This window comes from Squalius cephalus, assembly GCF_949319135.1.
Source record: "Squalius cephalus genome assembly, chromosome: 13".
Lineage (NCBI taxonomy): Eukaryota > Metazoa > Chordata > Actinopteri > Cypriniformes > Leuciscidae > Squalius > Squalius cephalus.
Window position 1 is genome coordinate 8422194 of NC_137134.1, and position 62844 is coordinate 8485037.

Sequence of the window (62844 nt, forward strand, 5' to 3'; positions counted from 1 at the left end):
AGATTTATAGGCTGCTATAGGTTATTGTTATTATTATTTTATGCAGCACTGCGCATAGCTTATGCCTACAAGGCACAACAAACCTGGTGTTCATTATATTATATATTGTTGGAAACATTTGTGTGTGTGTGTGTGTGTGTGTGTATTCTTTGAATTTTAAAAAGCAATTTTAACCAGAAAAATCTAAAATTTATTCCCAAAATCGTGCAGGCCTGTTTCTCTTGATATCAGTATGTTCACTTTTTTTTTTTTTCAGGGCCCAGATGCCACTGAGTCCTGCTGACTTCAACATTCACATGAGTCTCTGTATATGAACATGGTAAAGTGAAAATCAAACACCTTGGAAATGAAAGGTATGTACAATGTTTTTAGGAATGGCACAAAGGTCTCTGTCTTTGGATCATTGTTTTCAATAGTGTGCTTTTTGTCATTTGTTGTGTATCTTTGGATATGTTGTGTTGTAAATAAATCCAAACAATCAAAAAGCCATTCTTTTTTAAATCTCCTCATTCTTTGTGCAAAGTTGCTCAGAATGACAGGGCCTGATAGCTCCTAATACAGCCATTAGGGGAGGATCTTTGTCTTTCTCAGGTGTGAAAACCATACATATTAATGATGTGATCACGCCTCTTCGCATAAAGCTTTCTCACACAAAACACATCTTAAAAATTTTAAATCAATATATTGTCTTATCTAAATGAGCAGTCAGGGTGATTTTCACGTAGTTTTGGAGCAAATATTCTAGGCTACGTGATACAATTTTCAAAAGTCTTGTTAAGAAATAATCAGTATGGGTTTCATGGCCTTATTTCAGTGACAATTTTTGGTAACACTTTATTTTACGGTGCCCTTGATACAGAGTAATTACTTAATTAATTACTTAGTAATAGACTTTGTAATAACATGTAACAAAATGTACTTAACATGTAACTAAGTTATGGAACAGCCTGAACTTACAGATTGTAATTACGCACATGTAATAAGCAGCTACTGTTACACATGTGTAACAAGCCGAGTCTGTTACATACGTGTTACGGACTTGGTACACTGTAATTATGTAAGAAAGTACTTAGTATAAAACAATGTAACAACAAGTACTTAAATATGTTAGGCTATAAGGTCTGCAGTTACACATGGTAAATGTGTATGTTCTGTAGCATTACTTGTATGTATCATAAAATAAAGTGTATCAAGATTGTACTTAAGTGCACTTCCTGTGTATCTACATATGTTATCCATCTGAATTAACCCACTAGTTCACAGCTTAAATACATGCATTAGCTTCCTAATTACATTGCAATTACAAAATATTACACAGGTATAAGCTACGTAAAATAAAGTGTATCAAGAATGTACTTAAGTGTACTTTGTGTATACATACCTTATCCATCTCTGCCTTACTTTGATTTAACTCATTAGTTCACAGCTTAAATGCATGCAGTAGCTTCTTAATTACATTGCAATTACATTGCAATTACACAGGTATAAGCTACGTAAAATAAAGTGCATCAAGAATGTACTTAAGTGTACTTTGTTTATACATACCTTATCCATCTCTGCCTTAGTTTGATTTTACTCACTAGTTCACAGCTTAAATGCATGCAGTAGTTTTCTAATTACATTGTAATTACATAATATTACACAGGGATGAGCTACGTAAAATAAAGTGTATCAAGAATGTACTTAAGTGTACTTTGTGTATACATACCTTATCCATCTCTGCCTTAGTTTGATTTAACTTACTAGTTCACAGCTTAAATGCATGCAGTAGTTTCCTAATTACATAATATTACACAGGTATAAGCTACGTAAAATAAAGTGTATCAAGAATGTACTTAAGTGTACTTTGTGTATACATACCTTATCCATCTCTGCCTTAGTTTGATTTAACTCACTAGTTCACAGCTTAAATGCATGCAGTAGTTTCCTAATTACATTGTAATTACATAATATTACACAGGTATAAGCTATGTAAAATAAAGTGTATCAAGAATGTACTTAAGTGTACTTCATGTGTATCTATAAACATCCAACTCGGCTTGTTACACATGTGTAACAGTAGCTGCCTATTACATGTGTGTAATTACAATCTGTAAGTACAGACTGTTCCATAACTTAGTTACATGTTAAGTACATTTTGTTACATGTTATTACAATGTCTATTACTAAGCACCTAATTAAGTAATTACTCTGTATCAAGGGCACCGTAAAATAAAGTGTTACACAATTTTTTTTTTTTGTATTTTCACAAACCACGCATAAACGTCATTATCTCAAAACTACAAACTTTTACATACATGCTGCTGATATGTTATTGTAGCAGAGTTTGTGCTAAATACAGTGTAATCAGACTTTAGCCATGAAAATGTCACAAGTAACAGAAATAAGCACAAATGTCAGAGCATGTCAGAACACCTCCAGGGCCAGAAAACACCTCAGACCCCAGAGGGTTAATGTAAGCATATTGTTTATGACATTTGTTTCATAATTCATTACATTCATGACAAGCAGGAAGTTTTTAGAATTACATGAAACAATAATGATATTATATATTTAATATTATAGGCCTACCTGTTGCCATGCTTGCCCGTTTAAAGGCTGCAATCTCAACCCTCGACAGTATCTCAACAATCTCAACCCCTGATTGTAGCGCATGCCACCGCCTCTCGCAGTCGTCCGGGGTCCGCGACACAAGCGAGAATGCTGCATTGATCTGCAAACAAACTCTCTCCCATGTCTCATGCTTAGATTTGCTTGATATCCCAGTGCCGAATTTCCCTTTTATTATGTTTTTTTTTTTTCAGCACCAACTGGGCCAGCAGCAGTAACTGATCCTGCGTCCAGTTAGGCTTTCTTTTCCGTTTTGGCGAGTTCATAATCCACCGTCATTCAACTATTACATTACTTCAATAGGAGCAACATTTCCTTGCTTTAAGTAGTCTATTTAGGCTAATAGGATGTCAATTAACCAAGCAAGTGTTAATGCAAGTGTCGTTTTTCATTATTAGGCAAGTGGTGGTTTTCATTAGGGTATTAGGCTACCTTGATTTAATTTAATTTAATTCACGACTTTTCTCTCTCTCTCTCTCTGCCTTTTTAGAATTACACTTCACTGGGGCCTGCACAAACATGTCATTATATATGCATTTCCATAACATTACTATGATTTGATTTGATTTGGTGCGTCTGTGTTGTGTTATGTTCTGTGGTACGTTGACGTCATCCATAGCAACGAAGACTCACTCTTAGTTTAGGAGTTGTCATTTTTCCTTACTTTTTTTTATTTTTTTTTTATTTATTTTTTTTATTGGAATATGCAAGATGTACATAAATTGGGATCACAAACAGGGAAAACAAATAAACAAACAAACAAACAAGCAAAACAAAGCCAATACAGTCAGGAACTGTAGGTGCGTGCGTTTGTGTGTGTGCGTGCGTGCATGTGTGCATGTAAAGGTAACTGGGTGGACGTGTCACAGTACATACTTTGAAAAACAAGAGATAGAGAGAGAAAAAAAAACAAAAAAAACGATATATATATATTAAAATAAACATACATAAACATGTATAAGTCAGTATATGAAAACAAATAACAGATATTAATAAAACAAATATAAAGAAATCAATCAGTGGTAATGAGTGACTACTAAAAATACTATAACGTCTACTACTACAACTACTACTTCAACTACCACAACTACTACAGTCTCTACTTCTACAATAACTGCTACAACTACAACTACAACTACTACTACAATCTCTACTACTACATTAACTGCAACTACTACTTCAACAACCACAACTACTACTAGTCTCTACTTCTACAGTAACTGCTACAACTACAACCACAATTATTACTACAATCTCTACTACTACATTAACTGCTACTACTACTACATCAGCAACTTGAATAATGACAATGGTATAAATACTTGATAGTAATGATAATAAGATAACAGAAGGACAAATCAGAACAGTAATAACAGTAATGAAAACAAAAGTATAAGTAATATTGATGATAGTAATGATATTAATGATATTAATGATAGTAATGAAGAGGTGAGGTGAGGTTAGGAAGTCAGGGAGGGGACTAATAATAATAATAATAATAATAATAATAATAATAATAATGATAATAGGAAAAGGAAAGAGCAAAAAAAAAAAAAAAAAAAAAAAGTAAATAAATAAATAAATAAGGAGTATATATATATATATATATATATATATACATACATACATACACATACACACATACATACATATACATACATACATACATATACACATACACATATATATACACATACATACACATACATACACACACACACACACATATACATACATACACACACACACATATATATACACATATATACATATATATATACATACATACATATATACATATACATACATACATACATACATATATATATATATATATACACATATACACATACACACATATTACAATAATAATAATAATAATAATAGTAGTAGTAATAATAAGATTGAAAGAGGAAAATAGTAATAATTAGAATATACTCATATTGATAATAATAATAAAATAACAACATTAATAATTATATGAGGAGGTGGAAGTTATATGATCAACCTTGAAGTGCATAGTGTGTGTCAGTTGCTTTGTGATGCATTAAAAAGGTGTGACGTTCAGCATGGATCAGTCCGGTACAATGCCCAGCTTGCCATGCCCCCGTCACCCTTACCCTCTGAATGAAGCTTTTTTTTTTTTTTTTTTTTCTCTTTTTCTTTTCTTCCCCTCTCTCCCTCCTTTTTTTTCCCTTTTTTTTTTTTTTTTTTTTTTTTTTCTTTTTCTCTTCCCCCCTCTCTTCCACCCTCCTCCTCCTTCCCCTCCTTCTTCTTTCCCTTCCCTTCTTTTCCTTCTTTCTTCTCCGTCTTCCTTCTCACCCCCCCCCCTCCTATTTTTTTCCTTCTTTTTTTCTTTTCCTCTTTCAATCTGTCAAGAAAAAAAAAAAAAAAAAAAAAAAAAAGGGTTGGGAAATAAAGCAGTACGTAAGCTCTTTCTTTCTTTTTTTTTTTCTTTTTTCTTTTTCCTCCTTCCCTTCCCTCCCTCCTCCTTCCCCCCTTCCCTCCCTCCTCCTTCCCCCCTTCCCTCCCTCCTCCTTCCCCTTCCCCCTCCCCTTCCCTTCCCCTTCCCCTTCCCCCTCCCCTTCCCTTCCCCTTTTCCCCTTTTCCCCTTTTCCCCTTCCCCTTTTCCCTTCCCTTAGATATTTCATTTAAGTATTAGACACAGTTTCTATCTCTTCCTAACCCCCTCTCCCCCACCCCACCTCACCTCTTGTTTAAGTACTGATGAAGATGTTGTTGGGGAATGACTCCAGACAAAGAGGATCTTCAATAGAGATGTATTCTGTTAATAAGTTTTTCCACAATGAAATGTAAACGGTATTTCTTGATTTCCAGTTTATGAGGATAGTTTTCTTGGCGATAGTTAGGAACACCAATAGTAATTGACCATTTGAATTATTTATATCTATTGTGGATATGTCACCTAGTATGCAGATGGAGGGAGACAGTGGGATGTGACATCCCATGAAGTTGGAGAGTGAGTCGGTAACCTTTTCCCAAAATGTTTTAATTGGAGTGCAATGCCATAATGCGTGAAGATAAGTGTCAGGAGTGTTTTGTGTGCAATGTGAACATGTCTCTGAGGTGAAGCCCATTTTAAATAATTTCTGCCCAGTTAGATGAGTTCTGTGAAGTACTTTATACTGTATGAGTTGTAAGTTAGCATTTTTAGTCATGGAGTATATGTTTTTGCAAATTTGAGTCCAAAAATCAGCATTGGGAGTAATGGATAAGTCTGATTCCCATTTGGTGGTTGGTAGAGCTAATGCGTTGTCTGATTTTGATATCATTTTGTATATTTTGGAGAGTAATTTTTTGGAGGAAGATATATTAATAAACTCAGAGATTTGAGGGGAAAGGTCTAGATTGATTGGCTGGTTAAGTAATTTTGATTTAATTGATGATTTGATTTGTAAATATTCCAGGAAGCAATTACTCCCAATGCTGTATGTCTGGGCTATATGGGAAAATGGTGCCAGGTTGTTATTATTAATAATATGCTGTAGTTGTGTGATTCCCTTATCTGCCCATGTGCGAAAGTTTAGTGGCTTCTTGTTAGCTAAAAAATCTGGGTTATTCCAAATTGGGGTGTATTTACATGGTATGAGTGGGGAATTTGTGATCTGATGGAACTTCCACCAGGCTGTCAGAGTTGTTCCTATTGTTGGCATTTTAAAACAGTGATGTTTTTTGATTGTTTGACTGTGAAAAGGTAATTCTGAGATGCTAATGTCTTTGCAGATTGATTGTTCAATATCTTGCCATGTGTATTCTGAAGAGTTAGGTTGAATCCATTTGTATATGTTTTGAAGTTGATTTGCCAGAAAATAATTATAAAAATGTGGTGCCTCTAATCCACCTTGTGATTTTGGTTTCTGTAGGGTTGTTAATTTAATTCTTGGGGTCTTGTTTTTCCAGTAGAATTTTGTAATAATTGAATCTAATGATTTGAACCAGATACGAGTGGGCTGTGTTGGAATCATTGAAAATAAGTAGTTTATTTTTGGGAGTATAGACATTTTTGTTACTGATATTCTGCCCATGATTGATAATGGTAGGTTCATCCAACGTTGAAGATCGTCATCTATTTTTTTAAGTAATGGGGTATAGTTGAGTGTAAACAACTCTGGCAGCTTGGCGGAAACATTGATTCCCAAATAAGTGATGTAATTGGTGCACAAAGGGATTTGTGATGTTTGGGATGTCATATCCACACTGGTGGAATTTAATGGAAGTATAGCCGATTTATTCCAGTTAATTGAGTAATCAGAAATGTTTCAAAAGGTATCAATGAGTTTTATTGTTTCTTGTAATGATTTTTGGGGGTTTTGTAAGTATAATAATATATCATCAGCGTAAAGACTTATTTTATGGTGTATGTTTAATGTTTGAATTCCTTTGATGTAGTTGTTCTGACGGACAGCTGCTGCAAGCGGTTCGATGAATATGGTGAATAGAGACGGAGAGAGTGGGCATCCTTGTCTAGTTCCCCGGTGTAGAGTGAAGCTGCGTGATGTTAGTCCGTTAGTAATGACAGTGGCTGAGGGTGATGTGTAGAGAATTTTAACCCAGTTGATGAATGACTCCCCAAAACCAAACCTCTCTAATGTGGAAAACAGGAATTTCCAGTTTACTTTATCAAATGCTTTTTCTGCATCAAGAGTGACAATGACAGATTTGTTTTTGTTTATTGATGAGTGGTGAATTAGGTTTATGAGTCTGCGAGTATTGTTTGATGCTTGTCTACCTTTAATGAAACCGGTTTGGTCGGGATGGATTATAGTTGGCATGATTTTTTCTATTCTATGGGAAAGAGCTTTAGCAATTATTTTAGTGTCTACGTTAATTAGTGAGATTGGGCGATAACTTGATGGTAATGTTGGATCTTTATTGGGTTTGAGGAGAAGTGCGATTGTGGCTGTGTTCATGGTGTCTGGAAGTTTTGATTTTTGTTTTGATTCGCATATCAACCGGATGAAAAGTGGTGATAAGATAGACCAAAATTGTTTGTAGAACTCAGCAGGGAAGCCATCAGGACCTGGTGATTTATTGTTGGGCATGTGTTTAAGAGCATTAGAAAGTTCTTGTTCTGATAAAGGTAATTCTAGAGTATCTATTTGCTGTTTGTTAAGTTGAGGTACGTTGATATTGCTAAGAAACAGATTTATGTCATCCTGGGATGGATTTTTTTCAGGGGAATATAGTTTACTGTAAAATTTTTGAAAGATTTGATTTATTTCTTCTGGTGAGTTGGTGGGTGTCCCTGCTGAGTCCTTAATGACTGATATAGTTGTTTTTTCTTTATTGTGTTTGATTTGATTAGCCAGGTATTTACCAGATTTATTACTATGATGGAAGTGTTCTTGTCGTAGTCTGTGAATAAGGAATTGAGTATGCATATTGATTAGTTTATTTAATTGCGATTTATATTTTCTTAGCATATACTGTGTTTCTTCTGTTGGGTTATTTATGTTGATGTCTTCTAGTTCTTTAATTTTCTGTTCTAGTGCATCTTGTTGTTCTTTCTCTTTCTTTTTTTTTGTAAGTGGAATATGAAATTATTTTGCCTCTTAATACTGCCTTTCCTGTTTCCCACAGAAGAGATGGGGATGTTTCCGGGGAGTCATTCATCTCTAGAAAGCAAGCCCACTCTCTTTCAAAGTAGCTGTTGAAATCATGGTCTTGTAGAAGTGAGGTATTAAATCGCCATCTAGAAATGGGTTTATGTGCAGTGGTTATATTCAATTTTAATGTTAATGGAGCATGATCACTAATGATTATTGGGTGGATCTTTGATTCGGAAATATTGGATATAATAGAATTACTGGTGAGAAAAAAGTCAATGCGAGAATATGAATGATGAACTGGTGAAAAAAATGAGAATGCTTTAATGTCCGGATGCTGGAGGCGCCAACTATCGCCAAGACCAAGATCCCACATGAACTGTTTTATGGTTTCTGCAGATTTCCAAATGCGTTTATTGTCAATGTTGTTACATCTATCTGTAGTTGGATCTAAAACTGTGTTGAAATCACCTGCTATTATGATTGGACAATCAGAAATATTTGAAATGGAAGAAAAAAAATTCTGAAAAAAAGATGGGTCATCTATGTTTGGGCCATATAAATTTCCTATTGTGACTGAGTTGTTTTTAATTGAAATGTTAATTATGATAAAACGTCCCTCTGGGTCTGTAATTGTGGTGTTATGAACAAATGGTATTTTTTTATTTATTAGAATACATACCCCTCTCTGTTTCGTGTTGTAGTGGGCAGAGTATAAATGATACTGTGATGAATTGATTTTGTTTTGATCAGATTCAGATAAATGTGTTTCTTGGAGAAGACATATGTCTGCTTGTAATTTGTTTATATGATTAAAAATTTTGATCCTCTTTGTCTGGGAGCCAAGTCCACGGACATTCCAGGATAAAAAAGTGATTGGCGACATTTCTCAAAAAAATACAAAATTACTAAATAAATGATATGTATGTATATTAATATATGGGCTTGTTAGTACTGCATATGTATATATGTGAGTGTATGCATTTGAAAAGGTATGGTAGTGTACCTGAGTGTGTGTGTATGACAACGCAATGTTATTGTTATACTGACAGATGTACAATTTAGACATGGAGTTAACAAAACATACATAATAGAACAATGAACAAACAAACAAAAAATTAAAGACCAGCATAATGTTTAAAGGGGGGGGGGGGGGGGGGGGGAGGATGAGACCTAGGTGCAATTGCAAAAACATAACTCAGTTATATGAAGGAGCTGAGTAAAGAGATAATGTAGAGTGATGTGTTCAAAAAAGCCAGGGGGTAATGTCCTTGTCACGATATAATTGTCCATCTATGTATAATTTGTCCACTGTTATGATTGCACGTTTTCCTTCATTCATTTTCTGTTTTCGGATTGGGAAGAGTTGTTTTCGACGTTCGAGTATGACCTTTGGATATTGTTCGTTGAGACCGTAAGCTGTACCTTTAAGTTGTCTGCCTTGTTTTTGAACCAGTTCTTTGTGTTTGTAGTGTTCAAATTTTGCGATGATAGGTCGCGGTCGGTTGTTGTTTTGTTGAGAATGGATGCGATGGACACGGTGAAAGGTGATGCTTTGTACAGTTTCAGCTGGTAGTTTGAGTTGTTTTGTCATGAAGTCCTTGATTAATTTTTCGGGGTCGTCTGGCGTTTGATCCGGGATGCCTGTGAACACTAGATTGTCTCTCATACTGCGTGCTTGTAAGTCCAGAATGTTTTCTTTCATCGATTTGTTTTCTGTGACAACGGAGGTGAGCTGAGCGGAAAGTGTGTGAACTGAGTCCTTTAAAAAGTTATTTTCTTTAGTGAGAGTGTCTATCTGTTCTTGGCTGAACTCTAAACTTTGACGTAGTTCTTGGAATTCCTTGTGAATGACTTCTATTAATGCGATTCTTGTGTTGAGTCCGGAAAGTTTGTTTTCAATTGAGCGTAATATATCGCTTACCTCGGCACAGCAAGATGGTGAAGATGGTGTTGAATTTAAACTTGAAGGTGAATCAGTACGGGGTCTCTTGGAGATTGAAGTGGGATTACCTTTGTTATTTGGCGTGTTCATGTTGCAGCCGAGTGTGTTGTAGTGAGCGTCGATCTATTCTTCGAGTTGATCCAGGGTGAACAGTGGAGGGAAAATAGTCCAGTTGTGTTGATTTAGTCCAATTTTCAATGTGTGGAAGAAAAGAAAACGGTAGAAAAAGAAAACACTGAGGTTGTTTGTTTCTAGCAGACGGACGCCGCCATTGTACGTCTTGCACTCGGTCTCGCGGGTTCTCGCGTTACTCGGCCATGAACTTCCCGTTACTCCTGAACTTCCCGTTACTCCTGAACTCATCATTTTTCCTTACTAAGAGTAGGTCTGAAAGGCGTTGTGAATAACTTTTAAGAGAAAACTCCTAGCTAAAATCTTTTAGTGCGATTTAGGAGTACTCCTAGTGGTAAGATAAAATTCTTTGTGAATACGGCCCCAGGTTCTTTAAGAATGAATCAACCTTTAGACCTCTGGATGCTAGGTCTGCTGAATTGTTGGAAGAATTCACATGCCTGCATTGTCTAATTTCAGAAACACTTCGAATTTCAGCAACTCAGTTGGCTACAAAGCATTTGAATATAGAAGTCTCATTTTGGATGTACTTGAGGACAGAGGTGCTGTCGATCCAAAATACCGAATCCTGAAGTTTCATCTTCAGCTCTCTCTTCCACAACTTATCCATGTGACCAGCAAGTGTGGCAGCTGTGAGCTCCAGACGAGGGATAGTGATAGGTCTTAAAGGTGTCACTCTTGCTTTACTCATTAAAAGACAAGAATGAGCACATTGTTGTTCATTATGAAGTAGTAAATACGACACCATGCCATAACCCTTCTCACTGGCATCCGAAAAGTGATGCAATTGGGCAGATATAGCTTCTCCAAAGTTTACCGGCTTTAAACACCTGCGGACCTCGAATTTCTCCAATTCATGAAGTTTCTCCAACCAACTCGTCCATTACTGAATGTACACTGTTGGAATAGTGCTGTCCCATCCAATTTTTTCTCTATACAGATCTTGAAGTATCATTTTGTCACGTAGAACCACAGGAGACAGAAAGCCAAGAGGGTCATAGATGGAACTAATGATAGAAAGAATTCCTCTTCGAGTAAGAGGTCTGTCCTTGATGATCACCTTGAACTTGAAGACATCAGACTCAGCACACCACTGCACACCTAATGCTCTTTCCAAAGGTAGTTCCATTCAATTTCATGAATGGGCGCATCACCACAACGCGATTACGAGTGTGTAGTAAACTTGCACTTCATTCCACAACCGCTATCCATCCAATAAGTGGCATCCAAACAGTGCACGGCCTGCGTCTTCTCATTCAATAAACAGCAATGTTGCAGCCAAACATAGCAAAACCGCTCACATACCTCTTCTGCCGTCAGGATACAGAAGCGCAATCTCACTTCAGTGTGTGCGTCAGCATTTTGCGTGCGGTGTGCAAAGAAATCCTTTCCAATCCACGATAATCAAAATCCAACAGTAGCCGTTTTCTGTTGACTAAATATAGCGGCAGCCAGTAACCGCTAAGATGCTGAGTAGAGGGATTAATTATTGACGCGATTCCATTGTTGATCCATGTGATTTATTATAACATTAAAAAGAACAGCAACATGATGATGATGATGATGATGATGACAGTAAAGGAAATGAAATGAAATAATTCTAAATGAAATGAAAACGGTCAACAGAAAGTGAGCATCCCAGCTACTCACCCCCTTCATCCAACCCAACCACACACAAACTAACAGGTAATATGCACCTAAAACAAGTGACGTAACAAACCGAAAATAAAAATTTCAAAATAAAAGACATCAACCCAAACCTGCCACCTACAGTCGGTACATTATGACATTGATTGACTATCATAGTAAGTGTCCAGAAGTAGCATTCACTTCTTCAATCACAAGTAAAAATGTGATCAACTTCTTGACATCAGTTTTCAGCAGATTTGGAAATCCTCATTACATTGTATCTGACAATGGATGTCAGTTCAAGTCAGTGGAGTTTGCTGCATTTCTGAAAGATCAAGACATTCAACACATACATACGTCAGTGTATCATCCAGCTGCAAATGGAGCTATTGAGTGATTCCATCGAGTACCGAAGAGTTCTATTCAATCTGCTATTCTGTCTGGAAAGCCATGGAAATAAACAGTAACAGAGTTTCTGTCTGAAAATGAACAATAACTCAGCGAATACTCAGTCAAACAGACATACAGACACACAGGCATAAGCTTGAATTCTGAATGAAGTGAAGTAATTTATATAAAAAACAAATATTCACAGTTCATGTAATCTGTAAGAAAAGAGCGAGATGTCAGTCGTTCTCATCTCATCTAATTATTTTTAATGTGACTCCGCCCACGGAGAGCGCGCGCTATTCAAACGCAAATGGCTGAGGCAATCCACGCAAACCTGTGAACGCCCCCATATCAGCTCGAGAAAACACAAGTTTAATCAGATCATGGTACTTGTTTGCACCGTCTCGCAGCGCTGTGAGGATTAATAATAATGGAAAATTTACCTCAGAAGTGCTGGTATTTCGAGGAGCAACGCATCCAGAGAATACTGTAGTAAGTTTTTTTTTCATTCATTCATTCATTCATTTCTCTTTTATTCTTTTCATGAAAATGCATTATTTGTACAAGGCACATACAATTCATTTGAATTTTCCTTTACATTTCCATGATCAGAAAGGAGCAGATGGAAGAATAATATTCTTCATTCTCAAGTGAATCGCATTTCTGTGTGTGAATGAATGGACGGCAGAGATGTGCGCTGTTTACCACAGCTCGCAAAAAGACAGTTTAAATTTGAATCGCGTTTCTGTGTGTGAATGAATGATGATGTTTTAGCAAACTGTATTGCTATACTGAGATGAGTAAAAATCGACTGAAATATGTTGAAATAAAATGTAGGCTATTTGTATAAGCAACGTATTAAACTGCAAATTAACATTTATATGCCCTAATATTTCATAAAAACAACGATACAGTCAGGCGAAATATGAAAGACAACATTTTGTTGACTAGATTCGGGTACAGTTTTTACTGTAGAATATACTGCCACATCAAATAAGCTTTTGTTTAGCAATTTCTGCTCATATGTTATATATATATATATATATATATATATATATATATGTATATGTACATGTACATGTGTGTATATATTATATATACAGTATATATATAAAATACTATTTTTGTCAAAAATAAAGTCATCAACTAAGATGTTAGCTGTTCCAATGTTGGCTATATTCAAACTAATGAATACATATGATAAAATGTAGGCCTATAATCATTTTTTTACAAAGAAAGAGTACACTTGAAATATTGTTGAAATTGTAATTATTGTTGTAATTGTAACCTTTTTAATAAAATAGCAAAACATATTTACAAGATAGATGTAAGCAAAATCTTAAATGGTCAATATAAGTCTTCTTCTAAATATATCTGTTGTCCTTGCACTGGCTCAGTCAGTGTCACACCTGAATGAATGGCTCATTATGCAGAGTCATTACGCATAATGGGTGGAACATTGTATTCTCAGGTGTAAACCACTCCTCGTTCACGCCCCCCTCGCATATTGGCTTTCCAAGCAAAACCTGTCTTACACAATTTAAATCAATGTATTGTTTTATGTGAACGATAAAGCAAGACTATTTTCACATAATTTTGAAGCCAGAACTCGAAGCGACAACATCCATTAGTCAAAAGTCAGATTTTGATGGCGCCGGTGAGGTCGGCTGCCGTCACGACTGCTCCGACCACCTTTTCTTGTTTTGTTTATTAGTTAGTTTTTAGCGTTTTAAATTAGTCAAATTACCACCATTGAGTACATTAGTTATGATAGAGACACTCTTGTTTCTATTGGTGTACAATGTACTCACAATTCGACGTTTTTAACTCTGGATCCGAGCTGGCTGAGTGAGATCCTGAGGGAGAACAATGGACGCGACGCGAAGCGGCGGCCACGAGGTAAACGAGCCGGCGCCAGGAACAGGCTGAGAGCCCGTGCACACCGCACACCTCTGCCCAGTATCCTGCTCGCCAACGTCCAGTCACTGGAGAACAAACTCGATGACCTCAGGGCCAGGATAAAGTTCCAGAGAGACATTCGGGACTGCAATCTCCTCTGCTTCACCGAGACATGGCTGAATCCAGCGGTGCCGGACCACGCCATCCAGCCGGCCGAGTTCTTCTCGGTTCACCGCATGGACAGGACGCGGGACTCGGGGAAGTTAAGGGGAGGCGGCGTGTGCTTAATGGTGAACAGCAGCTGGTGCAACAGCGCGAGCGTTGTTCCTCTCACACGCTCCTGCACACCAAATCTGGAGCTACTGTCCATCATGTGTCGCCCTTTTTACCTTCCTCGGGAGTTTACATCGGTCATAATCAGCACCGTTTATATTCCAAAACTAGGTTTATATGGGAAACTAGTGGAAGATACCGTGGAGAAAAAGACTATCAGAACGTTTTTCCAACCAGAAGCCGTGGGTGGATAAAACCATCCGCGACGCTCTGAGATCTCGCACCGCTGCCTACAACACGGGACTTGCGTCGGGGAACATGGAACTGTACAAGGCTGCGTCATACAACGTGCGGAAGGCGGTGAAAGAGGCGAAGCAGCGCTACGGGATAAAACTAGAGTCAAAACTTCAACAGAGTGACTCTAGGAGCCTCTGGCAGGGACTACGGACAATAACGGATTATAAAGCAAAAAAAAACGGTATGACGAACGCGGACGCAACTCTGGCAGATGAGCTGAACACTTTCTATGCTAGTTTCGAGGCTGCAGCTAAAGACGCTAGCGATGCTAATGCTAGCGGTGCTAAAGGCTGCAGACAGGAAAACACTGCCAGTACTGGAGGCGCGTTCGTCATCACCGAGCATGACGTGAGGAGAGCCTTCAGGAAAGTGAACACCAAGAAAGCAGCAGGACCAGACGGCATCTCAGGCCGTATTCTCAGAGCCTGCGCAGACCAGCTAGCACCTGTGTTCACTGAGATATTCAACATCTCTTTATCTCAGTCAGTGATCCCCACATGCTTCAAAGAGTCCATCATTGTTCCCGTTCCGAAGAAACCTTATCCTGCTTCCCTCAACGATTATCGCCCTGTAGCCCTCACTTCAGTAGTGATGAAGTGCTTTGAACGCCTGGTCAGAGACTTCATTTCTTCATTACCTGACACACTGGATCCACTACAGTACGCTTACCGTTCAAACCGCTCTACGGATGATGCTATCTCTCATCTCCTTCATACATCTCTTACTCACCTGGACACTCGGAGAGGGAATTATGTGAAAATGCTCTTCATCGACTATAGCTCTGCATTTAATACCATAATTCCCTCCACACTCACCACCAAGCTGGATCACCTGGGACTTAGCTCATCAATGTGTCAGTGGATCTCCAATTTTCTGACTGGCAGACCACAGGCAGTAAGGATGGGTGGACATGTCTCAGCCTCACTCACTCTCAGCACTGGAGCTCCCCAGGGGTGTGTTCTGAGCCCCCTGCTGTACTCTCTGTACACCTACGACTGTGTGGCCACTACCAACTCCACCACCGTCATTAAGTTTGCTGACGACACTGTCGTGGTGGGCCTGATCACGAACAACGATGAGTCGGCCTACCTAGAGGAGATTGGAAATCTGGAGAATTGGTGCCAGAGGAACAATCTCCTCCTGAACGTCAGCAAGACAAAGGAGCTGATAGTGGACTTTTGTACAAAGCAGGAGAGGAACTACCAGACCCCCGTCATCAACAGGAGCCCAGTGGAGAGAGTGGACAGCTTTCGATACCTCGGTGTATACATCACGCAGGACCTATCATGGTCCTGTCACATCAACACCGTGGTGAAAAAGGCCCGGCAGCGTCTCTACCACCTAAGACGCTTGAGAGACTTCAGACTGCCCTCTAAGGTGCTCAGGAATTTCTACTCCTGCACCATAGAGAGCATCCTGACGGGAAACATCACAACCTGGTTTGGAAACAGCACCACGCAGGACAGACGAGCTCTACAGAGGGTGGTGCGATCAGCTGAGCGCATCATCCGCGCCAAGCTCCCTGACCTGCACTCGATCTACAGCAAGCGGTGCTGGACCAAGGCCAGGAAGATAGTGAAGGACCTCAGCCATCCTAACAATGGACTGTTCTCTCTGTTGCGGTCTGGAAAGCGTTTCCGCTCCCTGAAGGCCAACACAGAGAGACTGAGGAGGAGCTTCTTCCCGCAGGCGATAAGGTCTCTCAACCACAACACAACACAGGACTAATAATATATTTTTGCAATATCCAACACTGACTGGGCATCCATGGCCACCCTGGACACACTCATGCACACTTTGCACTACATATTTATATTTATATTTTCATATTTTCATTTATATTTTCATTTATATCTTCATATTTATATTTTCATATTTTTATCTTATGGACCACTGCACAAATATATCATATTTATCATATTTATATTTTCATCTATGGACCACTGCACAAATCACTTTAAATAAGACACTTATGAAGTCACTTTTTATGCATATTTGCACACCAGAGCCATTTCAAACTTCTATACTTCTAAATTTCTGTTTTGACAAATTTTTATTTCTATATCTGTTATATTGATATTTTTTCTATGGTCAATGGCAGTCGTGTAAGCATTTCACTGCATATCGTACTGTGTATGACTGTGTATGTGACAAATAAATTTGAAATTTGAAATTTGAAATAGAAACATCTACATTCATGTTGCTCGCATATTATGGTAGCCCTGTTTGTGCTATATAGAGTGAATTTACACCTTTGCCATTATCATGTTTATAAATAACTGAAAAAACATCCCAAAACATCCCAAGGGCCCCAAAAACACCTTAGACCCCAGAGGGTTAAACTTACCGTGCTACTCCCCATTCTGTTACTGGACGGCCTCCTTCTGAGTTACTCTGTGGCAGAAAATTGTGTACTCGTCTTAATGTTCTCCCTCTTCCTATAACTTGTAAGGATCCTGCTGTGAGTCAGAAAGTGTCATTGTCTCAAAAGAAGATGAAAACATACACAGACCTCAAACGAAGAGCCTGTACTCCTGAGTTCAAACCTGGAGACTGGGTGCATATAAAAATTCCAGTTCATGTTCCAAAAGGACATCCTAGATTCTCAAAGCCTTTGAAAATTGTATATCAACTTGGTCCATGCACTTACCAGTTATCAGATGGGAAAAATTGGCATGCATCTCATCTTTCTCCAGCTTGTGCACCTGTGGAAAATGCCATTGAGAGTGAACTGGTGTCCTTGCCCCTCCAGTCTGTTCCTTCCTCTACAGTGTTGCCTAAAAATTAACTTGTAAACTTGCCTAATCAAATTGCTTCTCCATCTGTTCCTGTAAGGTCTTCATCACGAGTGAAACGCCCTCCGCGTTGGTTGCATGATTATGTCACTTAGTACAAAAGACATTGATTACCTTGTGCTAAATGAGAAATTAATTCTAGTTCTAGTCTGTCTGGTTACAGAATATATTGTTAAACTAATTGAACTGGATGTAAATATTGTATAGGTTTTGCCTATTGCACCAGGGTCATTCCACGAAATTGGTGCCTTTTGTGTCCCTGAAAAATAATCAGATGTAGAATTACTATAACAACAAATAAATTTGTGATTTAAAAACATAATAGTACTATGTATTATTTCCTCAATATTACATTAAATTAAAGTCATTTATATATTATTTTAAATAATTCAAATTGCATTTATGCTGATAAGGGTAAGGTTTTTGGCCTGTCCCTCCCTGTGATTGTTCTTTTTCAGCAGGACTTTTAATTTGCAAATTGAAGGCAAAATTATACAAAAATAGGCCTATGTCACACTTCCTGCTTCCGGAGCGCGGAGTAGGGATTCAGAACTTCCGGTCAACGGTATTTCTCCATAAGGATTTAGATTATCAGCCATAATGTCTAAACCATCCGAAGTAGACTGACCAGGAGCTATGAGGTTGTGAAACGAAGGTTTTTGCTCCTGTAGAAGCTATAAGTTCGTATGAAATCAACCTTGTTTTAGGAAAAACATGCTTTATCCGCGATCTTATGAAAAAAAAACTACACTACCCACAATCCTAAGCGTAGCAGCAACGTCTGCTGATTGGTCCAACTCGCTGTTACCATAGAAACGTTTACCTAACTGGCGAACGGCCCGCAGCTGTTGTTGTAGTGCACCGGGTTGCTCTGCGTCAGGACGTAGACAGCCATAACTCAGCTTTCACGCTTTTCCACTTGAGAGTTTTCATTTACCATCCGAACCACATCGTCATATGTGACTTCAGGCAGGTTGCGGAGAGATTTGGTCCAGCTGTATCTATCGGACTCCGCCATTGTAAAGAACTAACCGGAAGAGCCGTATCCCTACTAAAAGACGTACTTCCGGTCTTCAATTTTTTCGTGATATAGGCCTATCAAATGTTCATATTGTTCTAAGTATAGTGTCACTGTTAAGCAATGTTTTGGCATAAATATACATTATTTTTAATAAAATATAAACCATTTTATCGGTGTCCCCTGATTTCATGTCATGCCTGTTACCCTCACCAAAAACCTCTTGTAAAATAACATAGATATCATATATAAACGCTAGATGTCTTATGGCGCAGTCACTTCCAGCATCACCGTTCGGCCATCTTACGGCAGTGCTCTGTGCATTAAGGTGAATGATCAGCACGTACACAAATCCTCATATCTCGATGAAATCTCGACGGATTTACAAACGGTTTGGTTTCTTACAAACGTTATTAACATGGCTATAATTCCGAATGCTTGAACATGCATGTTATAATTTTTCATATGTATGCAGTTTATGTATGCAGTGTCGTAACTACATCTCTGACGTTTATAACAAACCAAACCGTTTGAAAATCGGTAGAAAATTGAGCAAGTTATGGTTATTTTAAAGTACATGCACCATTAAACGAGTGAGCGAGCACCCTGTCGCAAGATGGCCGCCGTGTGCGGACGTCGACCTCCATTGGCCAACAGCGCGTACGAGGTATCTAGTGTTTATATATATATCTATGTAAAATAATGGTACATTCCTGTGACATCACTTCCAGGAAGTTACATCATCTCTCAATCATTAGGCTTGTTTGAGATGCGCCTTGCCTCGCTTGAAATGTAGGCGAGAGTAGGCGCTGCAGTGAGAGGAGGAGTGAAAAAAGCGCAGGCAAGCCGGACAGTTCTCTCTTCTCGCAGTGGATCTGACACCTGCGAGATCAAAGGCGGATATCGCGGGATTCACCGGATTCACGCTCGTGCACAGTGTTGCTAATAAACTGGATGGAATTTAAGTTCTGTTGCTTTTATATGAAAATAAATATAATGAACAAGACACCCAAAGTTGCCTACTTATTTAATTCCATCCCAAATACATGTTTATCAGTCTTTTTTTCTTTAATACAGACGTGTTTTTTTGTTTTTGTTTTTTTTATAAAAATTACATTGCATAAACCATAGTGATTGCACTGTTAGATAGTTTGGGAATATTCACACATAACGTATACACATAAAACATGATATCAGAGTTTTAAAATCAAACATTTTAAAAGAGAACAATACATCACGGTTGTTTAAACCAATGAACATCAAGCTGTGTCGTCAGCAAGTCGTTTCCCATCATGCTTTTGATCAGCGCAGTCGGTGGAGAGCAAACTGCGCGCGACTGCAGAATCCGACAGGTGCGCCTTGCGCTCGCGAGAGATTTTTGACATATGTCAGCATGACATCAGAGCAAGGCGGACCGCACCCGGACACATTTCTAACCGGCATGCATCTCGCGCTGATCACCGGTGATCGATTCTGCGCAGATTTTGCTCATCTCAAACAAGCCTAATATTCCAACAGTTAAAACACAAGTAAGTTTCTCTCTCTCTTCTATAATACTCTATTTTGATGATTTATTATGTATAACTGAGGTGGGGACATCATGCAATGTCAAAACTGTTACTGATTTTTAAAGTATAAATTATTATTTATTATATTATATAAAACAATTATTTATTTAACTTAATGTAATCAATATCTACAAGTAATATCCTTTCAAAGTGTACAACATGTGCTTTTGTGGCCTTTCCCTAATAGCTAGCAATTAGCAAATTAGCTTGAATTTGTCAAACCTGTTACTGTCAGGCCTGTTACTTTTGTATAGTAACAGGTATAGTAACAGGTTTTGACATGTGGGGTAACAGGGATGACATAGATTAGGTGTCACCTTAGCCACACTGTTTTTAAAGTTTATCTGTGTAAATTGCTAACATTTTTAAAGGTCATCCTGGGTGTTTTATTGAGCTAATGCCTATATCATTCAGAGTTGGTATTGCTGGTGCATCTGCATCTGGTTACCTGATTGCCTTTTGGTAAAATGTTGGCTCCTTTTATGTGTTGGTTGTTGTTGTTGTTTAGTTTTAATACTTCCAGTTGGTTTTAACATGTTAATGACCAGGAAAAGATGATTAGTCTCAATCATAACTTTCCATAACTCATTGTCAATTCATCCATGTAATTGCGATTACAAACAATAGCAGTAAGGTGACTGCAGACCCTCGCCCCAATCTTGTAATGTTCAAGAAAGTGAAACCAAATGTTAGCATCTGTTTTCAGATGATCATAGAAAGACCAAGATCTGATTATCTTCCTTGCCTAATAATTGAACCAGATCAGTATATTTTAAGTTCTGTGAGGGGACATACTCACACAGACAAACAGATGGACGCATGGGTCTAATTACTCTAATTACAATACCCTTAAATCTTTAGATCTCTTAGAAATGTAATGTGCTTCACTAATACAACTATGTCAAGTAATACAATTTAAAAAGTTAAAACTTTACAAAATTATGTAAACAAATATGTGCAGTGTACGCTGAAGAATGTGTGTCCTGTCATCCCTGTTACTCTGGTCAGTCCTGTTACTATGATGTCAATCCTGTTACTGTCATTAATTTCATAAAAAAATATAAAAATTATATTTGAAATGGCCTTCCAAGTTTTTCCATTGTAACCCTATCTATATTGTATTTTTGACAAAGCCCTTCTTTTAATATCTCTCTTGTAAAAATATATTTTTTTCTTAATTGACATGTGATCACCCTCCAAAATTTGTATGTTCTTGGTCATCTGAATGACAAATATAAGATTGAAAAAATTTTTTTTAAATTTTGAAACAATTCCAGTGAAAAGAGGGACTAAAATACTGCTCATATATGTGAAAACTATAACATATTTCTAATTAAAACTATAGTATATAGTAATGCATGTGTCTGTAACAGGCATGACAAAAATATCAAAACATGAGGTAGATAAATAGTCATAAAATAAAAAAATACATAGCCTGAGATGGCACAATACGATTTCTTGTTATTTTATGCTGTCTTCATTTAATGGATATTTTAAAAAAATTGTTTAAACTTATTTTATATTTTAATTTTTCAAAGTTGAAAAGGCACTGATTTCGTGGAATGACCCACCAACTATGCATTTTGGGTGAAATTTACAGTTTTGAGTAAAGGGGAATGTTGTGTTTATGTACTTGCCAGGAGATGGCGCTGTAGTCCATATGTTGTTACCCATAAAAGGTGTAGAGTAAGAACGGAAGTTGTTGCACCTGCTGCCTAATCATGTAAATGCCTGGCACTGTTGTATTGCTTGTGGGTTTGAATAAACCTCGAAGAAGTAAGAAACTTTCTTGTCTTCATGATTACCAGGACTTAGACATAACAGTATGTATAAAATATGATACAGTAGTCTTTATAGGGTTGATAGGAAAACACTTAAGTTTCACTTTTTGTTTCTCTCAGTATTCTTCTTATATTCATTACAGAGGTCAGAAAAGTAATAACAATGTTAGAAGAATAATGTCTGTGGTATATTTTCACTGCAAAACAACACAAGAAATGCAATTTTAGGCCGCGAAATCCTGGAGGGACTGAGTAGTAATTACAAATTCTACAAGAGTGAGCGCTTTTCACAAGTCGGAATCTCGTAATTACGGTAATCATGGCATGAACGCACCTCAGATCCTGGGAAATAACACAACTGGAATGCTGTATTGACAGGAAATATATAATCAAAATAATCTCAGCTTCCAGGATCTTTCTTATGATTGTAATTTGTATACTGACGCTACTGTATATCTTTTACTGTTGTCAGGCATCTGATTTCCAGATGCGCTATAGTTTAATGCATCTCTCGTATTACTCCGAACTCTCTTTTCTCAAATAATAAAATAATTTCAACAGAAACTACTATTATTGCTTGTGTTCCTATTTAGCAGACCTGGGTTCTGTACCATGAAGCTGGTTTAGGTGGCTATCCAGCTATGTTTTATTTTAGTTTGCGCCAACGCTGGGTTTCAGGCACCATGAAAGTGGTTTTGCTTTTAGCAGTGTTTATCGCGATTAGTTTTACTAGCGATTAGCAAGCTAATAATATAATACACATTCATTCATGAATATGAGTGCTATTTTTTAATGTTTAATCTTCAGTGATGCTGAACTTGCTCAGCCAGCTACCCATCGAGTTGTGTGTGTCATCATCTTACCCAAACATTGGAGTGTCCGTGCTCAACTAAGGCAGAGGTATGGAATTATTTTTTTTCTTTTCAAGAAACTAATGAAAATATAAATTGAAACTGAATAAAATATCTTTGAAACTGAAAAAGAATAAATCGCAGGCAAATTTTTTGACTTCGTTTTTAATACACTGCATGTTTTGCTAACTATTTCTCATATTTCTTTCGCTGATCTGAACTTACAAATGCGCTTCCAGAGTTTTCATTTACGCTTCTGAAGTTTTCGTTTACGCTCCCTGAGTTCTCTTACGAGAGGTTCTCTCGTATTGCGTAAGTTAGCTTACGCTACGGGAAAGTTATATTTTCTCGAGATCTGAAGCCAAAAAATTATCCTTAATTTTGTATTTATTGTCAACGCAGTACGACAGCCGGCAGACCATGGCAGGCTACATAAGCGTGCTCATTGGCTGTCCAGCGGCAACTGCTGCAGCCTACCAGTGAGCCCTGTGTGACGTCACGCCGCTTCGCGCCCTCCACACCCCTCTAACCGTCAGGATGGGTGTGGCTAGCGTGTATATAAGGAAGGGCTCACAGGCTGAAAATCTGATTTTCTTGTCTTCAGCGAGGCCATTCTGCCCCTAGCCGCACATGCGAAAGCGTGGGAAGCTATTCCAGGCGCGTCAGAATGGGTGCTGAGCACAGTAAAAAGGGCTATACTCTGCAGTTCGCTCGCTGCCCCCAGCGCTTTCGAGCGCGAACCGAGACGAGAGTGAATGGGGAAGTAGCACATCTACTTCGAGCAGAAATAGCGACAGTTCTGTGCAAAGGGGCTATAGAAACGGTACCCCCTTCTCTGAGCGAGTCAGGCTTTTACAGCCGTTATTTCCTCGTTCCCAAGAAGGACGGAGCTCTCAGACCGATTTTGGATCTAAGATATTTGAACAAAGCTCTTATGAAAAGACTGTGTTCAAAATGCTCACAACCAGGCAGATCCTCGCGCAGATTCGCCCGAGGGACTGGTTTATCTCCCTCGATCTGAAAGACGCTTACTTTCAGATCCAGATAATACCCCTTCACAGGCCATTCTTGAGATTCGCCTTCGACGGTCAGGTATATCAATACACTGTCCTACCAGATATGGAAAATGTTTGGATCTTTGTTATGGGTCTATTAAGGGGGCATATAAGTCGTCATTAAGAGCCCCTTTGGGCAAGTCTGACCATCATGTTGTTTATCTAGCCCCTACTTATAAACCTGTTTTAAAAAGGGAAAAAACAGAGAAGAAATTAGTTCCTGTTTGGTCTGAAGACTCAATTCAAGAGTTGATGGGATGCTTTGAATGTACTGATTGGGACTTGTTCAAATCCGAATGTACTGACTTAGACGATCTTACTGAAACTGTGACTAGCTATATTGAATTTTGTGAAGACTTGGTAATTCATAAAAAAGCATGTATAGTTTTTCCAAACAATAAGCCTTGGATTACTAAACAAGTTAAAAATTCTATTAACTTAAGGAATATTTATTTTAAACAAGGCGATAGTATTCGGTACAAAGAGGTCAATAAACAAGTTAGAAATGAGGTGAAATTAGCAAAATTGCGGTACAAGGAAAAGATAGAAACTATGTTTACAAATGGAAAGTCTCATGTAGCTTGGGACGGAGTGAAGTCTATTATCGGAACTAAACAGAAGAGAAAATGTATTAGTTTTGGAGGGAAATCTGATTATGAATTAGCAGATGCTTTTAATTCGTTTTGTGTACGTTTTGACAATCATGATTTTTCAAGAGAATTGTCTGAATATAGGGGAAATTCTGTGACTCAGAACACTCCTGTTAAAATTCAAATTAATGAGGCTGATGTACGTAGCTGTTTTAGTCAGGTCAAGGTTAGAAAGAGTCCAGGCCCTGACCACATTGGTGGTAGGTTGTTGAAAAACTGTGCAGAGCAGCTTTCAGGGATTTATTCATTTATTTTTAATGAATCATTAATTTTCTAAGGTCCCTCGTTTATGGAAAGATGCCATTGTGGTACCAATTGCGAAAAAAAGAAATTCTTCTTCTCTTAAAGACTACAGGCCTGTTGCATTAACCTCCTTGATTATGAAATCTTTTGAAAAAATAGTAAGGAAGGAGATTTTAACCCTAACACAGTCAGCACTAGATCCTATGCAGTTTGCATATAGATCTGGTAGAGGAGTTGATGATGCCACTTGTACCTTGTTGAATATGATTTTAGGACATTTAGAAGGCAAGAAAAGTCATGCACGTTTGCTTTTTATAGATTTTTCTTCTGCTTTTAATTGTGTTCAGCCTCACATTTTGGCAAAGAAATTGATTGATACTTTTAAACTAGATCTAAATACTGTGTGCTGGTTGGTGGATTTTTTAACTAATAGATCCCAAAGAGTACGGGTCAATGGAGTGGTGTCGAATATTTTGATGTCCTCCACGGGTACGCCACAAGGTTGCGTTTTGTCTCCTCTTTTGTTTTCTTTATACACCGATGATTGTCGTAGTGTTTTTAATGGGAGACACATTGTTAAATTTGCGGACGACTCTGTGATTGTGTCTCTTCTCACTGAGTCTGAGCCAGATGTTGGGCCAGTGATCGATAATTTTATTCAATGGTGTGATGATTCATTTTTAAATATTAATGCTTCAAAAACAAAAGAGATGCTTATTGACTTCCGTAAGAAGAGCTCTGCACCTGTGTTGCCTTCTATCATAAAGGGACAGCAGGTAGAAGTAGTCAAACAATATAAATATTTAGGGACTATAATTGACGATAAACTACAATTTGAGGAAAACACCGATATAATTAGAGGAAAAGCTCTTCAGCGTATGTATTTTTTAAGGAAACTTCGACTTTTTAACATGGATGTTTCTTTTATGAAAATGTTTTATACATGCTTCATTGAAGCCATTTTAAGTTTTTCCATCGTCTGCTGGTATGGTAACCTTAATTTAAAGAACAGGAGGAAGCTGACAAGCATTGTGACAATGTGCAGTAAGATAGTGGGGACCGATTTAAGGACTATCTCACAGATTTATGAGTGCAGGACAATTAGGAAGGGCCGGGTAGTGCTTTCTGATGTTACTCATCCATTGTGTGCTGAATTTCAACTCCTTCCTTCAGGGCGGAGATTTAGACTCCCCTTGTGTAAATCAAATAGATATAGAAATTCTTTCATACCGGCGGCAATTAAGTTTTTAAACGATTTTTTGTAATTCAAGGTAATTGATGTGTTGTGTTGTTAATATGTGTATGTGTATACTACTGCTCCTACTGCTGTCTATACAAAGAATTGCCTTTAAGGACAATAAAGTTTAACTAAACCGTCCTGCCGTTCGGCCTGTCTTTAGCACCCCGTACATTCACGAAGTGCATGGACACGGCTCTCGCTCCCCTGAGAGGTCAGGCAAATTTTGAAATATTTGGACGATTGGCTGATTCTAGCACAGTCAGAGGAAGAGCTTATCTCTCACAGAACAGTGCTTCTCAGCCACCTGGAAAGCCTGGGTCTCACGGTCAACTGGACCAAGAGCTCATTACTGCCCAGTCAGTCAACCTCTTTTCTGGGTTTGGAACTGGACTCTGTGGCAATGTCGACACAGCGTGCGCGCTGTATTCGACGCCTGGCCGCGTCCTTCCAGCCGGGCAGCACCTCTCAAGACATTTCAGAGGTTACTGGGTTGTATGGCCTCAGCTGCAGCAGTGCTTCAGCTGGGTCTACTGCGTATGCGCCTGCTGCAATGCTGGTTGAATGCCCGAGTGCCTCACAGAGCCTGGGCTTCTGGCGGCTTTTGAATCAGAGTGACTCAGAGCTGCGTTTCAGCACTGAAGCCCTGGTTAGCGGCCAACTGGTACCAGCGGGGAGTGACAATGGGAGCCGTCTCGCACTGTAAAGTTATCTCGACGGACGCATCCAACTTAGGTTGGGGCGCTCTTTTCGAGGGCAAACCGGTCTTTGGCCTTTGGTCAGACCAGGAGAAATGCCTCCACATAAACTGTTTGGAGATGATAGCGGTCAAGAACGTGCTCAAACGTTTCCTCCCATTCATACGGGATCACCATGTGCTAATCCGCTCGGACAACATGTCCGTGGTGTCCTATGTGAACCGACAGGGCGGTGTCAGATCCAGGAACCTCTGCAAACTGACAGAACGCCTTCTCACGTGGGCTCATCACTCACTGTGCTCGCTGAGAGCCGCGCACGTGCCGGGCCACCTGAACGTCGGCCCAGACAGACTGTCCAGAGACATCATTCCCCTGGGAGAATGGTCTCTGCACCCTCAGACAGTTCAGTCACTTTGGCGCCTATTCGGCAGGGCGGAAGTCGACCTCTTTGCTTTAAAAGACAATGCTCACTGCCCGACGTTCTTCTCAAAGAGCGAGGACGCGCTGGCCCAAACCTGGCCCAGCCTCCCGCTGTACGCTTTCCCTCCGATCTCCCTGTTACCACAGGTCATCAAGAGGATCAGGGAAACGCACCACCCAGTGCTCCTTATAGCCCCGCGATGGGAGAACCAAATCTGGTACCCAGAGCTAGTGAGGCTGTCGCACTTAGCCCCATGGCCGATCCCGGTGAGAAAGGATCTCCTATCTCAGGCCGGTGGATCAATTTGGCATCCCCATCCAGAGTGCTGGTCTCTGCATGCGTGGATAATCAACGGATACCCGTTGACCTGCTAGAAGGGGTCGTAAACACGATCACGCAGTCTAGAGCTCCTTCCACGAGAAGGCTCTACGCGTCTAAATGGTCTGTGTTCTCTAAATGGTGCGCTACTAAGAGCCTGGATCCACGTACAGGCGGGGTTCCACGGGTGCTCTCCTTCCTACAAGAGCTGTCCTGGAGGCCCTGAAGGCTTTTCCCTTTGAACCGCTTGAATCCGTGGATTTGAAATACCTTTCGTTCAAAACCGTTTTTCTGATAGCTCTGTCTTCAGTAAAACGCGTGGGGGATCTACACGTGCTATCTGTTAGCCCCACATGTCTTGAGTTCGGACCAAATGACTCCAAAATCATCCTCAAACCGAGACACGGTTACATCCCCAAAGCGATTGGTACCCCCTTTAGGGCGCAAATCATCTCCCTGTCGGCTCTGCCAGCATCCGATAGCGAGGACAGTATAACCTCTTATGCCCCGTCAGGGCGCTGAGAGTTTACATCACGCGCTCCGCCGCCTTTAGGCGTTCCGAGCAGCTCTTTGTTTCGTTTGGTGGGCGCACCAAGGGTCTCGCCGCCTCGAAACAGAGCCTGTCCAGGTGGATAGTGGACGCGATCGCAGCAGCCTACGCCTCCAAACAACTGCAGTGCCCTATGGGTATCAGAGCCCACTCCACTAGAGGCATGGCCTCGTTGTGGGCTTGGTCTAGCGGGATTTCTATTCACGATATTTGCATGGCGGCGGGCTGGGCCTCCCCATCTACATTCGTGAGGTTTTATAACCTGGAAGTTCCCGCCTTGCAGGCTAAACTGTTATCAGTATAAGTGATATGTATGTTCTGCCCAGTTGCTCATGTGCAGACTACGTTCATGTACTGTTAATATTTCTGGTAAATGGCACCAAGGGAAGAGTTTTTCTGTACACAGACCGGCTGTGCCGCTCTGTCTTCTTGTCCCCATTACGCGCCTGTGTACCGGTGCTGGCCCGCGCCGCTGGCCGCCTATCCTCCACTCAGTTGCGCTGGGGATTATTCTCTCTACACATAGATCGGCGAGACCGCTCTATTTTCCCCTAATGATGTGCTTATGTACTGTGCTGGCCCGCGCTGCTGGCCGCATTGCCTACATTGATACATAGACCGGCAGCGCCGCTCTATTTTATATGAAGTGCTTATTACATGTGTTGGCCCGTTTCTCCGACCGGCCACCTGTTCCAGCATGTGGTTTTTCCCCGGTTTCCCTGGGACTCATGCACTGGATGCTCGGCACGCACGGCGTTGACAAAGGGTTCCCGTAGCGTAAGCTAACTTACGCAATACGAGAGAACCTCTCGTAAGAGAACGTACTCGGTTACCTAATGTAACCTCTGTTCTCTCTAGAAGAGGGAACGAGTATTGCGTAACCTGCCGTGTCGCGCCACAAGCTTTTGCGCTTCAGACTATGAAAACCAGATTTTCAGCCTGTGAGCCTTTCCTTATATACACGCTAGCCACACCCATCCTGACGGTTAGAGGGGTGTGGAGGGCGCGAAGCACCCTCTTTGGGTGTGACGTCACACAGGGCTCACTGAAAAAGACATTTTCTAAAATAACTGAAAATGTGTTCGTTTGAAAAATGATTGACATATGCATCTCGAATGGCTTGAGGGTGAGTAAATCATGGGTTTAATATAATTTTTGGCCGAACTATCCCTTTAAGGGATTTTAGTCATGCAGCATTTATCATCTGTAACACTGTTGTATAACCAGTAGATGGCTGTATAGCCCTATATACTGTATAAACATATATCCATGGCTGTGTATTTCCTAGTTGCTGGATGTTTTCAGTCATAATTACTTGCATGTATTACGTTTTTAATTTGGACATGTATTTATTATTAAAGACTATTAAAGATTAAACATTTTTCTCAGAAATGTTCATTTGAAGTGCAATTTTTTGCATTATTATTAGTAAAATATGGACATAGAAAAAGCATTTTGTTACTCATACTAGCTACATATAATAGCTTTATCAGTCATCTTTATCACACAAAAGTAATCAGAATAAATATTGCGACCAGGGCGATACTTCAAAATAATTGAGTGTTTATTATGAACAGAGACGTGGTCTGTGGTCAAGTCGTGTCTCTAATCTTTCAAAAACTCTGCATCGCAAATTAATCAGCAATTGAGAAATTCAGGTTTAAACAGCTTTATTGGCATGATAAAAAAAGGCTTTACATTGCCAATGGTTGAATCAGGCAGTGATTGACAGCGCTCTGGTCCTATGGCATCGGTCATTGACTGATACACTTTATGTACTGTAGGCTACAGTACAGATACTGTACAGTACTCTAGTCCAATGTTGTTTGGGGTGGCTGGGGGGAAATATGATCTGATAGAAGACTGTAACCGAATGTAGATAAACAAGTCATGTAATGATTGGGCTAACAGTTAAATCAAGACAACATAGCTGTATAATGTTATCTCACTGAGCTCTAAAATACCTCTCCACCTGAAAAAAGCCAGTACTGTATTATAAATAGTATTAATTAAAAAAAAAAAAAAAAAAATCTGACTTACCACGAGTAGGCTATCCAGTATCCTGATAGCGACGATGGCTAATGATAATGATATCATTCATCTGTACTATTACTTCTATAAGAAATCATCTCAACAATATAGTGTAGCAGCAAAAAAATACAGATATAAACTTAATATCACTCAAATTAAATAGAAAGCTGCGATTACAGACGCTCACATCCACATATAAACACACCACTGATGTCTTCACTTCCAGGTGAAGAAGCTGTCAATAAAAACCTCAGTAGCCAATGAGAACACACTGCTACTAGCCCCGCCCCCACAAGAGAAATGTGTCAGAACAGCAAACGAAAACTCAGGGAGTGTAGACGAAAACTTCAGAAGCGTAAATGAAAACTCTGGAAGCGCATTTGTAAGTTCAGATCAGCGAAAGAAATATGAGAAATAGTTAGCAAAACATGCAGTGTATTAAAAACGAAGTCAAAAAATTTGCCTGCGATTTATTCTTTTTCAGTTTCAAAGATATTTAGTTTCAATTTATATTTTCATTAGTTTCTTGAAAAGTTACATTCATTATTATTGGAACAAAATTAATTCCATACAAAGGCAGCATCTATGCCGGTGAACCGAACAATGGTGTAATGATTCAGTTCGACTCCCAAGACAAGACGATGCTCACCCGACTGGCCAATAGGAACGTGGCCCCCGCCCATGACACAATTTTCACAGTGAAAGCAAAATCCTGACACGAGAGCAAGAAATTGCATCGAGAGCAAAGAAAAGCATTTTGAGAGAAACACTTTTTTTTTTTTTTTTGAGAAAATATTTTCACACTGATAGCAAAAATATATTTTTTTCTCAGAAATCATTTAAAAAATTTCAAATTTATATTTTTTTTATGTTCTTTGAGAAAATACTTTCTCTCAAAACTTTTTTTAGTCTCAAATATTATTATTTTTTGCTATTGGTTTATGAACTTTTTCTCTCAAACTTTTTTTTTTCTCTCCGATCATTTATTTTCTCGCATGTAATAAAGACACAATTCTAGCTTCATAGTCTCGCGGTGGTCTTGTGGTGAGACTGTGTGAACACATGAGAGATTAAATGATTTGACAAAACTGGATCCAAAATCACAATCACAAATATGTAACAGGCCACATTTAAACTGTCACAACACTGTTCATTTCTTTAGATTTTAGATTTTAATCTCTAGCCTCATGCTATTGGTTTATAGAGACCTGAAAGTGAACAAAAAGTAGAGGGAAAAAAAGCCTGAATGCGATTACAGTTCCTGTCTGTACCTCCCACTGAAAGACGGAGGTTTTCTTATAAACAGAATGTTAGTGCAAAGCATAAATCAGCAGAAACGGGAAGGCGTTTGCATCTCCGCTGGCTGCCATATGCTCTCCTCCATCTGCAGCATGAAGTGTGACCTCGAGAAGAAACTCTTACTTTTATCATTCATGTTGTACTTGATTCTTAACGGTGAGTAAAAGAGGTCATGATCTTTTTTTTTTTTTTTTTTGGTTTAGTTTTTCCTGTCTGTTGAGTTCGCAGATTTGTACGCCATTTTCACTTCAGCTTTGCAAACGTGTTTCTTACACTAAGGCACTATATAAAACCAAAGAAATTTGAACATTTTTGTACACTCAAGTTGGTGAAAACACTGTAAATCTATTCATTTAATTGCATAAATGTCATATATATATATATATATATATATATATATATATATAATATTGCATTAACTGGCATGCATTAACTTACATGAGCTAACAATATTTTTTTACAGCATTTATTAACCTTTGTTAAATATATAACATATATAACCTTTGTCATATATATATATATATATATATATATAGTCAAACACTACATTTGATATATAAGCATGCTTGTGCATTTTTTTCTTTAAAATAAATGCCACTTGATTTGAAATTTCACATTATACATCTGTTTAAGCGTTCAAATAATGTACTTTTTTGTCCACTGTAATTACACATAAATATATTTTTATTGAAAGGTTTTTTAGTATTGTACAAAAAAAAGGAGAGACAACTGAAGTACCGAAAAATTTCCTTTGACTCATGGAAAATGTGAGAAACCAGAGATCTGCAAAACAACCTTTTGAAGAGTTTCAGACCTTTATCACACCGTCATGTAGATAATGAGATAACTCTGAGTAGCTTTATTTATCACGAAAAAGAAACATCATGACACACACTGTTTTTACTGATGTTTGGGTTCACTGAAGTTGTCAGATTTGTCATTTAAGTTAATATTTTTCAGTTTAGGTTTCTTTAAGTTAAGGTGACACTTTAAAGGTCTCATTTGTCAACATTAGTTGGCATGCATTAACTTACATGAACTAACAATATTTTTTACAGCATTTATTAACCTTTGTTAATGTTAGTTAATGCAAATCTTCCCATTCATGTTAGTTCACAGCGTATTAACTGATACAACTTTTGATCTTATAAATCTATTAGGAAATGTTGAGATCAAGATTAATGAATGCTATTGAAGTAGGGATGCTTGATTATGGCAAAAATTATAATCATGATTAGTTTGGTCAATATTGAAAACACAATTATTTTCACATGATTATGAAAAATTGTACATATCAGTGAAATTTCAGTTATTGTTACTTAATCAAAAACTATTACAGGCTTACTGTAAAAGGTCCTCAAAACTGAAGACAGGTCAACAGTCAGCAATACAGTAAGAACAATGAAACTAATTACAAACAAAACAGACAAAATAAATTTAACTGAACAAAAATACATTAGTGTTTCATTTTGTTCAGGGAGTGTTATTCAGATAAGTAATAGCTGTAACGACTGAGACAAATCAGACACAACTAGAATGCATTTCCGGAGGAACTGCGAAGTGTGCTTGCTCGGGTGCGGTTCACTAACGTTAGCAGGTAGTGGATTAAGGGTGCGTTGAAGTTTGCTTGATCTGAGAATTTCAACAATAGTACTTTTTTCAAGATTGTGCAAAAAGGTGAAAAGTTATATGCATTAAGAGACATGTCTGCAATGTAGACTAGTGCCAATGGCATTGTTTATGTGGCTTGGATGTTGGTTTTGAAATATTTGGTTATACAGCAGAGAGTGGGAGTGTTTTGGGTGATGAAATAGTATTGAAAAGAAGTTGACAGTCTTCATTTACTGTATCCAATAAGCCAATACAAAACTCACCCAGCTGTTCTGTGATTGAGTGTTCCCTTTGATTAGGAACAAATTTACTATCTCAAATTAAGGTCTACCGTAATTAGCGATGCTTTGATTGCTGTGCTGTCAAGATGGTTGTCATCACCTACACAGAAACGCTGATTTTTATAGCCTACCGTCAGTCCTCATATTTTAATTAAATGAAAAACGCTATCAGTTTCACTATTAGCTTACTCTAGCGATGCAATCGCAACAACATGGATAACGTTGTTTGGCCTTGCCTAACTTTATATGACATATGCGCCAAATGCTAGAGTTACACACCCCGCTGCCATTTCAGGGCTTGAATTTTGGTGCGGGAATGTGGGGATTGCACATAATTTAAACCATTCCCGCAAGGTTAGCTTTTATAGTGCGAGAAATTCCCGCACAAATATATTCGCTTCATCAAATGATTAAAAAATAAATTCACAGATGCGAGAAAAAAGATGTCAAACTGTCTTTTATTTTCAAATTTAATTCCTCAATCAGCGCTGGACCGACATTTTCTGTCTTCCGCTGAGCCCTGGCCGTAGACAGATCATGTTTCACGCTGTCAATGCAGTGGTCTGCGTTGCACTGATCTTATTCACACTATCGAGTGTAGGTGCAGCATTCTAACATTGAGTCATAATGAGCTGTTTGTGAAGAAATTATCCGCTTCCAAATTATGTCATTTTAATCACGAAATTGAAACATTAAAAAACAATTTGCTCTTTATGGTGTGCGAGTGATAGAGCGCGGCAGCAACGAACCAACTGATCAGCTTGCAGCATAACAACATTGAATGTTCGGCCGAACAGCTGTACAGGGCGCCTTATTATTTTTCATCTCCATAAATATATGTAGTAGTTGTAACGAATATGACTTAGCTCAAATGATTATAGGGAATCAAAATTATGAATCGGGTTGATTCATCTATATTCTTACAATATTAATAAATTATTGAAGCTGAAATTTAGACTTGTTCGTATACATCAATGTTCAATTACAATGAATTATAATTCAATCATTAATATACCAAAATGTCCCTCTTTCAGATCAATTAATCAGAGTAATTTTAAGGGAAATTAATATATTAATTAAACAGTTGTTTGTCCCGCAAACTGGTCGTAAAATTAATTCCATCAACTTCTCAACAAAATTATCTCTTTCTTATAATTCGAAGAAAGCTATATTTTCTGGCCATGAAAATTACTTTCTTGTTCTTATAAAATGTAGGTTACTTAAAGGAGAACTTGGTAACTTTTTTAACTTAATAAAACTGTCTAGAAATCATTTGGATGGTTAAACAACCTATTCTGGTGATATTGATGACTTTCCCTGCTCCCCCCAGCGTTCCCAGGTGGAAAACCAACCTTGCAACTTGGGGACTGCCGTCCCGGTAAGACAGAAATTGGAAGTCTCGTGAGAAGCGAGAACGAGAACGAGCGCGAGCGCGAAACACGAATTGCTTTGCGGCAATTCGACATAAACACACACGCATGTATGATGTATTACCAGATTACCCACCTCGGTAGACATAGCTCCACACGATACAGTTGGCTTGCTCCGATCATAACAAACGCACATGAGCAGCGGTAGAGAGGGGGAGGAGGCTGCCGCAAGTGAGTTTTTTACGTCCGTGTTGTGAAATATACGCCCCCCCACAGCTGTAGGGGGAGCTCGTGGGGAAAACATGCGACAACAAAAGGGAAAATCAGCGAAGAAGTGACTAGAGTTCGCTAGAGTTGCCGAGTTCTCCTTTAACAGTAGCGCATTTGTAAAGCGTAGCTTGATCTCGTTTCATTGACTTGTAAAATGAACACTTATACAGAGACAATCTAGGATATAATGGGTTTTTAATAATTGGACTAATACTACATCGAACTAAGGAATACAAGTTCTACAATTTACATGAGTATGCATATAACAATATAAACAGTAAAGACAAATACAAGACTAAACGGATAACGAAAATGAGAGAGAGAGAGAGAGAGAGAGAGAGAGAGAGAGAGAGAGAGAGAGAGAGATATCGGACAATGAGAGAGATGAGAGAAAGTGAAACTAACATGTGCGATCAAAGATCGATCACAGTTAGGCAAAGTCACAGGCAGGGTAACCTCGAGAGACAACAAGGAATCAAATCACCTTAAAAGTTCAATAAACTTATCTTGCAAAATGATTCTCTTTGTTGCTGAAGAACGCCGAGTTCGTGCGTGTGTCCTAAGAGCAGCTGTGTGTGTTTCTTTAAGAAAGCAGGGCTTGCTTCGGTGTGCGCGGCCGCGGGATTTTCAAAAGAGTTTTTTTCTTTGAGTTGAAGTTGCTTGCTGCGTTTGCTTTGCTGAGTCCGAATACGAAAATAAAGAAAAGACTTAAAGAAAACAAAAGAGAAATTCATTCACGAAAACGGTGAATGAATGCTCCCAACGGGAGCCATATGGGTCTTCTCGCTGATGAAGCGGGTTCGTAAAAGTGCTCTCGAGAAAGTTCTGTGTCTGTCTCTTATGGAGAGGATGGGCTCACGCCTGCTCCACGTACGTGAACCAATCATCTCAGAGTATCTCGAGCGGGAAAAAGTTCTTCTTTGTCTTGTCCAAAGGACTTATTTGCATAGTTTATGATGGTCTTAGGATCATGCCATTTCTACTTTAAACAATTATAACTGCAGTAAAATGCATTTTATCATAATTTGGTACCCATATCTTTCCTACGGGTATATGGAGGTTCAATTCAAGACCACATTTGGTATGTTTAAACGCTACGGCATAGAAATGACTTCTTATTCTGTAAAATAAGCATTAAGAGTTCTACTAACAATCTAGGAATAAGATTAACCCAAAATGTGATGTACATTTGCAAATGGAAATGAAAATTGGACTTTTAAAAAGATCCACATGGCATATCTATGATTGCAACAGTGTGCACATCTGAAACATTATTCCTTTAAGGTTTACAAGAATACAAAAAAAAAAAAACCATCACAGAGAAGAACAATCGTGGAAAAGAGAAATTACATTCAGGTTTACATATTTCTTCAATGGTTATACATATAGAAAATGTAGGATTTATGTAGGAGTAAAGATTAACACTTTAACTCTGCTCCACTCCTAAAATCTCTGTTGCTGGACATTCCATTAGGCAATAAAACACAGTTCAACACAGGGGGGAAGGGATTGCCAGAGAATGTTAGTGAACCTTCTCTAACTAAAACACTATTGATTAAAGAATACATTTCAAAACCACACCTCTAGAAAATCATAATTATATGATCAAACAAATTAATAAAACATGCATACAGGAGGGCCAAACCCAAATCTGCGTTACATACATTAAAACTATATTTCTATCCTAAATAACACACAAAGGATGTTTGCGTGTGTGTGTGTGTGTAGAAAGTTTCAAGTTTCGTTATCTCTCTGTGGTCCAGAGCAGGGACGTGCACAGACATTTTGAGGGGCAGGGGCACAAGTGAAATAAAGGGCACTTCTCATAATTAGTTTTTTTTTTTTTCTTTTTTTTTACAAAAAAAGTATATATATTAACGCAACTCTGACTTCCTTTTTTAAAAATTAATTTAAAAAGTTAATTCATTTTATCTCCCTCAAACTCATGCAATTGTTTCATTTTCAAAAAATGTCAAAATAATCAGTTCACACAGAAACCATGGTCTCCTTAGTATTCACTAGGTTTATAGAGCAGCAAAGGAAACCATTCCACAATGTGCATGTTTTCAAAACATTTTCTATGCTACTAGTTTCAAGTATATATTTAGAATAACCTAAATAACTACATCAAGCAGAGGGGCGTGTTTTACTAATAATTTGATTATTTTTGCACAAGGCACTACATCATTTTAATTATTTCAGTGTTATCAGAATACATAACAGGGGAGACCGGGGACAGTTGCAACAGGGGATGGTTGCAACATGCCATTTTTCTCCAATCAGAAACAAGCTAGAGTGATGACACTCATACTGAACATGCACAGTTAGACCCTCCCCCCCCACCAAGAAAACAGTAGACATATTCAACATCTGCTGCTGCATTTATTGAACAAAACTTGTTTTGGAGGTATGAAAGTAAATTTTTTCATTAGATATATTTTTGTCATACTGTCCTGAAATTTTGTATGAAATAATCAAAACTTACTTAGTTTGAATTATTGTTTTGTTGACTTCTAAGTGACATGGTTAGCATGTGTCAAAGTCAGTGTGTCTAGCAGGAATATGATGTTCTGTCATGGCTGATAGGGTCGGGGACGGTTGCAACAAATTATAAATTGCATGTTTAATAAAAGTTTGTTGCATTGCAAATTGTTCAATACTTCCTGTCTGACACTGAAATATGGAGAGATTGAATAGCATCTGTAACACCTGCACACTGAATCTATGTAGGACTATGTTCTACACATGAACAAACAAAACTCAATAACCGTTATTTGATAAATATGACTAAATAAATAAATAATAGGCTACAATAATATTATTGAAATAAACAATACTATAATATTATAGTAGGCCTAAAACAATTAATATTTTCAGAATGATATGCTCTTTGAGGGGGGGGGGGGGTGTACAATGCTTAATCATAAAACACATGTACAATAACATTACAATGTCCAGCAATCGATTTAAATAGTACATTGATTGGGTTTAAGTGGTCGTTCAATGAGGCCTATTATATGTCGATCCGACTATCTTAAGTGTGTATGTAAGTGGTCCAGAGGTAGAACTTCTGCCTAGTGTGTCAGAGGTTTTAGGTTCTAATCCACACTCTTATAGTTTTTTTTTTTTTTTTTTTTCTCAAAACCGATTGTTTTTCAGTGGTTGTATATCAGGCAGGGACACTTTGTGTGCATTTTGTTTTCTAATTTCACCGGAACGAATAGAGAGTCTCTCGTGCGTGTCCGAGTGAAGACTGTGCGCGATCCAGAAACAAACATAGTATCCGCGCCACTGATCGCAGCGGCAACGCGCACTTTGGTCAGTTGATTTAAAAAAAAAAAAAAAAAAAAAAACCCTTTCAGCGCTAGATCGCCTCTTATTTAAGAAACGAACGAAAAGAATGCTCTGCTAGTTAACTGGAGATGTTTTGTTTATTTGTATTGGTACATTCGTGCCGCCGCGAGATGTTTCAAAAGTGGTGGGGACAATATCGACCTTAGAAAATAGTGGTGGGGACATGTCCCACCCGTCCCACCCGCAAATTACGCCTATACTATTCTTCAATAAATATATTTGTTTGACAGTGAAGCTGTGCGCAAACAGGAATATATATTATTTTTCAAAAAGAAAAAAAGAAAAAAGGGCACTTTCTCTCCAGGAATAAAAAGGGCAGGTGCTCAAGCCCCCTTTGATGTCTATGTGTGCACGTGCCTGCGCCGCGAGATGTTTCAAAAGTGGTGGGGACAATATCGACCTTAGAAAATAGTGGTGGGGACATGTCCCACCCGTCCCACCCGTCCCACCCGCAAATTACGCCTATACTATTCTTCAATAAATATATTTGTTTGACAGTGAAGCTGTGCGCAAACAGCCCAAGGGCCCCAAGCAGGCCGGAACACAGTCTGCCATGCTTTCATGCTCCCCAAAGGGAGCTTCAATCCAGGAAACTGCAACTTACTGTCACTGAACGGGCAACAATCAACTCTTGGCCTTCTCGGCACTTCAGGATGCCGTGCAATCCAGCGTGCCCTCAACAGGCCAGGGCCGCAGGCTTCGACTCACAACAGCCATGTGCTCATGGTGAAGGATTTTCCTTTGACTATTGTTGTTTGATTATCAGCAGGTTTATTAGGCTGCTGTCACTTTAAGACCGAATGCACGGATGCAATATGCTGTTACACAAACGACACTTAAGACAAAACCCACTGTGTTTACGAGAATACTTGCCAAAACGGCACTTTGACTTTATGTGTGTAGGCTATTTGACCGCTTCGGCGTGTATCCGAAGGTCACGTATACTTTGCATATTTACCTTTATTATTTTCATAATCGTTGGAAGCTATAATTGAAAAATCGATTATGATTAATTGCACAGCCCTATGTTGAAGTATTTCTCATTGTTAGATCATGATAATTAATGAATGAAACCTTATTATAAAGTTTTACCAAAATGTAAATCTTGGCTCCAAAAAAAAAAAAAAGTTTATTGATGATTGGGGTAAGTTGTGCCAATGAGAACCTGCCATTAAACAGTTAAATATTTTAAAGTGACAGTGTGAATTTTTTATTTCAGTGGAATCAACGCATGAAGTCAATGGTACGTCGGAAGAAAACATCACCGTTAAATTCACTTTTCAAGATTCTTTTGTCAACAATTTTCCCCGTCTGTACAAAAATGAGGTAAAGAAAGGATTTTGCAAACAAACGACCTCTTTTTGCTCAGAAAGATTTGTACTCAGTGATGTGGAAAACAGTTCTGTCACACTACACATCACAAATCTCACTCTGGAAGATGAAGGACTGTATCAAATTGTGGTACTTCCTGATGGTAAAACCCCTCTTATAGAGAGCAACAAAATCTATATTAAAGTCAAATTATGGAATAAAACAACAGGTGGGTTTCCTCTTAAAACCTCAATTCTGTGTTGTTTTTGTTCAGTGAAATACTCATATAACATTATGTGCTGTTACTATTGGGTCTGCATTTTTAGATAATTGTAATGAAAGTTTTTATTAATAATAATTAGCCGTTTATAAAGATGTGCTTTTTCTTTCAGAAAATATACTCACACCTCCACATGAAGACGTAGTGACGAATTCTCCTAAACCAGAGACATCGGAACAAAAATCATTCATAATTTTCTTCTCTACATCAGTCATTATATGTATATGTCTCTTTGTGGGCATATTGTTCTGGTTCTACAGGACCTATCCAAGAAAACCAGGTAATGTATGCTAGTATCATTATTTGATACAAATTGATTTCTTTTATTATTCTATAAAACAGCTGCTTTAAGAGTTGGATAGAGTGATTTTAACAATTAAATGTTTGTAAGATTTCAAAGTTGGAACATCAGACAAATAATGTTCCCTTTCGAGGGAACTCGAACTGCGTCGAATGACACTTTGGGGGAACGCCCCTCAGCGTAGCGCCTCTGAAGTATGAATGAAACTAAACCAATCCTGATTGGTGTTGCGTCATGACGTAGTGTGTGACGGCATATGCGGAAGCTACAAAAGGACGCCGGCACATAACAGAGATAGCTTTCTGTTCTTCAGCAAAGCGCTCTCTGTCTCTTGTACGTCTTATTTGGTGTTGTTTGTCTATCAGTTACACAAAGCACATATATATAAAGCATGGCGAGTAAAAGCAGTTACAGGAGGTGTGTGCATCCCTGCCCTCGTTAAATCACTGGTGGGGACACACACCAACTGTGTGTACACTGTTTGGGAGTGCAGCACGCGCGGGCAGCTCTCGAGGGGGCTGCTTGCGAGGATTGTGAGAAATTAACAATCCGTGTGCTGCGTTCCCGTCTGGCCATCTTCGATGATGATGGCCAGGCTCGCGAGCCTCGTGGTGCGGGACCCGTGTTCGCTGAGGCGGCGCAGCAACGCTCTTCATGGGGCTCACAAATGGATCTGGCGGGGGATCCCGAGACTGCCGAGGCACGCTCTCGTGATTCATCCTCCAGTTCCGATGCTCGGCGGCTTCTTCTGAGGAAGTAGACGTGCTCAGCATCGAAGGCGGGGATTTTGGAGATGACTCGCCACCCCATGTCCCCGCATATGAGGAGCTGGTGGAGGTTGTCTCTCGTGCAGTGGCCCGTCTTAATATCAGTTGGCCACATGAGAGGCAGGAAACGCTTATTAAAAGCAAGTTGGACGAGCGTTTCCTGCAGCACAGAGAGCAACCTCATCATCGGGGTTTGCCGTTCTTTCCCGATTTACACAACCAAGTTGTGTAAATCGTGGAACAAGCCACACTCATCTCGCGTGTCCAACCCCCCTGTTTTAAATTATAGTAATATTTTGGGGGGGCGAGAGAACGGTTATGGGATGATGCCTCGGGTGGAACAGCCGCTTGCCACCTATTTAGCCCCCGAGTCTGCATCATCCCTGAAAACCCCGGTTCTGTCCACTAAACCATGTCGTGAAACATCATCGTTAGTGGGCAGGGCTTATATGGCTGCGGGTCGGGCTGGTGCTAGTCTGCATACAATGGCAGTACTACAAGCGTACCAGGCCGACCTTCTTAAGGACATTGATGAGGGCGAGGGTCCAACTCCGGAAGATATTGCGGAGTTGAGGAAGGCTGTAGATTTGTCTCTCTGAGTCACCAAGGAGACGGCCCGTGCTATCGGCCGTTCCATGGCGGCAATGGTGGTCTCGGAGAGGCACCTATGGTTAAATTTGTCGGGCATCAAGGAGAAAGACAGGGCTTTCCTCCTTGATGCCCCGATTTCGCCTTCTGGCCTGTTCGGCGACTCAGTCAACACCGTCGTCGACAGGTTTCAGGAGGCGAAGAAACAATCTGCAGCCTTCAGGCAATATCTCCCTCGCCGCTCCAAGCCTAAGAAGCCTGCCCCCAGCGGGCAGCCGCAGCCATCCACCAGCTCCTCCGCCTACAGACAGGCGCAAAAAGAGAGTGTCGCTTCTAGAGCCCCCCCTCAAACAGCATGGGGGCATAGACGACGCTCTCAGCCGAAGCCTCAGCCTAAGCAGGGCGACCTGAGGGCCGTCCTGCAGGCGAAAAAGGCTTCGACAAAGAGGTCCTAGCCAGCCTAGGTCCTCTGCGGGCGGCCCCACCCATGGGGAAGCGATCGAGGTCGCCTCCTCCGCGGAGCCCGCAGGAAATCGATGTCGACTTCCCGCCGTCAAGTGCGCTTCGGGACGCATCGGTTTCCAGCGAACGCGCCCTGCACTGTCCGCCCCACAGGCTTGCGGCCAGGCAGCACTCGCGTTCGCACATCGAGAATCGTTTTCGGTCGAACTCTGCCGGAGATCTGCTTCAGGGGGTCAAGAACGAATCCCGATTAATACCCGAAGCCAGCCTCGAGAGGCTGGTTCCCTTAGTAGAGTATTTCGATGCATGGAAAAATCTCACGAATATTTCTCCTTGGGCTCTGCGCACCATTCAAAAGGGGTACAGACTACAGTTTGGTTCCCGCCCACCAAAGTTCAACGGGGTGGTCTGGACTGTAGTCGACCCAGAGCAGAGTCGGGTATTGGAACAAGAAGTAAACTCCCTGCTGGTAAAGGAGGCTATAGAACGTATTCCTCCTCCAGACAGGGAGTCCGGGTTTTACAGCCGCTACTTCATAGTTCCCAAGAAGGATGGGGGGTTGCGTCCGATAATAGATCTCAGGCACTTGAATCGGTCTCTGAGGAGATTCAGGTTCAAGATGCTCACTATTCCCATTATCGTGAGCCAAATTCAATCCGAGGATTGGTTTGTCACGATAGATCTGAAGGACGCATACTTCCACATTTCCATCCTTCCATCTCACAGGAGGTTCCTGAGGTTCGCTTTCGGGTGCGAAGCGTACCAATATCGGGTTCTTCCGTTCGGCCTAGCTCTCTCCTCTCGCACATTTACAAAATGTATGGACGTAGCTCTAGCACCGCTGAGGCTTCAGGGTATCAGGATCCTCAATTATATCGACGACTGGCTGATCCTGGCCCAGTCACAAGAGCTGGCAGTTCGGCATCGAGATGTCGTCCTTGCCCACATCCAGAGCCTGGGTTTGAGACTCAACACGAAAAAGAGCGTGTTGGCACCAGCCCAGAGAACCACGTTCCTGGGAGTGGTGTGGGATTCGGTCACGATGCGGGCACAATTGTCTCCTGCATGGATCGAATCCATCCTGGCCACGGTGACCAGGATAAAGCTAGGCCAGGCCATCACTGTAAAACATTTTCAGAGAGTGTTAGGGCTCATGGCAGCAGCATCCAACATCATTCCATTCGGTCTCCTGCACATGAGGCCCCTGCAGTGGTGGTTGAAAACCAAGGGGTTCTCCCCGAGGGGAAACCCATTTCGCATGATCAGGGTTACGCGCAGATGCCTTCGTTCCCTATCTATGTGGAAGAAAGCTTGGTTTCTGTCCCAAGGTCCCGTGCTGGGAGCGTCATGTCGCCGCAAAGCCGTTTCGACAGACGCCTCCCTCACGGGCTGGGGCGTGGTCATGGACGGCCGCTTTATGAGAGGTTTATGGCAGGACCATCATTCCTCCTGGCATATAAACTGCCTGGAAATGTTGGCGGTGTTCCGAGCTCTGAGGAGCTTCCTGCCGGACCTCAAGGGTCATCACGTCCTTGTGAGGACGGACAATATGTCGGTGGTGGCCTATATAGACGGTTTCATCGGACGCACGCGCGTTGCCAGGGTTACGCGTTGGCCCGAAGTTAACTTCCGGTCTGTGTTTGTTTATCGGTAATAATAGACATTCTCTGGTAATAATTATGGCGCCGACTACGAACGCAATTAAAATGAAGGTGATGAGTAGACTGAAGTTGGGCTCAGGTTGTTGTGCTGTGGGATGCAACCTGACCTCTGGAACAAATACATTATCGAAAATAAAAATGTTTCGGTTTCCTAAAAACGAAGGGAGACGGCGAGCTTGGATCACCGCTGTGCGAAGAGAGGCTTGGCAACCAGGCAAGAATTCAAGGATCTGTAGCACTCACTTCGTTACAGGTAAGAAACTCATGATAAGCAACAGATAATAGCTAGCTGACCAGTAACAAGCCTGCAATAGTTATGTGTTTAACTAAATTGATTACTACACACGTAGCTGTAACATTGTATACATTAATTTTACACAGTAACGTTAGCTCAATGTTAGTTGATACGCTTTAGCTATGATTTAAACTAGTGTTATGATACCTGATATCCATCAAGCATAAAAGCCACAATGTTTTTCCATCAATGCTATACAAATAACCTACATTATTTAACTAACAGTCACCTTTGGCTTGTTCTCTGGGGACATAACAAATACAATAATGCATAGCTCTTCTGATGAAGCTTTAAATTAAGTATTATATGGACTTTTACTACATTTTCACTGACGAATTTACTACATTATCACTGATATGTTTTATCTGTAAAGCTGGTTTAAAACAGTGTGCATTGTGAAATAAATTTGACTTTGATCTAATTTCAATGTACTAGTAGGCTACTAATATTTTTTTTAATCAATACGTTTTAGTCAATATCATAGAAATGCACATGAAACCAGAAAAGTTATGGATTATGCAAAGCATGTATGTATGATGCTAGCAAGGTGCAATACTGTCAACACAAACTGTGTCTGTCTTTATTTTAGGTGCGCCATCAGTGGACCCATGCCATCCAGATCATGTTCCATCAATTTTCGCTCATAAAAACACCATTGATGGTTCACAGAAGTTGGAGCGATACCAGAGGAGACAGAGGAGACCATCTGTGGTTGAGTCTATGGATTCACCTTCCTTAGAGGTCACCCATGCTGACCCTGAAGAAGGATGCACTGCTGTGGGTACAGATCTGTCAATGGCAGACATTGACCAGCTACAAAATGAAAACACTGAATTAAAAAGAAAAATGGCTTTACTGGAGAAGAAACTGGAATCTCAAGAAAAACGACTACAAGATCATATGTTTGGCAGTCCGTCTGATTTTATTTTAAATGATGACAAGCACACTCATTTTTACACTGGTCTACCATCTGCTTCTGTGTTTTTCACCCTCCTCACTTACCTGACAACAACATGGAACGCATCATCAACCATACTTACCCTTCCCGAGCAGTTTCTTGTGGTCCTGATGAAGCTTCGTCTAGGCTTAACTCATCAAGACCTCGCTTTTCGCTTCAGAGTGAGTTGTGGAACTGTCTCAAACATCTTTCATGAATGGCTCGATGTGATGGCTAAAGAGTTACAATGCCTTGTCCGGTGGCCATCCAGGAAAGACATCAGAAGAAATCTCCCCACCCTCTTCAAGACTACAGGTTTCCAACAAGTTAGATGTATAATAGACTGTACTGAAGTGTTCATTGAGAGGCCAACTAGTTTGCAAACACGGGCAGTCACATACTCCCACTACAAATCACATAATACTGTGAAGTTCCTTGTTGGTATTAGTCCAACAGGAGCTTTTACATTTTTATCAAAAGTCTGGGGTGGCCGTGCTAGTGACAAGGTTATAACAAAAAATTCAGGGTTAATTGACCACCTTGAACAAGGAGACCATGTAATGGCTGATCGAGGCTTCAATTTTCCCGAATATTTTGCCACCAAATGTGTTCGTCTTCATGTACCAGCATCTACAAAGGGAAGAAAACAATTGACAGGATTAGAGGTGACACACTCTAGAAAAATGTCCCGAGTGAGAATCCACGTGGAAAGGGCCATAGGAAAACTGAAGTCATTCAGAATTCTGCGGAACACCCTGCCAGTCAGTATGGTCAAACGGAGAAATGATAACAGTCTTTGCACAATAGATAAAATATTAATTGTTTGTGCAGCACTTTCAAATCTGGGGAAACCACTTGTACCAAAATAAAGCAGGACTTAACCACAACTTAAAGGGATAGTTCACCTAAAGACCCTCATGTCGTTCCAAACCTGCAAGAACTTTGTTCATCTTCGGAACACAAATTAAGCTATTTTTAATTACTTAGGCTGTCAATGGAGGAACAGAAAGCTCTCGGATTTCATCAAAAATATCTTCATTTGTGTTCTGAAGATGAACGAAGGTCTTACAGGTTTGGAACGAAATGAGGTAGAGAAATGAATGACAGAATTTTCATTTTTGGATGAACAAACCCTTTAATTTGATACTTTTACCTACAGGATTACATTTTTTTATTATTAAATATATTAAAATACCAAACACATGCATTGCATTATCATATTTGTAGTGTTGAACTTGTATCACAATGTTTCAAATGGATTGTAACTATAAAATGAAATGATATATTCACTACCAACTATTGATTAACTGACTTATTGATTAACTGATTTATTGACTGATGAATAAAGTACTATAGACTACAATTTCCGTTTTTAATGTATTTATGTATTTGATGTAAAAAGTGAAAAAGGGCAGGAACAACCTATGCTTTAAGGAAAAAAAAACCCTCTTTTTCTTGTAAAAACTGATTTCAGATCAGCACTATTGAGCTGCTTTTGAGACAATTTTCATGTAGCTGTCACTTAACTGCAGTCTTCCCTCTACAAATTCATCCACAACTTTTGGCAGCATGTGTTTGAAGTAAAAGCTACGTAGCCTTTGCATATATGTGGAGACAAAAGCATTGTCATGAGGCACATCAAGTTCCAGGTGCTGTGCTGGGGTCCAAATAACCAGACAGGATGTTTTCAGCCCGAGACAGTGCATCCCTAACTGTATCTGCCTGTAGTAACCTCTGGGGCCTTTAGGGTTCACAATGTACTGCCCACCCTCCACTCTGATGTCTTGGTTTGTGCCAGTGAGTGCATCATTAAGGGATGAGCAAGCACTGAGTGTGATAGGGCATTTTACCTCTAGCAGCTTGTCATCAATGATACCATCAGGGCTTGCTGCCAGCCATGGGTCTCCTGCACACACCACCAACCCTTTGTCCACCACTATGCAGCCCCTCTCCCTAATCTGATCCTTAGCAAGACCCTCGCTTTCCTTCCCATACCTTGTGGCCACATTCCCCTGGAACTTTGGGTAGAGGTGTTCAGTGAGAAACTTAGCTGGGTCAGTTGTCTCACGCTGAGGCACCTTGCTGGCTGTGCTTGCTGTTATGCGTAGCTTGCGCGCATCATGCCAGAGTGGTTCTATGCTCTGTTTTCTAGTGTTTCTCTCTAGTTCCACCACTTGATCTGGGTTCAGTTTAATGAAGGCATCATAAAATGCTGTGCACTTTGGACAGCTCAGAGCACTATCATGCTCACTGTGGGGCTGAGCTAAGCTGCTGAACACGTTGAGTTCCTCTCCCTGAGCATCCTGTTCTCCCTGACTGCTGGTGAAATCCTGACTACCTGACTCGGAGGCTGTGTCTGTCTCACTGCTGTCACACATGACGGAAAAGAGAGCACAGCCTGGCACAACTTCCTAAAATAAATGGTGAAAAGATCTTACCTACACTGCCATATATATATAGTACTGAATCTTTTACATTAGACTAGCTGATTTGTTAGAGATATATGAACTATAACTTACTTTCAGGGCTTTAAAAAGCTTTTTTGGTGACCCATCTGGATTTAGTGGGGGAAGGCAGAGGGGAGCTTGTAGCTTGATCTTCTTGCCAGGTTTCAAGAAATCACACTGAGCTACTGGTTGTGGATCAGCCTGAAAGGATATTTGAAATGTACATTATACATAAATATACAGTACAGGTCAAAAGTTTGGACACATTACTATTTTTAATGTTTTTGAAAGAAGTTTCTTCTGCTCATCAAGCCTGCATTTATTTGATCAAAAGTACAGAAAAAAAATGTAATATTGTGATAAAGTATTACAATTTAAAATAATTGGTTTTCAATTTATTATACTTTAAATGATCATTTATTTCTCTGATGCAAAGCTGAATTTTCAGGATCATTACTCCAGTCAATCACATGATCCTTTAGAAATCATTCTAATATGATGAATCATTATCAAAGTTGGAAACAGTTCTGCTGCTTAATATTTTTTCATAACCTGTGATACTTTTTTTTTCTGTATTTTTTATCAAATAAGTGCAGGCTTGACGAGCAGAAGAAACTTCTTTCAAAAACATTAAAAATAGTAATGTGTCCAAACTTTTGGCCTGTACTGTACATGATAATACAAATAATTAAGGAATTATTGTTGTACAAAATACCACCAATTGTACACTGATATTTGAAATAGGATAACAGGAATTAGTATACTAGGATATGGTTATTAAATATAATAATTGTTCAAATGCTCCCCTTTTTAGTCACCCGTGACCAAACACTTGGTTTTGAAGTGACAGATGGGCCACTCTGGAGTCCATCCTGAACACACTGCTCCGCAGCAACCAAAATTGTACCCACATGGCTACACACCTCTCCATTGCTGTATAGATACAGATAGACTTTTTATCAACGGGATAAATGCAAGTATTGAAAAAGTGTACCTAAATGCTATTGTAAAATGTAATGTTAGCTAGCCAGCCATACTTACCCTGCCATGCAGTTGCAATGCCCACTCTGGATTTCGCCGGACTTCTTCGCAATGATCCAGGCGGAGTAGCTCTTTGAAAGCGTCTGACCCGCCTCGATTTCCCCGTAAACGACACAGGTATTTCCATCCGCGTGTGTTAGAATTTTTTTTACTTTTCCGGAATGAAAATAGTTATAGGCATCCAAGCTGCGATATGCCTTGAACGCCTCCCTGGTGTACACACATTCCTTCTCGACTAAGTATTCAAAAATATTTACCTGACTGACCTCCGGTAAATCAGACAGGTCTGTAGAAAATAATGTTTGCCTCAAAATTTTGTTGAACGGATCTGGTAGTGTAACGTTGTCACATTTAAGTTTGGCCAAGTAACGGCTCTTTTCTTCTATTGGTAGTCCCAAATAATACTGGCTAGACATACTTGCTAATGTAATTTGCTTGTTACTTTCTACAGATGAACTCTGTTGTTATTGATTCTACCGGAAGTTAAGTTTGGGCCACAAAAGCGCGCATGCGCAGTAACGTTTGTTTATGTTGTTGCCGTTGAAACCGTCTATAAACCATCAAGGGGGTCTGAGGTCTCGCCCTCTATGCAGACTGGCGCATCAGATCCTCCTGTGGTCCCAGGGGAAATTGTTGTCTCTCAAAGCAACATACATCCCAGGGAATCAGAATCAGGGAGCAGACATCCTGTCGAGGCAGGGGCTGAGGCCCGGGGAATGGAGACTCCATCCCGAGGTGGTGGAGTCAATATGTCAGAGGTTCGGCCCAGTGGAAGTGGATCTATTCGCGTCTCGAGAGACGACTCACTGTCCACTGTGGTTCTCCCTCACGCATCTAGCCCCGCTGGGGTTGGATGCCATGGTACAGACGTGGCCGAGGCTGCATCTGTATGCATTTCCCCCGATCGCTCTGCTTCCGGGAGTTCTAGAGAGGGTTCGTCGCGACGGGATCAGTCTATTATTGGTAGCCCCGTTATGGCCGGCCCGAGTATGGTTCTCAGACATAATATTACTCCTGGACGGCCCTCCATGGGAGCTTCCCATCAGGAGGGACCTGCTGACTCAGGCAGAGGGCTCAATATTTCACCCTCGGCCCGAACTATGGAAACTGTGGGTCTGGCCCCTGAGGGGGCACAGTACCGAGAGGCCGGCCTGTCAGCAGGAGTAGTGGAGACCATACTCAGCTCTAGAGCTCCCTCCACAAGGAAATTGTACGGCCTAAAATGGAATGTTTTCACCGTATGGTGGAGAGAGCGTGAGGTGGACCCAGTTAACTGCCCAGTGGCTTCAGTGCTGGAGTTCCTCCAAGATCGCTTCTCGGCTGGTCTTACCCCGTCCACTCTCAAGGTGTATGTGGCTGCCATTTCGGCTTTCCATGCTCCTCTGAGTGATGGGCCTCTGGGGAGACAGCAGTTGGTCATACGTTTCCTCCGTGGGGCTTGGAGGATGAGACCTGCGGCTCGTACCAGGGTTCCCACTTGGGACCTGGCGGTGGTTCTCGAAGGGTTGGTTGAGGCCCCCTTCGAACCACTGGAGTCGGCTGAGGCCAAGAACCTTTCCCTAAAGGTGTTTTTTTTGTTGGCCATTACTTCTCTGAGGAGGGTAGGAGATCTCCAGGCGCTCTCTATATCTAACGGGTGCCTGGAGTTTGCTCCAGGCAACATCAAATCCATCCAACATCCTAGGCCAGGCTATTTGCCCAAGGTGCCATCTAATGTGGCACGGCCTACGGTTCTGCAGGCTTTTCATCCTCCACCTCACGTGATGGCGGATGAGGAGAGACTTCACCTGCTCTGCCCTGTCGTGTTTCATGTGGCCATACTGACGACAATACTGTATGTGTGCTCGACTTCATGCTGAGCATACTGTATGATATTGAACATGACAGGGATTCTCGGTGCTTTGGCAGTACTTTGATGTCATACACATGCACGCTTTTTGGCAAACGTTTGGTTGGCAAAGTTTTCTTTTGCCAGTTACATAAACAGTCACATATTCTTCATAAAAATCTGACTCATAAAAATCCGACTCAAACGCGCATCATTTTTTTTCTATGTACTTACAGTAGAAGAGACGTGATGTATGATAACTGAGTCTTATAACACAATAATTCGCGAAGACCTTTGAAGAGACCGAGAGCATTTGCGCAATATCATTAACTAGTTTATCTAATTTTACATTTAGTTCCTTTTTGCATCGGAACGTTTTAAATAGCTTTAACATGGTTGTAATGCGCGTTTCTGCATTACTGTACAGTACTTTTTATATTATCATGTTTCCCTTTATCGATTTCGGTGGGGACGGTGGGTACGCGTACCCACCAGATCTCGTCATGGGTCATTGTGTACCCACCACTTTTAACTTCTGTCCATAATAATTTGACTTTTGGTTCGATTTTTTTAAACCGTTTTCAGTGGTTGAGGAACAATATGAGAGAGAAATTTGGTAATCATTGTCTGATCCAACAAAAAAACATTATAATATTCATTTTATTTTATTTTTCGTGTTCGCATTTATGAGGGAAAAAACAACGTGTCAGTTCTCTGTTACGGACAAGCGCTCTGAAAGCGCCACTAAAAGACTGCTTTAAAACTATCACAGAGACCTCAAACAGAACAGCTGCCTTTCTTTAAATTGAATTTCGTTTTGTATTAATTATATCTTAATTTTAATCAATGTTTCATGAACCAATTGCCTTGATTTATAAGAAGTAAAAATATAGCAGACAATCTCGACATTGGAGGCGCCGGCGAGTGAACTGGAGTTCGTCTCATAAATGAACCGAAACTCAGCGTATAATGCACATTCACATTCACGGCGTATTTAGACACATTTAGACGCATTCATAATCATTACTTTTACCGGTTCTTTGTGGCAAGCTTTATGCGTGCGGTCGTGCGGCTATATTACGTAAACGCTCATTATCCTGTAGGCTAAAGTAGTAATTAAATGAATATAAAGGGGAGATTTGTCCATGAATGACTTAAATGAACAACTAAAACTTTTAGTTGGAAGCAGCCCTTACTCCACATATTTTCGAACCAGGCAACAGGACATCTGGGTTGAGCGAGCGACCCTGCGGAATATTCAGAAATGCGCTCTCCACTCACGAGCTCTGATCGGAACAAACCCGAACCACACTGTCTGCTGAACTTGCGCAGAATCATCAAAATATAATATTTTCTAAAGAAGAATTTTAAAACTTTATTGGTGGTAGTTGAGAAGAATTCCTCTTTCCATATCTAAATCAGTTTGAGCACAATATAAATTTAGGCTATCATATTGTTATTCTTATTATATAAGAATACGTATTTTTTTTACAACATTTTTAACATATAGAGAATATAAGTTTAGCGTGTTGTGTGTATTTCCTAATTATAAGCTTTTGGTGAAATTGCAACAAAACTAAAAGTGCATAAAACATAAAAAACATCATTACTTTTTTAATTCTTATTCACTCTTTGTTTAAGCGATGTTTATAAATATACTATATTTTTGCATTTTGTTGACAAACTGTCCTACACTGAAAAGAAACCAATGTAATCTTCCTGATTTAATCACGTAAAACACAAGCACCACTCTTCTGAATGATGGTAACAAACCTCCAAGAGTTTGTAAACCATTTCTTTGTAAAACATATTTAATGCTAACTTTACTTACAAATAAAAAATAAAAAAAAACTTTTTTTTTTTACAGTGTATAAATAAAACGACATGAAGGAAGTTAGTTCCCAAATGTAATTAATTGCAGTCTTTGTTTTAGCTGCTTGTTTTAGCTGCTACCAATTGACACAGAGTAAAAAAATTACAAACCACCCACCCCCCAGGTCTGCTAATTCTTTGCCAACCCCCAATGCTAATCGATCTCCTCTTAGGGAATCAAAAGAAAACCGGTTTTTCCAGTTTTCACCAGCGTGTGGGCGGGGTTTTAATCCCTTGCAGTTCCTTTGTTTAAATGCTATTTAAGATAATCTACTATACATACGATTTAAGTTATTTTAAATTAATGTTTATAACTTATAAAAATAAGTTGATATCGTGTAACTTAATTTGACATGTTGATATAACCAACTGACATTGTAGGCTAGTAGATTAGATTGCACGCAGGAAGAGGCTTATGCTTTGTATTAAGTAATGAGCGTTTAGGCTACTATATAGCCGCACTCAAGCGCACGACCGCACGCATAAAGCTTGCCACAAAGAACCAGTAAAAGTAATGAATGCGTCTAAATGTGTCTAAATACGCTGTGAATGTGAATGTGCATTATACGCTGAGTTTCGGTTCATTTATGAGACGAACTCCAGTTCACTCGCCGGCGCCTCCAATGTCGAGATTGTCTGCTATATTTACTTCTTATAAATCAAGGCAATTGGTTCATGAAACATTGATTAAAATTAAGATATAATTAATACAAAACGAAATTCAATTTAAAGAAAGGCAGCTGTTCTGTTTGAGGTCTCTGTGATAGTTTTAAAGCAGTCTTTTAGTGGCGCTTTCAGAGCGCTTGTCCGTAACAGAGAACTGACACGTAGTTTTTTCCCTCATAAATGCGAACACGAAAAATAAAATAAAATGAATATTATAATGGGTCAGACAATGATTACCAAATTTCTCTCTCATATTGCTCCTCATAACCACTGAAAACGGTCAAAAAATCGAAACAAAAGTCAAATTATTATGGACTTTAAGTTAAAAGTGGTGGGTACAAAATGACTAATGACGAAATCTGGTGGGTACACCGCACCGTCCCCACCGAAATCGACGCTTATGCTAGTACAATATCTTTGCTTCTGACAAGTTTCTGTAATAAATCCGTAAATCAATCACAAAACGTGTTGATGTGTTGGCGAATACAATTTTAAATGGTCAATTTAAAAAAAGCAGAAACGTGTATAAAACCCGCTTCAATAGTTAACAATATCTGAACTGTGCTCTTTTGCATACTTCTAAGTTTCTCATGCCCTTTTCTTGTATTTCTGCAATAGATTCATTGATCTGGCCATAATTGTGACCAGACTAACGTAATTTCTCTGTCATTTCTCTGTCTTTTTTATCTCTTTAAAATATTGCTACTTTTAGAAAAAAATGACATAATTATGAATCAAATTATGAACAAACAATGAAACTGTGTCAAAATTCGACAACACAAAGAATTATCAAAAGGCGATATAACGCACATCTCAGGTTAAATTAATTATATAAAAAACAGGGAACATTTTGTAAAAACAAAACTGAACAAAATGCGTAATTAAAATAATTGTAGGCCTATTATGTTTTACCAAATATTTAATACCACTTCCCCATAATGATGTAATTAATTTTTAAAACAACATCTGTCAAACTGTCAATCAGATACCTCTTATCTGGCCATTTTTATTTTATTTTAGAAGTCATGACTGTTGATCACCCTTTATATGGATTTTGTGAATATGAATATTTAAAAGATTTACAAACTGTCGGCAAGACCTCAAGCCAACCCCGGACATTCTGCGACTAACGTGGAAAAATAGACAGTTCAATTAAAATATTTATTAATAATGTAATTGTAATGGCAATCAGATGCGCCCAAAATATAAATGCAACGCGTTGTGTTGCAACATTATCTCACAAGAACAATCACACAATAAATATCTGCAGGAATTAAGAATCTGGGTAGCTAAGTCGCTTTATTTAAGCCTTTCATTATGTTAGGATGATTTTGTGTATAAAATAAAAAAAAATACTGCTGGGTTTTTACAGGCAGAGTCACGTGTATTATGCTCACACTAAATTCTCTGTTGCACTTAAATGTGCATTGCACGCACAATCATCTTAATAGCCTAGTTGTACAAAAAAAAGTTATGCGCTGGCAAGAACGTCACTTTGCTGTTTTAATAAAAGCAATGTTAAATATTCTACATGCACTCATCTCCTGGAAACCACAGCAATGACAAAGCATATATAAAAATTCGTAAACGTTGTCCAATACCCCTTCTCATCTTAAGAACACTTTGATGAACCTTTTGGATTTACAAATATTTTCAAATGTCTGTATAATGCAGTACTGTAAATATTTGTGTCTATTATTATTTATAATTTATATTTTATTGTGGATGTTTTCTCACAATCATGACATAATGTGAAGTAAAATGAAAAATCTAATGTAAAGTTGTTTTTTATGCGCCACCTGGTGGATATTCTGTGAAACGAAGCACATTGAGGGAATTTGCAAGTAGTGCCCCCCGAAAGCACTTGCAGAATTGTGCGAGACGAATTGCCGAATGCCGCGGGAGAAAACGCGCGTTTTTAAAGGCCACATCTGTATATCTATGGCCTACCAGGTGCGCAATTTGCCTTCACCTCTGGCCGTGAGGGCTCACTCTACCAGAGACATGGCGTCCTCTAGAGCCCTCCTCTCAGGGGCCCCGATCCAAGAAGTCTGCGATGCAGCAGGATGAGCCACCCCTCACACTTTTATTAGATTTTACAGCCTGGACATTCCATCGACACCTGGCACCCTCGTGCTCTCGTCCTAAGTGTGCCTGTGCGCAGCTTCACACTAGGACAGGCAGGGCTCGTTGTGGCATAGTGGGTACTCGTTCCCCCAAAGTGTCATTCGACGCAGTTCGAGTTCCCTCGAAAGGGAACGTCTCGGGTTACGACTGTAAACCTTGTTCCCTGAGAAAGGGAACTAGAACTGCGTCCCTTCGCCACACCTCCCCCTGCCTGGGAGCGCTTGCTTCATCACAGAATGCTATCTCTGTTGTGTGCCGGAGTCCTTTTGTAGCTTCCGCATATGCCGTCACACACTACGTCATGACGCAACACCAATCAGGATTGGTTTAGTTTCATTCATACTTCAGAGGCGCTACGCTGAGGGGCGTTCCCCCAAAGTGTCATTCGACGCAGTTCTCGTTCCCTTTCTCAGGGAACAAGGGTTACAGTCGTAACCCGAGACGTTTTAAATGCATTGTGCCATCTCATGCTAAATTAATAACTTCTGGTGTGCACTTTAAAAGATTGGGGTCTGTTTAGAAAGAAATTAATTATTTTATTCCACATGGATACATTAAATTGATCAAAAGCGATAGTAAAGATAGATTTAATATTACACAAGATTTCTATTTCAAATAAATGCTGTTCTTTTGAACTTTCTATTTATCAAAGAATCCAGAAAACATGATCAGAAATATTTCTTAAGCATCAAATTATCATATTAGATGTGATACTGAAGACTGGAGCGATTCAGCTTTGATCACAGGAATAAGTTACATTTTACAATATATTCAGATAGAAATCAGTTATTTTTAAATAAAATAATTATTTCACAATATTACTATTTTACTGTATTTTTACTGTTTTTGATCAAATAAATGCAGCCTTGGTGAAACTTCTTTCTAAAATATTTTAGAACATCTTATGGACCCAGACTTTTGAATGGTATGTTGGGACATAATTGTGCCCTCAGCTAATAAAAGCATTGATGATAACAGGGTTGAGGTTTTACAGATCAATATTTACCATTTTTTTATGTTTTTATGTTTTATTTGCTTTAAAAAACACAGTAACAGGGTTGACATTTTACAATCATCCATTACTGCCAAATATACATCCAGGAAGAGTTCACCGCTTTGTTTTTATTTATTTATGGAATAGTTCATTACTTTAAGAGGGAAAATAAATATAGTAACAGATCAATTTAACACAACTTGGGAACACAGCTTCAAGTATTTTAAACATCTTTTCTACTAAAATCTAAAATAGAGAAAAAATAAGACAAATTAAAAGGAAAAAAAAAAAGGAAAAATTATTAAATTAAAATAAGTAAATTTGCAGATTTACTATATTAGCAAGAAATGTATTACACTGGGCTGGGGAAATGCTATAACATTCTCATCCAATGACAAAGAAATGGTCATAGTCATATAAAAGTCATTCAGCTATTTTATGTTTAGGAAATGCTCTGTATTGACATTTGCTAAAGTTGACATCAGCTATTAATTAAGTGATTTTATACAAGTGGCCATTTTGTAGCCCATTATAAGATCATGCAGTTAGGTAGTTTGCTTGTGGAAATCTTATTAGCATATCAGTGCTAACTGTTTGCTAATTGTAAATGCATGGCTTCTCAGACGCAGAAAACCCAGCAGTTCAGAACAACAGAACAACACAACAGGTACGATCATGACCTCTTTAATTCTCTAAGCTACTCAATAACATTTGGACACTAATTCCATTTCAGCTCTGTTTTCGTCACTTTTGGTGTTTTATGGCTTGGGTTTGTTTGCAGGGGCAGTGTGGGAGATCCGATGCTGCGGTCGTCAGCTGTGTGGAGTATAAGAGAGTTATACTTTCAAAATAGACCTGAAAGAGATGACAGAGTAAAACCTGCCGAGGTGACATCAAAGGCCCAGGACGGAGTGGAATATGCGGCCATCATTTTCGCCAACCTCCCATTCCAGAAACACCGGTTCAAATCCCATTCAGAGCTGTGCGTTTAGAACAGGAAGGGTTACACTCGCTTCTACAAGTCTCTGAGCTTTTTTGTCACGAGTTTCGCTTGTACCCGTGCGCTTAGCATCAGTAGCTTACCTGTACTATTACCTGTCCTCAGTGAGCTGAGCAAGTTTACTCCCAGCTAACAGGGAACATTCTTAGCTTTCTGCCAAATGCTATTCCAGTAACTTTAACGTTTTTTTTTTTTAAATGTTACTACTTGTTTTAGAATTTTCATGTTTGTCTCAGAATGTTCACATTCAAAACTAACGTTCCCATAATGTTTCCAAAATTATAAAATGAAATGTCACTTTTGTTAATTGATTGATTGGTTAATGAGTATGCTCCCAATTATTGTGGATTCCTCTCAGGTGTGTTTGTCATGTGTCCATGCCATGTGATGTTCTATTTAAGCTGCACCTGTACCAATAAACAATTGATAGTGTGTTCTCACCGCAACCTGTGTTTATTCTCTGTCTTTAGCCGGTATCTAGTCAAGCTCTGTTTAACAACTTTAAAGTTCGCATAACCAAGGGAAAATGGTTTTAAAGGACAAGTTCGGTATTTTACACTTAAAGCCCTGTTTTCAGATCGTTTCTGATAAAATGCAATGGTTAAGATTGAAATTTGGACCAATGCTACTGGCCCGAGAATTTTCGGTTTCTGTGGTAGCACCCCCCCACCTCCACAATGGCTGCATAGGTGCACTGAAACAATCCTTCCTAAAACGCATTAAACTTTTGTTTACAAAGACGTGAAACTCACCGAGTGGTCAGGGGTGTTCACTGATATGCTCACACAAAAATCGCTGCAAAAGATGCTTTCCAACAGGTTTTATCATAGTTTTTGTCCAACTCCATTGACTTGCATTGGATGTGCTGTGAGGTACGGTATTACTCCGCCGCTGGAGTGTCTATTATTCAAGCTCTCAACAGAAGAATGAACGGGTGTGAGGCGTTTGGAAAAATAGGTCCACAGTTTTACAACGAATGGTAAAACACCTGTTGGAAAGCATCTTTTGCAGTGATTTTTGTGTGAGCATATCAGTGAACACCCCTGACCACTCGGTGAGTTTCACGTCTTTGTAAACGAAAGTAAGTAAACTTTGCAAAAATGTAGGTAGAGGCACGTTTTTACAAGGAGGCTATGTTGCAACCACAAGCATATTATTGCTCATACTTGCACGGTATGTGGTAAACACAGGCATGATAACTCAAACTGTGGGGCTTATGAAGAGAGGTTTATGTGCTATTACATTTATTAGAATAAGACTTACGATTTGATAAAACTGGGCTTGACCTGAGTCATATCAAGACCTGAAAATCATAGTGACTTGAGAGTGTGGTGCCACTTTTTGCATTGACAAACATCACTCACATTTTCATCGGAAAAAGTGAAAATTAGTTATGGTTTTGTTATACTCCTGCTGTTATTTCCCTATGCGCTACCAAAATGCTTCTGTATATCCTAACACTATTCATGTTAAAAACATAAGTGACTGTATTTAGTGTACTGTTATGTAAATTTTACATGCTGATTATTGCACTATGTTTGTACTGTAAATATTGTACTTGAATGATTTCTGTACTACATATGAATGTATAGCCACAAAGTATTCTCATAAGAGTTGTAAAAATGCTGAAGGAGTTCAAAATATAGACATATTTACACAGTCTGTCATTTCTGAATCCTGATTTAAGAACAAAAGAAAAACTGCAACTGCTTTTTACACACAGTCCTGAACGCCTCAGAGCATTTGCTTTTGTTTACTTCTGTCGGAAGGTTCACATAAGCATGGTCATGAAGATAACATCAGATGTGGCTGTGTGTGTTGGCAGTTGTGAGTAGGAGTGTTGATGGACTCATAAACTGCGTTTTTAACCGAGAGCTGGAGAAAAAGAAGACTCCTTTCTCTCTGAAATTTCTGCGAACAGCCAAACCTACCATTTCAAACCGCAAAACATGCAAACACCTTGAAGTATGACTCTAACCTGCGTGTCGAACAGTTTCCAGCACCCACACAGGGCTTGTCCTCAATATCTAATGAGAAGCGGCCTATTAAAAAACTGGGCCAATGCAAGTTTCACTTACTTTAAGTTTACAGTGAAATGTTTTCCTTTTAATCATCAAGATAACCACAGTAGTGCTGGTTAAGCATTTATCATAGCCTTCTCACACTGAAAAAAAACAATAAGTAAAATTTACTTTTAAGTTTATTTAAGTAAATTTAAGTTTTTGCTCGAATTTTTTTAAGTAAATTTCACACGCATATTTTTAAAGTAAATTTCACAAATGGAATTAAGTAAACTTTACTTAACTAAGTTAAGTGAAAGTAACAAAGAAAATAAGTAATTTTAACTTGGCTAGTAAAGGTTAATTAATAATTATTTAGTTGAAGTTTCCTTTGCAATACATTTTACTTAAACAATATAATATTGAATTAAGCCACACTTCTAAAGTAAATGCTTTACTTAAAAATACCTAAATAACTAATACAGTAGATATTGTATATGATAGCATATCTACATATCAGAGGTTAAGCACCATGTGAACGCAGAGACCTCAATACTTGGTAGACAATACACAATGACGGTAACATTTGATGGATCGTTTTTGTGTTTGAATGTGTCATTTTGAGTAGAAAATGTACTCCAAATGTCACAAAATGGCACGTTACTAATCCTAACAACAAAAGCAATGATGAAACAGTGTAAATACAGCTGGAAAACAGTGAAAAATAAACCTCATTAATTATTCAAGGCCCAATGCATGATGGGAACACCAGTATCAGAAAAGTTGAGTAATTTACTTAATTTTATTACGTTGATATTTACGTTTTCATTTCTACACGCTTGAATTGAGTACTAATATAGAATTTACTCTTTTTTTTTTAACTCTTGCCTGAACTAACTTTTTCATGTAAATTACATTCTTTTTTTCTGTAGTATTTACTTTACCACAAAATCATTTTATCAGTGCGGGAGGAGGAACCCCTGTATCTCATTTTCCATTGATTGTGCTCATTGAGTCATTCAGGTAGGTCTTTTTTTTACCTTTTATAGAGTCATATACTGGGTGCTACTCATTTCTTATGTGTGCATATTCATTTCCTTTCCTCACTTCTTAGCTCCATCCCCTTAGGATGCAAGGGAAACCTATGTATCCAATTATAAAATTAACCGTTATTCCGTCTGTGGTGTAGATTATTGAAATTTCTTTCTTTCTCTGGAATGTAATGGTTACTTTTCTGAAATGAGGCAGCCTCAATGACGTACGTGGCTGACAAATATTACCTCCGGAGGACGCAGCCTTAGAAACGAGACCAAAGTCCCTTAAAGCAGTGGTTCTCAACCTTTTTTATTCCAAGGCCCCCTCCTTCTCCAGATCAATGCTCAAAGGCCCCCCTAAATGCTGGTATACTATCCTTCTGCTGCAATGAGAAAAGTTTGTTTTTCAACCTTTTTATTAAAGGGGTGGTTGATTATGATTTCACTTTTCTAACTTTAGTAGTGTGTAATGTTGCTGTTTGAGCATAAACTACATTTGCAAAGTTACGACGCTCAAAGTTCAAAGCAAAGGGAGATATTTTATTTTAAAGAAATTGCCAAGGACTACAACAAACGGCTGGTAGGGACTACACGACATTCCCGCCCCGGAACACGATTTATAGATGATCAAGACAGAATATGCTAATCAATGACTAGAAGATAACTACACATAAGCTACATAAATTCATCAACTAACCATTCAGAAATGTTGTCTACATGTTGCCACTTCTTGAGTCTCTCTATCTTTGTCTGACTCCGGTTTGAACATAAAAGGCTAAAAGTTTTTGAAATTTTAAGTGCATGTCTGTGTGAGGTACCGCCCCTAAACGTACCCGTCACTCGGGTTGAGACAAATCAATTAGAATTAGCCACCTCGTAAAATACGTACAAATTGGCTGTGAGATAGCGTTGCATATTGACCACACTTTGCCAGTCCACTGTTTTTTTGCTGCGGTGGCTTCATCCTATTACAGAGCGGATCCACTTGTCCGTGCGACATGTCGCGCCGCACTCCACTATATTCATATGGGTGACGTCAAGCGACTTTGACACGCCCGCAAAGTAGAGGTGGGAATCTTCAGTCACCTCACGATCCGATCCGATTCCGATTCTGGGAGTCACGATCCGATTCCAGAACGATTCTTTATCTACCCCCATTAATTCATTAGTTTACATAAGTAATTAAGTAGTCTATTTTTTTTATAATTACAAATAAAATAAATAAAACATTAAAACAGTTTTATTTTAAGAATTTTAAACTAATATAACTTCAAACCATAGAAATAGCAAATAATAAAGAGAAGCATAGAAACAAATGACAAAGAAACAGAAGAGTGCTTTCAGTATTTAAGATTATCTGAACATTTTCCATTCAAGAACTGTGAGTGATTTATTTTCATCATACTTTTGTTTTTTACTTTGACATCTTATTAGACTGAGATATCTTAGATATCTATTTAGCTGCATTCACGCTCGGATCTCTTTTTAAATACAAGTAGTAATGTGGTTTGTCCTCACCGTTTAATCCCTTAAGACATAACTTGCTGTGTTTACGTTCATTTTGCACAAGTATATTAAACCACTTACACGGAGTCGCACAGCCGCATGCGCGAGCAGTCAACACAAAGCGCGCATCAGCATTTGAAACTGAAAGCAGCCTTCTGTTAGCGAGGTTCATATTTTAAATATATAAGTCCACTGCATTCCAAACCACATAAACGATGACTTCGTAGAGCATTTTTAAGGAGAATATCGACGCGCGAGACAGCACACTTCAAGTGTAACATCAAACATGCGCGTCTCTCACAGCGCATCCTGTACAATGAAGCCTGTGAATGTCCTTATAATTCGTTTCAACCTTTCCGAACTTTATTAAATATTATTTTACTGAAGGTACGTGTGTGGGGAATTGTTAGCAAGCAGAAGACGGGTGTTTCTAAAGCAAACTCTGCGTCATCGCACATCTGGTTATAAACTAAGCTCAGAATCGATTCTGAAATTCTCAGAATCGATCCAGAATCGTTGGAGAGAGAATCGCGATGCATCGATGGATCGATTTTTTCTCCCACCACTACCGCAAAGCATTCCGGGAAGGCGGCGCTTCATTTGGAAAAATGCTGCGCGTCAGAAAGCTGGCCGATGCCCATCTTTATGCAAATGAATTCCGTTGAACGCGACGCGACTATCCAATAGAAGTAGAGCATGGAGACGGGGGGAAGTCTCTCGCAGGTTTTAAATACGCAACATTTCCCACTCGGTCAAAAACGACGCCCATAGCGGTAAACGCCCATCAACGTACAAATGTGGGGAGGCGTCGCGACCAGTGGCGTTTTCTTGCGGAGGCCAAGGGAAGCCAGGCTTCCTCACTTTTTCAGAATATAATCGTCATTTAATAAACACTTTTGTTTTCACAGTTTACTACTCTTCTGTCATCTCCTCATCGTCTCTCTTCATTCATTACTGAGCGTTTTATGATGTGTAAAACAGCGCCCCTATAAAAGTGACATGGTGAATGAGCGTTGAAAACATGGTACTGCACCCTGTGTCTGTGAGGAGGCCAGGCTGAGTTGGCATCCCTTGATAGAAAAAAAAAAGAATGATTAACCAATCAGGTGACGCTATGTCACGACACTGCTCCCCTGTGATTGGTCAGGACAGTGTCAAGGGAAGCCATGAACTTGTTGGCATCAGGCCAATCACATCACGTTATCATCGTCAATGAATGAATGAATGAAATAGCGGAAGATTTGTGGATTTGTGTTGACATCTTGTTTAGCTAGTTAGCTAAAATTATTAATTGTAATTATGGAGGGTGGAGATTTGGAGTATTTGATAAAAAAATCTTTTACTAAACTGCCTCTACAGCAGCAACTCAGAATTAAATCCGATGGCAGGCCAACACCAAAACTAATGCTCCGCACTGAGAGGAAGAAAGGGTTTCGGACTTTCAATGAGGAGAATTACTTCCGTACTGAGTGGCTAGCTGGTTAGCGCCAATCTGCAGCGGCTATTTTGCTGGCCCTGTCTTCTATTTGACAAAGATTTTTTTACGTGATTAGTTCTTACTGTGTCTTGCGTGCTTTGATTAAG

The 62844-nt window shown here is 39.4% G+C and overlaps 1 protein-coding gene across 1 annotated transcript; it reads left to right on the forward strand.

The window, feature by feature from the left end:
- The first annotated feature begins 31276 nt into the window (after positions 1–31276).
- Positions 31277–57164, forward strand: LOC307170413 (uncharacterized protein). Its single transcript, XM_079891507.1, has 5 exons — positions 31277–31413; positions 39363–39683; positions 39847–40014; positions 56344–56387; positions 56502–57164. The coding sequence occupies exons 1-5, from the start codon at positions 31329–31331 to the stop codon at positions 56571–56573; spliced, it is 690 nt and encodes a 229-aa protein (XP_079747633.1). The 5' UTR covers positions 31277–31328; the 3' UTR covers positions 56574–57164.
- Positions 57165–62844: the final 5680 nt, after the last annotated feature.

What these genes read in the sequence shown, in the direction of transcription:
- LOC307170413 (XM_079891507.1), top strand. Translation starts at nt 31,329, where the DNA reads ATGCTCTCCTCCATCTGCAGCATGAAGTGTGACCTCGAGAAGAAACTC. An exon ending in GACCTATCCAAGAAAACCAG is followed by an intron (nt 40,015 to 56,343) that starts GTAATGTATGCT and finishes ATGGCTTCTCAG; the next exon opens with ACGCAGAAAACCCAGCAGTT. An exon ending in ACAACAGAACAACACAACAG is followed by an intron (nt 56,388 to 56,501) that starts GTACGATCATGA and finishes GTTTGTTTGCAG; the next exon opens with GGGCAGTGTGGGAGATCCGA.